This window comes from Archocentrus centrarchus, chromosome 19 (genome assembly GCF_007364275.1).
Source record: "Archocentrus centrarchus isolate MPI-CPG fArcCen1 chromosome 19, fArcCen1, whole genome shotgun sequence".
Classification (NCBI taxonomy): domain Eukaryota; kingdom Metazoa; phylum Chordata; class Actinopteri; order Cichliformes; family Cichlidae; genus Archocentrus; species Archocentrus centrarchus.
Genome location: NC_044364.1, coordinates 11,034,818 through 11,106,906, shown reverse-complemented (window position 1 = coordinate 11,106,906; position 72,089 = coordinate 11,034,818). Strand labels below are relative to the sequence as shown.

At 40.0% G+C, this 72,089-nt stretch overlaps 1 protein-coding gene across 1 annotated transcript; it reads left to right on the top strand.

Annotated features, from left to right (window-relative positions):
* Positions 1-17,692: 17,692 nt before the first annotated feature.
* On the top strand, positions 17,693-49,906 carry svild (supervillin d). The gene is made up of 29 exons (XM_030754534.1): positions 17,693-18,194; positions 23,770-23,804; positions 26,204-26,265; positions 28,204-28,301; positions 29,555-29,654; positions 30,863-31,183; positions 31,274-31,530; positions 31,719-31,842; positions 37,967-38,114; positions 38,430-38,507; positions 38,753-38,839; positions 39,455-39,638; positions 39,805-39,977; positions 40,557-40,712; positions 40,911-41,047; positions 42,201-42,348; positions 42,565-42,710; positions 42,925-43,100; positions 43,344-43,479; positions 43,564-43,864; positions 44,121-44,275; positions 45,335-45,437; positions 45,617-45,824; positions 45,905-46,038; positions 46,127-46,282; positions 46,725-46,868; positions 47,199-47,311; positions 48,377-48,529; positions 48,703-49,906. The coding sequence occupies exons 1-29, from the start codon at positions 17,815-17,817 to the stop codon at positions 48,787-48,789; spliced, it is 4,500 nt and encodes a 1,499-aa protein (XP_030610394.1). The 5' UTR covers positions 17,693-17,814; the 3' UTR covers positions 48,790-49,906.
* Positions 49,907-72,089: the final 22,183 nt, after the last annotated feature.

Below are 72,089 nucleotides of genomic sequence, written 5' to 3'. Positions count from 1 at the left end.
AGCGGAAAAATCTCATTATAGCTTGTCAGGGTCAGCAGTAGTTGCTCAGCAGTCACCTGCGAGGAAGAACAACAGCAGAAAGAGGTGCATGCTTTTATTTCACATACAGATATCATTTAGCTGTGCAGATTAATGCACACCCATTTATTTGTCAAATGTCCACCTTCCGGGCAGAGGTTTTAGTCTAGATTTGGTTGTACAACAATATTCGCATTCAATCAAAAGTGGCCTCACACCAGGAACTAGTGATGTAAGTGCTGGAAGTGCACACGGAAGAGAAAGGACAAAGGACACAAACATCAGTTCTCCTAGAATAATTGACCTAGTTTTGTAAAGTTGACATAGCTTTTAGTCATTCTTCATTTTCCACATTTTCCATCTTAAGTTAGCAAAACTGATGGACTTGAAGTGTTGCTGGAGTGGAATTCTTTCTGTATGCCTGCTGTGGGGGTAGGTGCTTTAACTGTAGCTACTATAGTAGATGTATCCCATAAAAAAAACTGTGTGGGTGTTTTGCTTCTGGCTTCTGTGTGTGTGTGTGTGTGTGTGTGTGTGTGTGTGTGTGTGTGTGTGTGTGTGTGTGTGTGTATATATGATCCCCTGGCTAGATAAAGCACCATAAACCCCACCCTTCCTTCTCACCACTCGAGCTTCCATGATTGCAGCCTTTTGTTGGATACTCTTTGCATATGCATAGTGCACATGTGTGAGTGTGTTTGTGCGCTTGTTTGTTTGCTTTCCCATATGAAACATTTAATGTGCTTCTCTGAATGGAGCAAATGGAAAGCAGGAAGGCTGGGACAAATGCTGCCCAGTATAACATTGAAGCTTGATTGTGTTTGAATGACATGCACTAGTGTTCCCCCTATCAAAGATTTTGATGAGGGGAAGCTGGATGCTTTTTTTGTCTTTCTGGTGACATAAGTAGCGCTGCCTGAAGCGGGTGAGTGCAGTTCGACAGTGCGAGTACCCACAGGGTTGTTATGTCAACTGCTTTTCGGGCGACTGGTTCCAGTCAGCAGGACTTCTGGTAAAAGGGATTTAAGGGAGTTTGTGTCTCTGTGAGAAAGAGAGGGGGGGTGTGGGGGGTGTGGATTAGTCTCAGGCCCTGTTTTTGCCCTGTCCTCCTCTGCAGCAGCAGATTTTGTCCCCCTCCCTCCACCCCCATATCACCAGGCTGAAGCCTCTTGGCACCCTGGAAACACACGCCCCACAAAAAGCCATCACATCCACCCCCACAAAAGCCCATTGCCTCCAGCTTTCTTCCCATCTCCCTTCCTCTTTCCCCACGCTCTGACCTCTGCAGCTCCCTTCATTTTCCTGTTGGACCCTTTTGTCTCTTTTCACAATCCCTTTTTTGTCTCGTCCTCTGCCCTCCATACTCGTCTTCCTCCTACAGCTTTTCCTTCCTCTGTCACTTAAACTCCATCTACCTCTTTTCCCTCCTTTCCCTCACAGATCAAAGCCAAGGGAGGGTTTAGTCATGTGAATGAAGACCCTGTGCCAAGTTAGACAAACACACCCTGCTGTCAGAATCAGACTTTGAAGCTCTCTGTTAGCAGACCCGATTGAGAGGGGCAGGGTTGTGAGCTGCAGTTGTGATTAAAATGTGCCAGTTGTTGCAGGCAGGGCACTTAAACTGCCTTAAGTGCTGAAAGATTGCTTTTTTAATGAGACACACATTGAACACTCAATATGTGGTTAATTGTTATACAAGGGTTGTTTAAAAAAAGAGTGACACACCCTGCATTCGCCCTGCTCTCCAGCCATGCGTTTTTGTTTTACTGCACGGATTAATGTACATATATTGGATTAGGGGCTGGTGACCTGTATCTGCTTACAGTGGAATGCACATGACCTGGTTGTAGTCACACACCCACCATGCAACATATAACTACTTTGGTGTCAGTGGTTATCCCTGCCTTTAAAATACAGTGAACGTTGAAGCCTGTCCTCCTGGGTGTTTCAGCTATTACTCTGCAGCACAGCTCTTGGTGGTCTAGCCAGGACTAGGACTTCCTTTACAGACATTTGTTGGACTTATAGTGGGCTAAGGATTTAATATTACTCCCTGTCACGCCTCTGCTTCTGTGTGCATGCACATCTGGTAACACCTGTAGAGAGGAAGTATGAGAGAAACCAGTGCACCCATAAAGAGTGCAAAATGGAGTAGAGACTTTCACACTTGAGCTGAGATGTGCATAAATTAAGTAGGGCTGAGGGCTGGAGAGGTGATTTTACTGTCTCCCTCAAAGGCAGCAAGGGAACTCAGGACTTTCTTTACACTGTTACATTGGAATTCATTAGTAAGATTTGAGGATTCATATTACACAACCAAATCTCAAAGAAAAGAAGGAGTGCTTTTGGAAGTTACTCACATATCCTTCCTTTTGCACTGAAGAACATCCTTTTTACTTCCATCTTTTGTTTTGCTCCTTTATGGTTCCTGAAGCTGGCTGAGAATTTCTCAGCACCAGCACCAGCTGTAAATCCCTTTAAAAAAAAAAAATGGAAGGCCAGTTTTGTTTTTGCACTGGCACCTGGTTTTCTCAGTGGAGCAGAGTTTCCACTCTCCACCCTCTTCCCTCAGGAAGAGAGTGTGTCAGCAGCTGGCTGGCTCTGTCTTCAACAGCCTCCCCTGATTTTGTATGATTAGGAAAAAATAATGTCTTAACATCTTTCTGATGCTTTTGGCTGCTTTATGTAAATGCTTAAAATGGCAAAACGTTATAATACAAAGCAACATGTTCTAATGGCCATAAAACAACTTTGATTTGAAACCTTATAGCTGCCAAAAATCTCGTACTCTCAGGTGTAAATGTCTGTGGTGTTTAGGATTTCAGGATAAGATGAAAAAAAGAGTTGTGGGAATTCTGGGGAAGCTGAACTGAAACAACACTGAAAAGTTAGACATGAGTTCATATCTGCCTTTGGTTGCTAGCTCAGTGGTGCTGTGACTTCTCTTATTAAGTTGATGACTTACAGAGCCGTGGGCTCTGTGGTGAAAGGCTGATTGACTGTCTGTCATAATACCTTAAACGTTTGTTAAACTTTGTTTGCATGCACTTTGCGTCATTCTCAACCACATTCCTGCTCTGTCCTCTTTTGTGGACATGTGCTTTCTGACAAAATACAGTCTGGTAGGCTAGAGGTCAGCATCTGCCTTTAAGGCAGCATTTCGTTGGGCCCTTATCTCAGAATAGTTTCTGTTTTATATCTGTATGACAAGTATTCCTTTCTTAAGGTAATCTCATCTGTGACTAACAATGACATGGTGAAAATTAACTGGGCTTTCTCTTTTGTTTTAAGTGACTTTGCTTATCAAAATACCAGCCAGGAAAACACTGACAGTTTAACTGCATGCAGCATTATTGTTTTATACAATGAGCCTGACTGTTGTAACTTCTCCATTTGTGGCATATTGCATCGCTCACCCTAAAACAGATATTATGTAATTGTAAGTAACTACACTCTTAACCCAAATTAGTTGAGTTTACTAGAAAATCGCGTGGAAACTCGTTGCCTTAAACCATTCTAGTTTTTACACAAAGATGAAACTAAATATGTTTAGTAGTCTTTACTAAAATTGATTACCTCATATAAATTTCTTCCCATTTATGTGAGCTAATCAATTTTAGTAAATACTACTAAACATGTTTGATACATTGTACTAAGGTTCTAAGTTAACACAACTAAACATGTTTAGTAGTCTTAACTAAAATTGATTACCTCATATAAATTTCTTCCTATTTATGTGAGCTAATCAATTTTAGTAAATACTACTGAACATGTTTGATACATTGCACTAAGGTTCTAAGTTAACACAACTAAACATGTTTAGTTTCATCTTTGTGTAAAAACTAGAATGGTTTAAGGCAACGAGTTTCCACGCGATTTTCTAGTAAACTCAACTAATTTGGATTAAGAGTGAAAATTACTTTTAAGCTAAACTGTAAAGCAAATAAGCAATTTAACATTTAAAGCTATTTATATTTTGTTAATATAATTAATAACATTTCCTCTTACCCTCTTCCTATTACCCTTTTTATGTTCAAGTTGTATTGAATGTAACACTAAATTGTAAAGAGAATAAATCAAATACATTTCAACATTCCAATATTTTATTTTTTGCAGAATACTTACGCAAAAGACAATTTTAACTGTAGTTTGTCATGTTTTTCAGAAGTATAAAAAAGTATCAAAACAGTAGCCATTCAAAAAAAAGTTTGCCATACAAAAGGCAAGTAAAAATAGGCATATGTGCTTGAACTCAATTCTAACATGTTTAGAGAAGGAATACAAATGCAGCAGCATTCAACAAAAATATTTGCATCCTTTTGAAAAAACTGGACACCTTAAAATAGGACACAATCTCCAACTTGGAAAATGAACAGATCAACTATGTTTAAGGGAAGATTTTGCATGTTTTATGTAAATGTACAGTCTGTGTTGTTAGTAAATGTAATCAACTGAAGCAATAAATTCCTGTGCTGCTATTGACTGAAAAAACCTGTAAAATAAGCAGTAATGTTGCTGTTGAGGAAGAATTACATTATTTTGAATTTACTGCTTCAAATGACTACATTTACCATCAACACAAACTGGACGTTTACATGAAAAGTGCTGAATTTTCCTTTAACTGTATCAACTAAATATTACTATGGAGCCCTGAGCATACACTTCTAAATCCTGTTTTTTAGAGTACAAGTGGCTGGACACTGATGTCTCTTATAACACTGTAAGCTGAACATTACAAACTTTCTTAAGAAATAAAAGTTGTGGCAGTACTGCTGCACTGAACTGCATTAGATAAGAGCAACTTTATCAACTCCATCTGCATTGAGTATATTTTCAACCCCCTGACTGTTCACTGACAACACACAAGACATTTCGTTACATCGCAAGCTGGTTTTTCAATGTTTGTAACTTTGGTTTTAGTTCAACGTGGCCCAGCTCAAGAAATACCTGTTGGATGAACTGGAACGTGAACTTCATAGAAATGGGGTAACTGAGATGCATTGCATATGCAAGTCCAAAGAGAAGACACATAGCTTTTGGCAGGTCTTGAATGTTGTCCATCACCACTTCTCCCTCAATGACAATTTTTAGTGAGGCTGGACTGAGATGCAGGGAGGATGAGGGCACAGCACCTTCAGGTTCAACAAGGAGGATCCCAATGTCAATGTTGCGGAAAGAGTCATCATCATCTGAGTCCTTTATAAATGACAAGAGCACAACAGTGATATTTCAGTGACCATCAATAATTGATAAAAAAAAATAACTTCCACAATCAAATTGAAATTTCTGTCATATCTGTTTTATCATGCTATGCAGCCCTAGTTTCCTAGTGTAAATGTTGAATGAGTTGGAGCTCCACAAAAGAACATCTATCCAGCATCTTCATGTGCTAGTGCTAAGTGGAACAATACCTTATCCTTTGAATTGTTTAAAACTATGCTCACAAGTTTTCTTCAATCACTGGAACTGCCATCTGTTTTCCCACGCCTGTCTGTCTATGCCCAAATCCTGACATGAACCCAACACAGCATAGCATAAGATATAAATTAAGATATATATATATAAAAAAAAAAAAAAAAACTATCCCTTTAAAGTGGGTTGCATGAGGTGCTTACAGATGGTCAGCATACTTACCTACAGTAGATGGTGGTCAGCCTTTCCCCACTTTGGAGAAGCAGCAGGTGGATCAGTGTAGGTAGATAAGCAATGTACTGCTGCAACTTGTATTTTTAGATAAGTCAAAAAATTTATATCAGTTTTAGTGGACGCATACTATTTTCAGCATCTCAAACTGCTGTCCAACGGACCTATCTGACTAGAAAATTAAGTTACAGCACTCTCTTCATGCCAACCAAATGCCATAGGAAAAATTAGTAATTTTACCTCACAGAACACAAGAGTTGTTAGTCTAGCATGTCCTTGATCCTTAAATGTGTGCTACTGTGTGATTTTAGTGAATCCAAACCAATCAAATAATAACACAATCGAACAGACTGAGGCAGCAGTAGATGAGCCGTTCCTCTGTTCAGCAAAGTAAACAGATTTTGTCTATGAAGTTTGGCAGGAGAAATCTATATACAACTTATATAAAAGTAATTTTATGTCAGAAGTCTGACTGACAGTAAGGTAATGCAGTGAAAATATTCTGTGTATAGTGTACATTTCACTGATCTAGATTTTTTAGGTGGCTAAAATAATGTTGTTATAAACACTGATCACAGCAGTATATTGCTTAGTTTCCTACACCAGTACCTCTGCTGCTTCTCCAAACCGGGGCCGTGTCAAATGGCACTTAATTCAAGTAATACACTGACTTTGGATAAATAGGTCATACAACACAGCTGCAAAACATTATTGCAAAGTAAATATTAAAGAATTTAAAGTATTTCAAAGACCCATGAGAACCGTGTATAAGAGTGAAAATTCAAGATTGAGTTGTTATTGTTCCTTTAGGTAGTCTTTAAGTAAAATTACTTACAAAGGCTGGTTTGTAGAAGTCTGTGGGGGTGTCACCAAGGATAACAGGAAGTCCTCTGCGCACCAGTGTTCGAATATCAGTTGGCTCTGCAGTCTTTTGGGCAGTAAAATGACAAAAATAAGCAAGTAACTAAGCACAATTGATTGTATCAAAAAATATAAAGTCCCCACATCTTCTTAAGCATCGTTATTACGAATGTACAATATATCGGCATTAACATCGGTATCAGCCAATATTAGTCATTTGTTAACATGTGAGTATTGGTCCGATAAACAAAACTGGGCCAATATTAACAACCCATATCTATTTCCATCTTCTTGTCATTTGATTCCGGACGGGCAGGGGAGGAGGTTGGTCATGTGGTATTTGTTTGGTCATGTGACAGCAATGCAGCGCAAGATTGTGAGGAGTTCATCTGAAGCAGAGAATCAATGTCAGCTGTGGGATTGTTTTGTTTTTTCCAAGGTGTCGAAAGGGTAGTGAAATATATATATTGTATACATTATCAGTTATCTGCCATAACAGCAATATTAATATCGGGTATCGATATCATCCCACATTTTAATATCAGTGCATCCCTAATGGTAATCAAGGACTTTTGAAGGCACATTCCCTAAAATTTAAGAAATACATGGCTCATGGTTAATTAACCCACTGAGACAGTAACACCCTTAACACTGAGAAGAACTAGCAGGTTTTACTGAAGTTCTCTGAAAGTTTAAGTGAAGTTCAGAAACTCAGCCTTGTTTTTCCATCCCTAAATTCAAAATCTTTTAATCATTTCAACAATCTATGTGAAGCATGAAAATAAATACAGTTGGACTTAAAGCCAAGTCATTACATGAGCTGTTGCACACAATGCAAGTGATTAATAGGACCAACCTTTGTTTGTTGGGAAAGCTGTGTCAACATTTGGCCAATGTTCCCTCTCTTGGATCGAAAAATCTCGATAAGACGAGGACTGTGCCGATCAATGCTCTCATAGAATTCCTGTTTGAGATTCTTGCCAACAATCCTGTTGAACTCCATGCATACCTGCAAAATACAGAAAATGCTCCAATATTACATCTTTACAGCTAATAACTGAAGGTGGAAGCACCAGAGTGAGGACAGCAATAAAAATTGCACAGGTGTGGACATGGTCAGCTGTAAAACACAAAGCCCCCTTCAACTCACTCACTTAACACTTTAAATTTGGGGATATTTCAGTTATTCTAGTCAAACTTCTTTAACAAAAACTTTGTACCGCACACAACACAGGAGTTGCTTTTCTACTGCCCTGATTGTTTGTAGTATTGTGTTACTTTTGTGTAGCAGACCATTGCTACATATAAACAGACTATTAATATTTTGTGTCAAATTATATATTTTTGTTGGCAAGTAACCTTTTAATAAGCAGGATAGCGTACCGTGAATAGGGAATTAATAGATGATAAACCTCTTCAGAATAATCTGAAATCAGAGTTCTGCATCAGGGTGTTGATTTCACAATAACGACCAACTCAATATACAATATTCCTTACCAAAAAAAGATAAAGGCAGCTGTAGATAGCAACTACCATGTCCTGCATGGTAAAATTACTTTTTTTTTTGCTGACAGTGGGAATGGCTAACAGATAAATATTTTTAGGTTTTATAAAGGCAGTTTCCTAAGAGAAACACAGACACATATTTAAAAAAAAAAGTTCTCATTATTTTATTCATGAATGAACTAACCTGATCTTCTGTGAAAAGAGCAGGCCAACGTTCCACCATCTCACATACGGCAGGTTCTGACTCCACCACCTCTTTTCTTCTCAATGCAAACGTCAGATCCATCTTCTCTTTTACAAGCTGTCCATTTGGTGTTCTCTTCTGCATTTCATTAACCAAGTCTTTGCGGGCACCCTCAAGGGCTACCTGATTAAATCCGTCTGGAAAGTTGGGTAAGAAGTTGATCTCGCCTTTCTTTGCCTTCTTGATGTTCTTGTTGGCTGGTTCTCCTTCAGTTGAATGCCCTCCTCGTTTCCCTGCATTTACTGCTACATCAAGGCACCCTGATCTTCTGCGCTTTGTTCTGTAATTAGCCATTTTAAATTTTAGACTATTTTTCCAGCCGCTACAGCGACTGGTTGAGCCTCGCTCCTGGAGAGAGGGGTGCTTGCTTATGAGGGCTTGTGCAACACTTTCGAACTGAGCATTATTTGGGTATGCTGTGTAACTATACATGCTCTCTGCCAATCTTTCAAGAATCTCATGTTTCAGCTCTTTTGTTACTTTCAGGTGCGTACCATCACGAAGAAACTGAAGATCTGCTTGCCTAAGTCTATATGCTACATCAACAGAAAAATCTGGGATATCAAAACAATCTGGCCACTGTTTCTGTCGCTCCTGCGAGGATGTAGAGAGGATCTCTGTATCTGCTACACTGGGTGTGCCACTCAAAATTTCTTCAGATGTTGAGACAGATACCAACTCAAGTAGAGGGATGACCTTGACTGTTGGTTTTTCAGGAAGATCTTCGATATCTGTCAGATTGCACACTTCATAATTGAATTCAGGATCTTGGTACTGGAGACTGAAGTTGAAATTAAGTCCCAGTGATTCTTTAAGCTTGCCTATCAAATCCTCCACTGTAGTAGGTCTTGTATTCAGAACAACCTTTCTTATATCTGTCTCTGTGAAAATTACTCTCAAGGTCATCTTCTGGTGTGCTGCCATCTTGGAAATAAAAAAAATAGCTTATTAGAAATATATACACAAAGACATAGATATTCAGTTTAACATATGGCTTATCAAAAAAGATACAAAATTACCAATTAGGCTTACATTTAGACTCTATCCAGAGCAATGCTAGTACTGACAACACTTGTGGTTTCTCAACACAGAATATAGCGAGTGAGTGTCACTGCTGAATTTTCTCCAAATCTGTATGCTGACAGAGGGAAAACATCATTCAGCTCTTTTAGTTCCACCACACACAAAGAGGGATTTGCGCTGCCACAGAGTTCAAATGATCTGAAATGTTCATGGTACCATGCCGTCATTGTATTGCACACAAACAAGATCTCTGTGTTTATTGCCACAATCTGCTTGATCTGTTTGAAATTTGGGAGGCCTGAACATGAACCGACAGAGAGTATCATATCAGCACAATATCTAATTCCATCTACAGAGACTGATGATGCAACCAGAACCTTTGTAAGCTGGGGTACTCTCTTGCAGAAAACTTGTTGGACATTCTCGGGGAAAGATGTGATCAGTGCTGTGGTAACTTTGTCCAGCTCAACTGAGGGCTTGAAAAACGAACTTGTGTCCAAACAGTAAGCCATCATTTTCTGATGCTTTACAGCCAGTGTAAGTGCCACATGTCTGAAGTTGTGTGCATTACGAATGACCCGCTTGAAGAATTTATGTTTTCCCTCGAAACGCATTGTCCAGACATCTGACAGTGGGCCAAATGCCTTAATCATCTCAGGATAATGCTCAATGAAGTGGTGTTTTGGACGCAATTTGAAATTTGGGAATGTAGTTTGCAACAGTTCTCTGTGTTCTGACACTTTGCAGTCAAAGAAATGTATAGACTCTTCAGTGTGCCTTGTTGCTACAGCCAATTCAACAATATCTTTAAGGAGCATCAGAACGTTCCAGGCATCGTCCCCTTCAGGCACTTTATGGCCAATGAGAAGTGGGAGCAACCTGATTAGAGCCCAGTTCTCATGGCCATTTCCACCTATGGTCCCTTTGGTAGAGAAGCCTTGGGCAATAGGCTGAGGCTGGTCAGTTTTGTCATGAAAAGCATATGCAAAAGATTTGATAGCATGGTTCAGTGTTTCTAATGTGAAATATTTCTTAGAAATCAGTTCTGAAATGCAGAGTGATAACTCAACAGGAACAACCCCTTCAAAAAGGTCGTGTAGGATGTCAGGGGGATAGCCACGAGCAACATGAAAGTGCTCCAGACTGTCAGTTAGTACACATCGTCCCTTTACACCATACTGTTTTGCCAAAGTGGGATCCTGCTGTACCTCCTGTACCTGTTTGTTGTGAATGTCTGCAGTTCGGGGTTCAAAAGAGCCCGAGCTTACCTCCTTGTCTTGGATCTCACTCCTCGTTGCCATGCAGAACCTGCAGAACTTGTCCACTCCAAAGCTCTCAAAGAATCCTGCAAAAGAATGAGCAGCCAAGTTATCAGCAGCCACATACAACACTGTGCCTTTGACACATGCTCCCAACTTCTCAACATATAGGCCATCTTGCTCCAAAGAAACCAGATCCTGGATCAGAGGATGAAGAAATTTAGCATAGCCATATTCTTTTACATCAGAGGCTTTACATAAAAGAGCAAGTTGAATGGACTGGAGTGTGGACCTATATTTTGATGGCACATTGGCAAGCACCCAATACACTGCACTCATTTTATGTTTCTTCTTAGATGTCCCTAATGGATTGGACACTTCAAAATCATCTGTGTAAAGTCCAACAGCGATTCTGAATTCCTCGCTGTTAAGGAGGCCATTTCCTTTACAGTACAAACCATCTCTGTATGTACTGTACTCATGTGGCACATGTTTTTGTACTGGAAGAGCTTTATCTAAAATGTCTGCCCTGTTCAACATTTTCTGTAACATGGCATTTATAGGAACATATACAGCACTAGATTTCTTTTCCCTGGCAATAAAGTACTCAACTGGCATAACCACATCAAAGTTTTTGTTTACATATGCTGCTCTCCTTTTAGAGGTTGATAAGGAGCCACCCTTGCCACAATACTTTAGTATGATATTGCTCTCTGAGGCAGCCCTGACTACCTGTTTCACAGTTGAATCATCTACATCTGTGTGTAGCTTCAAAATGTCCTTGACTGAATTGTGCAGCAGTGGTTGGGACAGTTCACTTAAATGTAGGAGCTGTTGTATAACTTCATCGATAGAACTTTGTGGAATGTGGAGGATGGTTTGCATCTTTAAAAAAAGAGCAGCTAGGTTGTGCTCCAACTGTTTCCCAAGATCATGATGCTCTTCATTGCTGGACTCTTCGCTGCCTTCTAAATCAACAGTGTTGTTTGGGGGCCCATGTTCCTCTTCTGCCACTTCATTGGTTTCACTACCAGACACTATTTCTGGTTTGAACATCTTCCAATTGCCTGTTCTGTGCTGTTTACTTCTGTGTGCATTGAATGTGGAGTACACAGTAGTATGAAAGTTACACCCATTATATGGACAGTGGACTCTGTGATTAACTTTTAAATGTGTACTCCGCAAGTGAGTGATAAAAACTGCCTCTGTGCAAGCAGCAGAAAAATCACAGGACTGACAGTGAAAGGTCAGTGTTTCACACAGTTGTGCATCTTGGTCTTTCTGGTGAATTTTGGATAAGTGGACCCTAAGTGCACTGATGGACTTAAATGTGCATAAACACTCTTGGTGTAAGCAAGGAAATGGTACAGTTCTGGTGTAGCTTCCATGTTTTAGCCTGTAATGTTTTAAGAGGTAACCCCTTTTCTCTGATGTAAACTCACAGTATTTGCACTTCCACTGCATCTTCACACGGACCTGTAAGAACAAAAAATAATAAAAATTTTAGCACACTTGTCCACAACCATGTCATCAGTGATCAAGGAAATATGGTACTTTGAAATACTGTCTCCCTTTGAAATTTCTGTTCTCAGCCTGAAAATTTTGTTTTCCCATTTCACATTAGAGTTAAAATATTGCCAAATGAGTTAGGCTTACCCTTCTGTCTGCAGACAATTGACAGGTTTAATAACGTTTCTAACTTGTTGTCAGTTCTGTATTTTAAGAGTCTGGAGATCAGAGGTGGAGAAGAAGAACTGGCGATAACCTCAGCTTCAGCTCTTTAGTCATACAAGATTTCAACCTTTGTGTCCGACCATTACATTTCAGTACATACGAAACCGTATAGAAAAAAAAACGTGGACTAGGTTAACACAAGCACATGCTGTTACGAACGATGTGAAACGCTAAGCTAACGATAGCATTTAGCTGTCTTGACACTACTGGAGCGGCTTTTTCGATTAAAAAAAATTACCCTCAGAGACAGGATACACTCGGCTTAAACTTGGTGTAATAAAGGTTTATTTCAGCAAAGTACATCTCTCCTAAAGTAACTGTCCGTTATAAACTGAGACTCGTCAGTATGCTAACACTAAGCCAATGCTAACATTCGCGCTCGCCACTCCACTCGCGATATTTAACTTCGATTCCAAAACCCCTCACTTTACCAAAGTGTCGATAATGGTGGCGGTAGGCTGTAACTATAATTTTCAGTTATATCTGCACATGGAACTCAGCTATCTTTTAAGCAAAGAAATAGCTAGAATTATTTAAAATAGTTATTCTTCACACTGACCAGTCAGGAGTCGTTGAACTTGCCACGGTGCATGTTGCAGCAGGACTGAGTTTGAATATGCCCCGCCCCTTCACTTCAAAAACATAATATCTTTAGTAATCTCTGCTTAACAAGTTCATTACACTCTATATTTGTGTAGAAAAGTACAGTTAACTAATTTGATTTAGTAATGGGACAACATTTTTACCAAACACGAAAGAATAAGTAATGATTACTAAAACGTTTAATTACAATTAATATCTGGGTTAAGAGTGTACTTACATCTATTCAGAGAAGTAAACATTCTAAGATGAGCCTGTCATGGAGTACTTAGACTTAAAAGAGGAAATGATGACACTAGATTTGAAAGTATTTTGAGTGCAAACGATACTGTTTGAAACAATTCAAAGTTTTCTCACTGCCTTTACCCATTCCATCTCTTTAAAAGAGTTCTGGACAGTCGCCAGGGTTGAGAACAAGCTTTTAGGAAGAAGGATATGGGGCATGGCCAGGAAGTGACACACTTGGCCTGTGTTGAGACAGATCTTCCTCTCATAGACAGTAACAACTCCCGATGGGCAACAAAAGGTCAGAGAACACACTAGTGATTGGAAGCTGATGATTCACTTTGTTTATGTGCCCTAGAGGAGCAAAAATATAATGACCCATATAATTTAGCTGGTAGGACTGGTATAGCTACATACTAAACAAGACAGGCATATTGTCACCAGTGGCGCAAAACAACAGAAGTTCTTAGTTCTTTTTCTCTGTCTCTCATTTAACAAACTCCTCTAAAATGTGTGATACTGAATGCCTTTTGGGGACAATCAAACTGAACCAGATCACTGAGCTGCTTTGATCTAATGTAGATGGAAGCAGATGTGTGTGCGTGTGCATGTGCGTGTCTCCTATGACCTTGTAATGCTATTACTGTTTGCACTTATGCAGACCTGTCTTAATGCTTTTTGATCCTGACTGCTCCTGGTAGCTCCACTTGTCTATTACTCAAGAAATAACCATAAATAGGTAAAGGCACCGTGCAGTGTTTTGGTGTTGTAAATCACCTAACAAAACAAATATTCTGGGTGAGTCCACATGTGCTGATAGGGGGGCTGATGATTTTTAAAGTATGACTCACAACTGCGTTTTCAGTCCCCCTTGTTGCTTAAAATAACAGAGGCAGCTTCCAAACAAAGCAACCTCGATGTTCTGGGTCTCCACGGATAAGCTTTAGTGTACTGCGGAGCTCTCCTTTTATAGATAGTGACCTAGGTGAATTACGTAAGCGTGTGTGTGCATAGTCCTGAAATCAACATCTAAATGAAAGATCCTTTTTGCCTTCATAAGGCTTTGTTTAGGAGTATCATTCGGTTTAAACCTCAAAGTCAAGTCAGATTAAGGATTTCAATATTAGTGTTTGATGGGAAAATGGCTCTTTCCCTAATACAGGTCAGGGAACGTCACAATTTAGGCCTGCAACCAAGATTTGGGGAGTTTTACTATATTAAAGCACGTTATAACAAAGCCAAGTCTAAAAGTTCAAAAAAAAAGAGAAAAGTATTTTAGCATTGATGAGAAATCTAATACAACTCTCATAAACATCAGTTTCTTATTGAGGTGTGGAATCCAGGAAAGCTTCACGCTTGGAAACAATGGATTTCTTATTCCCAGTTGATTAGGTGTGCATGTTTAATTTGTCATTTGGCTTTCATATTTTGTTGTAAATGCTTTAGCCTAATCTGAGTCTGTATGTATACCTAGATTCTGTTCTAGTTTCTGTTTTGACTAAGTTTAGTTGCTTCCCACAGATATAGATTCTGTTTGTGGTAGGCACAGTTGTGGTCAGAAGCTCCTGCTGGTTATGGTTAGTGGCCCTCCAGCTTGCAGCTGCTCACCAGAACAAGGGATACAATCCCATACACTGTTTTTTTTTTTTTTTTTTTAGGCCGTAAGGCAAAACACTAATTGGAGAGGCAGCTAAAAGATACTAAGGACCACCAAAACCAAGACTTAGTCAGCGATCCAGTCAGTATGGAAACACACGACAGGAAGAACTGGAGCTAGCTGGTTGGCAGTGACTGAACTTTTATAACAAGTGTGGGGGATGTTTACACTGGTAATTTGATTGTTGATGGCATTTTCCTCTTGAAAGGGGTAACAGAATAAAAATTACAATGCTAAGATAAGTTGCCAGATAGTTTTTTGGCACTGAATATACATGGGAATCTGTATGAATTGAGCATAGATGCTTGACATCAGACTAAGTGGAATGGATGGGAATTGTGCTGATTGTTGGAATACTTTCAGAGTGTAGGCGTCTTGCACATCTCCAGGCTTCTAAGAAGGAGCAGACAGCATGGAGTTGCCCAGCACAGTCACAAAGTAAACTAAGGAAGAAACTGTAGTCTCTCAGTGTTTAAAAAATCACTGTTATTTTAGGTGGAGGAGGAATGGGAGAGGTCAAGGTAAAGACTGAAAGATACATATTCTCTTACACTGGATGGCACTCATACAGACATGTATTCTTTGAAATATACACTAATTTCCTGTGTAATATCTTAAAGCTGTATTTTCTTTTAAGGAAACTAACAGTCCTGATTCTGTGACATTAATTATAGACCAGAAGGTGGTCAGAGGTCGCAATGGACACACTCGAGGTCTGTTCAAGCTTGTCGTTGTGACAGAATGGGCTCTTAGTGTCAGAGCATTTATTCCACCTTATGACCAGACACACCTTTGTTTTCACTGTTGCCTTGACCCATTCTTCAGTTTCCATTTTTTCTTCTTGCCTCTCACATTACTAACATTGCCCAGATGCAGCACATTTATATTTTCCCATATCCCTAAAATGTGAGAACTTTTGTTTCTAGTTAACTCATGCTCTGTATTTATAGGGAGACCAAGGGGCTACGCTTAACATGCGCCCCTCTTTAGTATATACATGTATGCATTGGTATACTGTCCATACTGTGGTGTTGTTACTTTTGGCTTATGTGCAAATATGAAGACATTAGGCTATTGTTTATCTGTGGTGTCACATCAGCTTTGCTCTGGCTAAATGTTTAGAGATGGTGTGACGAGCTGCTGAAAGACTTTCAAAATGTTATGTTTTTTTGTAATGAAGATTTCTTTGTTTCCCTAACAAAAAAATACCTCAATTCGGTCATGTCCCTCTCTGTCTTCTCCTTGACTTTTCCAACGCATCGTAAGCATACTTGTGCTGTGAGAAATGTCTGTGGAAAAGCCCCAGTGTTTTTGGTGGAGCGGTCAGAAACGGCACATAATGATTATTGCTGTTGTCAGCTGGCAATGCAGTTTTCAGACCTCTGCATCCAAACCGTGTGTGGTTTTCTGCTCTGTGACTACTTAATGGAACAAAGTGAATTCAACTTAACCATCTCATTTTTTACCTCCCTAACTCATTGTGACTCACTAGGTATTGAAAAGTCAGAAGTTATTTTATAGTGCTTTTTTTCCTTTTTTTTCCTTGGGTGCTGAAGGATGTGGAAAAGAGATACTGAAAAGATTAATCTTTTCACAGACATGGGTCTGAGAAATGCCTGCCCCAGGATGCACAGGTTGAGAGGCTGCAAGTATAATACAGGAAAAACACATGTAGAAATGAAAATATACATTTACTGATTCACACTTAGGGACAACTTAGAGATTTCCATGCAGTGTAAACGCAGTCATTACAAGGCATCATAATTCTAAGAGAGGATAAGCCCAGTATAAAGCTGTAAGGAATAACACGGGATTAAGATGATATTGCGTGTGCATTTACCAGTTTATCCTTACCCCAAATTTCCAACCATCTCAAAGTCAGTTGATGTAATAGAGGTTAAAAACTGAGCCTCACAGCAGTGGTCGAGTGTCTTTAATCTGGCTGACATCATTTTCATGGATTGGAGTGAGGTGGGGGGCAGATGTGATAAGCCAGGGCTTGGCTGGGAGAGCTGCAATTTGGTTAGTTTGGTTGTATCAGTTGGCTGTAATTGCATTACTTCTAAGTTGAACATTAAGGGTATTTCCTTTTATGTAACTCTACAAATTACTGTCTACAAAATACAAGCACCACAGGAGAAAGTCAATACCTTTAAAAGTCAGGATATCTTAAATTATTCACACTAAATCTTGTATTTTTTCAGAGCTTTGTATATGAACATGGACTGTACTAGTGCTGCACACATTTTATTTTTTCCCACTTGTTCTTTACTGGCGCTCTGGGGCAAGTCAGATAACATACTTGGCCAGATCACTGTTTTCTTTCCTTCTTTTTAGAAACTTCTTTAGAAATGTACTTGTTTGTGTGTTTGTTTACTTTGGATTGATGTTATGCTGGAATATTTTTCTTCTGAAGAGCCGGTTCGTCTTGTCAGCCAGTATTTTCATTATTTCCACAGACTTGCATGGTAAATGTCACCTCCCCAGCATCTTTTCCACATCATCCCACCTCTGTGCTTCATTGGTGGAACTATATATTCATTGTGGAAGCCCTGGCCAGGCTCAAAAAACAAATGCTTCTTTATGTGCTTTAGTTAAGTTTAATCTTGTAGTTTTGTTACACTCAAACAGGTTGTTTCCTGAATACCATCCGTTGAGGTTGATGTTGCGCAAAATGTCCTCAGCAGTATCTGAACTGTTACTGAATGTTTCTGATATCCACTTATACCTCCTTTTCCGAGTCTGAAGCATTTACCCATCTGTTTTGTGTTTGTCGTCTAAGTGATATTGCACAGGAGTGTACTCACTTCTTTTGCTTACTGTGTGAGTTGGTATGATTTTAACCAGCTTTAATGGGCCAGGCATCTTAAATTGTATCTGCAGGATGCACTAATGATGTCTTCCTTCCTTGTTTGCAGCACTGGAATGATTTTGATGGAGTGAGACATTGCTGTCACGGGATATTTAAAAAAAAAAAAAGAAAAAAAAAAGTGGGACCACATATCAAGAAACAACTTCTCTCTTAAACTGCATCAAACAGCATTATGGATGGAATAGACACCCTGCAGAGCTCTGCGCCAGAGACCAAGGCTGAGCGAATTGCTCGCTACAAGGCAGAAAGAAGGAGGGAGTTGGCTGAGCGCTATGGCAACACAGAGGAGTTCACCTCAAAATACGTCCTTAGGGAAAGGAAAACTGCAGGCACATCTGAAACAATGTCTTCAGCAACTAAGGAGAAAGAAAAATGTGAGGATAATGGATCAGAGCAAACGTACACCAGGAGGGGCTTCAGGAGTAAAGTAGCAGAACCTGTTGAGCCTGCTGATGATGAGTTCACCAAGAGAACTGTTCACCCCAAAACAGAAACGACTGCACCTTCAAAATCAGAGGCTGTACCCTCCATAAAGAGGTCCTCCCATTCCAGGTGAGTTTATTCATACTGTCATAATATTAAAACAAACACACACTTCTCTTACACATTGTTTGTGCAAGACCAGTCACGTTGTTGTTTTCACTGTGACATAAAGTTGGCCAGAGGCACCAAATACAAAGCTGACCAGGCATAGATACTCAGAAGGCATCAGCAAGCGGGTCTTCTTCTGAACAGATATAACTGATGTGCATGTAAATCTCTTTCAACTAATTTCAATTAAATTACGTACTGTATCTCCTTTCAGAGGTTTCCTTGATTTAGAGAACATTTGCAACAATTTAGCCAGTTTATTTGGCTATTAAATTACTTTAAATGGGCTTGCTGGCTCCCATTAAGTGAAAAGGAGGTAACAAATCGGCACATTTGGAGAACGCTTTGTGCTATCTTCCGTTTGAGGTAAACACAAGTGCTAGCATTTCCAAAATTGGCCATGTGTGCAAAGCACAGGACTACCTTGTTTATTTTGCCGTGTTATGTTTTGCTGTGATTACGTGCATGCCGCTTGTTTTGGTTCACTTCACAGTTATATGGGGGGGGTCAGTGAATAACAGACCTCCATTGTTAGGGTGACTGGGTGAAGAACGTTGAGATTTCTCAGTCAGGAATGTTTGTTTCTGAGAATTTTACACAGATGGAGTAAAACATGTCCAGTCATGGGTCTGGGGTTGTTTGAGCTGTAATCATGCCGGGGATTCTGCATGCACATAACTGGACTTGTCTGTTCCTGAAAAAGACTGCCCAAGGCAGTGATGCTGGAGAGAGAGAGAAGAACGGAGATGGATAAGAGTGCCGGGATAACAGCAGAGTTGGAAGCTTAACAGCGTAGACTTGTTGAGCTCTGCCAAGTTTTCATGCTTTGTGCTTAATTAAGCATATTATGGACAAGCTATTTTGTACATTGGAAAAGGCAGGCCTTGAGCGATCATCTTAAAAGAAAAATAAAGTGCACGTTTCAGCAGATGCCAGCTATCAAGTGTTCTACTTTATCATATTTCATGTCAAGGCTTTGGCTAGTTTGATTTCTTTTTTAAATGTATGTCAAAAAGTTCTTTTACGTGTATATTTTAACAACGATCGTCGTTCTGCTTTTTTAGATAATTAGATTATGAAATTTGAAAGGAACTTCACTCGTGCATTGGCTTGCCACAGCAGAAAGGGTATTTGGCAACGGAAAGAGTTCGGTTTTTATAGTTTTAATTACAGAGAGCAGAAAGGCGGGTTGACAGGTTAAAGTGTTTGTCTCGCTGGCCTGTCATGTTAGCTACTATTTTTGTCAGTTTTGTAATGACGTTCACTACGTGTCACAGCCCAGCTGTGCAGGCTTACGCAATGTACAAAGTATCGCAGAAAAGGCTGTGTAGAAGCTTTTGTCGTCTGACAGTAACAATTCCCAGATATTAACAGTTTATTGTATGTAATATGCTTTCCTTTATTCTAGGGCATATGTTAAGTTGTCTGTGTTCCTGATTGACTTTAGTGGGCCACGCATATTTACTGAAACTTGAGCAACATTTTTGTGTCCTCTTATAGAATGAGCATACAGGAAACTGGATCTCAGCTGTCTCAGTGATAATGACAGCTGTCAGCAGGGTTTATCTGCCGCAGACAGGAATCCTTTTCTCGTGAAGTTACAGTTGAAGGATGACATTCCAAAACTCTGCATTTTGATGCTTACGATAAACTCTCACAATATACTCTTGAATTCAAGAAGAACTCAGTTACCTAACATGTGATGTGTTTATGTGCAGGAAAGCTCACCCTTTTGGCTGCCTTTATTTCATTTTTTAAAAAAGAGATCCTTGGTTTTTATAGTTGATATTATCAGCTGAGCCAAGCTGCTGTGTGTGTGTGTGTTATATAAATATACAATTTGTAAAAGATAATAAAGTTTAGAACATTTATCGCTCACTGTACATGTAATTTCCAGCATGAGTTGGCGTAGTATATCATAGTAATTTTGGTTTGAAAGTGCTCTGCGTTATTAAACATGTGTAATAAACCACCGGTAATCATGCTACTGGCATGATGGGGTTAGCAGCTAACCTCTTTATAAACAAGACAGAATTAGGATTAAGGCTAAGGATTGTTTACAGGAGAGAGAGGCAGAGAGAGGAGCACTCAAAAAGTTAAGCACACAAATTGGATACAATAAAATTACATCTTTTAACCAAACCACAGCCGCGACTGTTATTTTTATGCTCTTATTTCATCTGCTCTCTTCCTGTTTTATTAATTTAATGCTTTGTCTGTGTGATATAATTTAATGTCACATGCACCAAGAAAACCATAAATTTATGTCAGCAGGTTTACTGTGAGTGTTTGATTACAGAAGTGCCTGGCTGGATTTGAAAGTTTAACTTAACTTGAGTCCCTGTTTCTCTTCTCGCCCGTTCTCTCTCTGCACTGCGTTCCAGTTTTCTTCAGTTAGTGTCAACAGCATAGAGCTGAGGCTGTCCCTTTCAGCTGACTGTCAAAGTGTGAGTGGGATAGGTCATGTGTCACTAAGAACCGTAGTTACAAAGTAGGTTGTTAAAATAGAAAGCCAGAGAATGAGATGGCATCAAACAATGGGATTTACAAAGTAACGACTGATTTGGACTTCTGTGGGGAATCTTTGTAGAGACTGCAACATAACCTACGCAACTGGCCAATGCCGTTACCAGTATTCATGCTCATGTGTGGTGCATTATGTGTTAATTACCCTGTGGTTGTTTCCCGGTGTTTTATATGCTGCCAGCTACAAATAGAAACAATTAGAGTGCTGGGACATTTTTCTTCCAGTGTCCCCACTCTTTGTTGTGGTCAGCCCAGGCCCCCCCCCCCCACGCTTTTTTTGTACATTTCCTCATGTCCGTTTGAACAGTTTTGGCAATCTCTCTCCAGGAATTTGCTGACATCTGTGTGTCCTTATATTATTATGACCAATCTCTCACTGATTCATTCAAAAACTTTGGCAATAATAATAATAATGTAGCCAGAAATGCATAACAGGAAGCAGCCATCCTGAACAGGCCAACTACAATACTTGCAGGCTTCATTACAAATCTAGGAAGGTGCGTGTCACGTTACAGCGTAAGTTACAAAATCTCAGCCAGAGATTTTTGAGTGTTGCATATTGTTAAATACATGACTACATGCCAAGAACACATTGACCTGGTCTAGTATAGTGTCTTCACAAAACTATCAGGAGGTGTGGCTATTCAAAACTGACAAACCTTTGTGTAGTAAACAAACCCATTCCAAGAATTACAAGAAACTGCAACAGAAAAACCCTTCAATAATAGTTTTAGTCTTTAAAATTACAGCGGTACAAGGAAAAGTAAAAGAATACTTTTTTTTCTTTGTTTGTTTGTTTATTTTCCTGCTGCAGCTGCATGGTCTACGCTAGACGGTCCATCTATAAGTTACCAAGATTGGATTTGGAGGCAGGAACATGTCCTGTTCACGAGTGTTTCTTGATTTATGTCAGTTTTTGTCTATTTTAGTTAGAACTTTTAGAAAGACTGTCTAAAAATGTGCAACGCTACTCAATGAAGCTAACCGGGAAAAAAGGCTTCAATTTGCTAGGGAGCATAAAGATTGGACTCTGGAGCAATGGAAGAAGGTCATGTGGTCTGATGAGTCCACATTTACCCTGTTCCAGAGTGATGGGTGCATCAGGGTAAGAAGAGAGGCTGGTGAAGTGATGTACCCATCATGCTTAGTGCCTACTGTACAAGCCTGTGGGGGCAGTACTATGATCTGGGGTTGCTGCAGTTGGTCAGATCTAGGTTCAGCAACGTTATGTGCTCAAAGAATGAGGTCAGCTGACTACCTGAATATACTGAATGAGCAGGTTATTCTATCAATGGATTTTTTTCTTCCCTGATGGCACGGGCATATTCCAAGATGACAATACCAGGATTCATCAGGCTCGAATTGTGAAAGAGTGGTTCTGGGAGCATGAGACATCATTTTCACACATGGATTGGCCACCACAGAGTCCAGACCGCAACCGCATTGAGAATCTTTCGGATGTGTTGGAGAAGGCTTTGCACAGTGATCAGAATCTGTCATCATCACTGCAAGATCTTGGTGAAAAATTAATGCAACACTGGATGGAAATAAATCTTGTGATGTTGCAGAAGCTTATTGAAACAATGCCCACAGCAAATGCATGCTGCAATCAAAGCTAAAAGCGGTCCAACGGAATATTAGTGTGACCTTTTTTTTTTTTTTTTTTTTTTTTTTTTTTTTTTTTTGGTGGCGACTTTTTTTTGGTCAGGCAGTGTAAGATACACAGGCTAACATAATGATTAATTACAGGTGGGCAGGCGGCCGGTTAGCCAAGTTTCAACTTTGTGAACATGATAACTCAAGAATCAGATAGATGCATAGATGCAGCTATTACAAATCTCAGAGGAATTCGAGTTTCAGTAAGGTCAGAGGTCAAGTTTTCTGAAAGTTTTTTGACTGCAATAAGTGGAGAAAGATGTCACCTAGCATTTTCAAATTGAAGCCATAGCATCCATGCATCTACTGCAAACCTCTGACACATGACACATTACCTTGACCATAATAATGCCAGTCACAGAAAATGAAAGTATTCTCAGTGGTTTATATTTATTATGATGTTAGCATTTCTTATTCCTGGTTCTTACTTAGCCATTTGCAAGTGACTAAGGCTCATATGCACCCCGTTAAGATCTACCAAGACCTGGTGATTATGTATTCTACAACCTGTGCTTCCAGGGGATTCGTGCCAACTAAAGATTCTGCTCCCAGGAGACAGAGGTGTAGCACTGGCACAGCTGACAGTACTTTTTCCACTATGCAGAAATTATTTAGTGTCAATTACACTTATAAATGAACAGCTTCACTTAAGAGTTTAGACTCATAAAGTAGAGGAACTTGCAACTCCTTTGCTGTCAAGAAGCATGCTGCGATGCAGATAATTGTAAGTGCTTGCCGCTGTTAGTTTATAGTGTAAACTTCGAAGTTCACTTTCTCACGGCAATGTGTGGTTGTAGTGTTTTAATGAAGCACAGTGGGATGAACTTGAAGGGAAACAAAGTATCTGAAATGAACCAGGCTTTGTGTCGACTATATTGGTGTGTTTTTGGATTGTGTAGCTTCTGTCTTCCCTTCTTCCATAACCTTTGACCCCTCGCAGATGTCCACTATTGTATTAAACCATTTCTCCCCTCCTCCTGTTACATCATTGCTGCTACCCCACAGGCAGCTGCTGTTCCCATCCATTTTGAACGCCCATTACTTAGAGATGAATGGCCATATCTTCAGATGCTAGAAAGGCTTTGCTGTTATATCATAACTGACATGGCACAGGAGGAGCAGCATGAGTAAATGGATTTGTCATATGAGGCGCAGTAAGTTGCTTGCTGCAGTTCTCCATTTGATTTTGACTTAAGTGTAAATTTGTAGGTTATAATAGTGTATTTGAAACTGATGTCCGTATTTTTTTGTGCTGATTTGGAAGCATCACTTGTAACAAATGTGTAATTTTGCCATCTCTCGATTGTATGAGCGATTGACCTCACTTCTCTCTTTGGTTCTCACTGCCTCCCAGGCTGCTGGAAACTGATGACACAGAGGAGCCAAAGGGTAAGATGAAGTCTCTGCTTTCACTGCACTCTGATCCTCTATTGTTCCGCAGAATGCCTTATCATTAAGCTCATTCAAGGTCTGTCTATTACTCAGTGTGAAAGGAATACTGAGCACATTGCTGATGTCAGATTACTTTCCAGATTTATAGAGGTTGGCTTTTTAATACCTCAGGAAGTAGGATGCTAGCCCATTTTAAACAAAAATGCTTTAGTGTGCATACATGATAAGAGTCTGTCCATGCCTTTCTACCTCTTTATCCACTGTTTGGGCCACTTATGTGTATGTTTGTCTGCTTACACTGTTGTCCTTTCTGCTTACTTACCTTCCAGCCAGAGACCAGTGTGTAAGTGCTGGGTTAGACAGGAAAAAAATGTAAAAGGTGTCAGAATAGTGTGTTGAGCAAAACAACAGTTATTTTACCGTTTCATTGTAGAGTACTGTTGTGTAAGATCTTACTGGCACACACAGTGATCATAGTTTGTTTTTTACTCCTTAATTCTGGAAGATAGTTTCAGATTTAATCAAAGCTTAATCATCCAGAGAGAGAGAAGTGCTAATGCTGCAGTAAATAATGTCAGATAAGAGAAATGGAACAAAATATAATCTTGGCATGATTGCTTCTAACATATAACACCTTTTTAACCTAGATTTTCCCAATATGAAGGTGCAGTACAGCAATAAATTATAAATTACAGCACCATAGTGTGTTTGACTGAAGTGAATGCTCACTCACTACCACTGGTATCGCTTTTGTTTGTCACACCAGCTGTAACTTCTTCCCAGTGAACTCGGTCTGATCTGTAATGAGAGGGTTTGAAATTTAAAACCCAGCATGAGGACAGAAATGAGCTGCATGCAGTGTTCTGCTGACTATCGCAAACTCCCATATTCTTACATTCACTGACTTTTCTTTTCTGCTGCTATAAACAGGGCACTGAATTATTGTGTTGTTTCCCAGCTGAATGTACCCCAGCTAGGGGAACAACAGAATTACATGGCATTATTTGTGTTAAACCCTGTTATAGCTTTAAAAGACTAATGTTGATGTTGATTTTGGGAACAATGTATTAATAGAATAGCATAAAAAGAAGATGCATGTATTTTTCCTCTTCTCATCCAAACTGGCAGAAGAATCAGTTCTTTGAGCCAGAGCACCCCTCATGTTTGCATCAAGGTTTCCCTGACTCCTTGTGTATTGCACAAGTCAGCAATACATATATACAAACAACCAGCTGGTTCAAATTTAACACCTCACCAAGTTACAATGGTGCTGATACCCGTGTAATCATTATACTGTACAAAATAGGTGATAATGCCCACTACAGGTATTGACTGAATGTCACCTGTGCTGTAAGATGTATTTTGCAAATTTGTTGTTTTGATGTTCTGTACTATATTTCAGAGCCTATTAGCTGTTATTTAAATTTGCTCTATTGATGGTGCCCAGGTCAAAGGTTCCTGTTATATGCTCTTAGCACTTAGTTGCTGTCTTGTAAGAAACACTACCTGAAGAGTCTGTAAATGTCAGTGGGTTTTTTTATTTTCTCTGTCTCTAGTTTGGCTCTTGGATGGATGATGATGTAAAAAAGACTGGACTAAAGTCAAGACTATAAGAGTACAGTCTGAGTGGAGTCACTAGTCTGCAATGCTTAGTGTTCCATCATCTGAATTAAATCATGCGATGCTCTTGACAACAGGGGAGCTTGGAAACATAAATCAAAACTGGAGCTTTTGTTTTTTTTTCTCTTTTCATTGGAAACAGTGAGTTTGTCAGAGACATGCTGTTATTTTGGCTTAAAAATGTCACATTGTCAGAGCAATAAAAACAGATTTAGAGTGCAGGGATGAATTTAAGTGCGTTGATTTAAGAAGTTGTGTTGTTTTGGAATATCATTAAATTTAATGGTTTCCTTTTGTTAAGATTAGACGATTATATTCTCAGGGCTGTTGTTGATTAGACAGTTCACATGAGACGTGATTCCCTTTCTTTTAGCGCATATGCACAAGTAAAGTAATTCTCCAGACAGATGTTTCACTGTTGAACTCTTGTATTATTGAAAGACTCACTGAATTCGCTGTGGCACTCCCCACTGACATTTCAGACTCCCCCTGAAGCCAGTGGAGCTCATTAGCCCTTTGAAATTTGTATTTTTTGACTAAAAGAGAGATCAGTGTGTAGTGGGTGTTGCATGCAGTAAAGTATCTGTTATGTGTACTCTGTGCAAGCTTCAAAAATGCATTAGATTTTCTATACCAAACACACTGTCCTAAATCATTTTTCCTTGGTGACACTTACTGATCATTTTTTATTACACTGGCACAAAGAAAATGCACTTGTGGAGAAATTAATCTTCACTCTTTTATTCATTGTCCACCTTATGTATGTATGTCCTTAGTTGATGAAAAGCCCGTGAACTCAGCCAAGAGGAGTGCATCTTCCAACATGTCCCTTTTTAAGGTACGGTATTTTGGTTTACCATTTGCTTCACTTCATGCATGTGTCTGTGTGTATATACTTTAATTTGTTTTACTCATGTTGGGGGTACATGACTCTGTTTATATCGCCTTATTGTGGGGACCTAGCACATCTTGAGGGACAAAGATCAGGTCCATCAATGAAAATCATAAAATCTTATTACCTTTAGACTTGAGATTAGAAATCAGGGTTAGGCTAGCAGTGGGTCAAGTTAGATCAAAATAATTTCTAAGCTTACAGTTGATATAACAGTTGCTGTATATATATTTTTCCCTGCATTTGTCTTTGGTTTATTCTTTTCAGCCCCCTTGCTGATTTACTTACAGCAGTTTTCCAGCGCAGCTGCTGTACACTTCAACTCCCCTCTGGAAGTTTGCTCCATCAATAACAAATTGAGCCTTTCCATACAGCATTGAGATGTCCTGCACCTGGATGCGTACTTGGCCAAAGTCATGACTTCAGCTCACACAGGCGGTGGAACTGGTGGGAAAAAAAAAAAAAAGTCTAAAAGATGCATTCAGAAACAAAAATTTGATAATGCTCCCAATCCTATGGGAGAGCTTCACATGTGTGCTTAAAATGAACCGAGTGTTGGTCTTTCCCAGGCTGCTAAGGTTTCAGAAGTGGTTAGGTTTCATGATGTTTGATGTAAATAGCTGTTCTAACTGGGCCTGTACAAACCAGGAACTGTGCCAAGGCTGGCCAAGTGAACACAGATGGCAGCAAGTTACTTGAACCAAAAAATTGCTGGGAAAATAGGCTTGCAAAAAGAGGCTATCCTACAAATCACAGCACACACCCCCCACCTCCATCCGTTGTTCTGACCTAGATCTCTGTTATTTTAAGATGCTTCACTTGACTGTCAGCAGCAGTGACAGATGCCCATTTTCTGTCTTCACATTTCCCTTATCACTCATTTCTTCTCCTGTTGAAAAACAGGTGAGTCAGTGTCTCCATCAGAAGAGAGAGTTGGAGTGAGGTTACAGCATGTCTTCTTCCAACTCGGATGGAAGCAATAAAAGAGCGATCCAGTTCATTTATACCTTGAATTTCCTGACTGAATTTCCTGAATGTATAAAAATCTGTTTTGCAGAAGGCAGCACATCCTCCCCAGTGGAAAAATGTGTTCCTTCTTTGTGATCAGTGAGCATCACCTAGGTTGTAAGGAGCCTCTAATTCTCTAATTCGATGGAGTTTAATTTCCTCACTGCTGGAGATCCACTTATCTTCACCAGGTCACCTCAGGGCTCGGTGAAGTGTTTACTGACAAAGGTCCCACACAGCTGCATGGTTCACACTGTATGCAGGTTTTAAAAAGTCTGACAAGTAGACAGGAAATATAGTGAGACACATAAATCCTTTCATTTTTCCAGGAATAGCTTGACATTTGGGAAAATGTCTTTTTTGCTTCCTTAGCAAGAGTTTGATAAGTAAATTGATGCTATTATGTTGTTATAGTAGATGGACATTAGACCTGTAAGCCTATAGACATGGGTGGACGGCTGAGTCTAAAGGTAGTCATATACACCTAGTGCTATTTGGCAATCATTTAAAATAAGAACACAAGCAGAAATCTAGAAAATGTGGCCAAAATAAGAAAAGCAATAAACAGCATTAATATGAAAAATGTAGCACTGCTAATCCCTTTCTTTTTAACTCTTCACTGTATGTACTCAGGGTGGGTAAATTTGCCATACTTGCTCTTTGACTTCACATGCTTTTTTTCCAGGAACACCCTGCATGCATTGCATGGGTTAACTGCTTTTCTCATGCAGAGAAAGGCGGAGCCATATTCATTTATTCACTTCCCTTATCAAGATATTCTTTACAGCTGGTGTAGGACTTCAGCAGTACATTATGTCTTAAGGATTTAAACCCATGCTTTAAGATACTGCTCTCCCTGCTTTTCTCTGCCTGTAGGAAGTGGAGGGGATGGAGGATGGAAGGAGCAGCGGGCAAGTTGTTGATAAAGGAAACCCTCAGCTAATCAGCAGGGACGAAAAGGAAGCCTCAACGAGGTAAACAATTCCAGAAGAGTTGAACCATTTTATAAGATGAACTATATTAACTCTTTAAATGCAGTAGTGTTCTTTTTGTGGGCTGTGATACATTATATAGCACAACATTAGTAGTTAGACAGATACACCTTGAAACACACTGACACACAGAGCAAGCAGGCTGAATGGAGCACAGACGTAATTACAGGCTGTCTAATGTTGTAAACAGCTGCAGAGATAAACCAGATAAACCTGCAGGGCTTGCCTTTAATATTGCTCTGTTTTGCACGTGCGCATACGCACAAACACTCAGGTGTCAGTGATAGCCATGGGTATGCAAACCAGATTGAAGTTAATAGCCGCTGGAGTGAGAGCCAGACTGTTCTTAGCACTGTAACCAGTGCTGTGTGTGTGTGTAGATCAGTTTAAGATATAACTGAAACCATTTCTGGCACTTCTGGTCCATGTGGAGTTTGAATGATCCCACAAACTGTTCTCAGCTTCTTCCCAAGCCAGGAATTGTTTCAGCTAAACCTTATCACTGCCCGCAGTATTTATAATGAATAAGTTCTTAAAATAAAGTCTGAAAATTGTTACATCAAAGTGGGCCTATTTATATTCATGTCACTCCATGTTTTTATTCTTGGACTCTGCTAGAGTAGTTTTTGCAAGATTCACAGTTCAGGTGTAGCCCCTCAGTTTAGCTGCAGTCGTTTTAGCTCCCCAACTTTCTTCTGATTGACTGCCCCTCACAAACAGAAGGTTTGACCAATTGGAAGTGGGGCTGCTGTGCTCACAGCCAGAGCTGTGTTCCTGGGATGACCATATTTGGTATACCCTCTCTCACTGACAGCATAAAGAGCATTTAAAGCAGTCTAAAGCTTGAGCATTTGACTTATTGATTTAATAAAGTTGCACATATGCTGAGCTCTTTATTCAAAACTTTGGCCATGTTTAATATGAGCATCCACCACTGCAACTATATGTATGTTTGACAGACAATAGGGGAAAGATGTTGATTTAGGATCTTATGCATTTGTTATACAAGATACAGAAAAAAATCCGCTAAATACAAATACTAAGAGTAACCCCATCCCCCTCATAACACTGTAGATTCACGACATAAGGAAGGTGTCACAGTGGGAGTCTTGTAGTCATGTTAATGTTGCCAGTTCTTTGCAGCAGCAACTTTATATGACTGAATTGTTTTTGTATGATGTTCAATTTTGTTCTACCATCTTTGTGATTTATTTATTTTTTTGCTTATATTTCAGCCCCCCTAAACCTGATACAGGCAAAGTAATGGAGAAGGAATCCACAGATAAATCTTCATGGAAGCAACAGAATGAAGATACTGCCACTACAGAGGAGAAGGTCAGTTTACTTTTTAGCTCCACTGTCAATAACAGACGACAGTCAGTGGAGTTTATCCAATACCGAGCTCTCCATCATCCATCAACCTTTTGCTAAATTCAAATTTTTGATATTTGTAAACAATTACAACTAAGTATCAGCAATTATGGTTTAACTACAGACAAATTAGTTTCCATTTCAATATATTCTGTATTGTACATGTAAACCTTTGACAGCAGAGCTCTATAGGCCAATAGGTCTCTTGTTATGATGCACTCCAAAAACTATGGAGTGACCTTAGAATAAGAAGTGATTTCAGAAGTCAATAGGCACAACTACAACAGCCATATTCTGTGAATTCCTTTAAAAATGCCGTATTTGGGGACAACCACTGTTTCCAATTCAAAAACTCTTACTTGTTCTTTCTGGTCTGGTTTAGTTTATTTTTTTGTTTTTGAACTTGAATTGAAGATTATAACTCACTCATCTGGACAAAATGTTATAACATGACCCAGATCTTAAACGGATCCTCAAATGAAGTACACACACATTTCTTCACACAAATGCCCACAGACGTCATGAACTCTGGAGTTCATTAAAGGAGACCACCAAGTTAGCAATGGACTTTTACACCCAGCTGGCTTTGTAGTCCACTTCTTTGTTCATCTCCTCCTAAATCAGCACTCACTCATCACCTCTGACCTGCCAGTGTCCAGGTGCTTTTGCTAAGTTATAACCTGTAGAACACACGATCATGCCTTCTTTATTTTGCAGGGGTAGAAATTCATGATTTGACTTTTTGAGGTTTTATTATTTTCACTTCTAACTCCAGTTCCTATGTGTACATTTTTCTGTACTGCAAAACACACTGAGCAGATTTCAGATTTGTTAACAAAATACATTCTTTTAATCCTTCTTGACATGTTGATGTGCTTATCCTCACTTTTCTCCTAACCCATCATTGTACATAATGTGACCCACAAACCTAGACTCCCTTGAAGTAGCAATAGGCCACTAAAAGCAGTGAACAAGCATTTGCAATGAGAATCAGTCATTGTGTTGACAAGCAACAAGAAAATGGATTTTCATGCTTAATGCTGAAAATACAGAGGAAGCTGGTCTTGCTAGCGTTTAAAAATTGTATTGCAGCTTTATTTGTCTTTTCCAGATATTATAATTATAATGGATGCTAATAAAACAAAATCTCTCTCTCTGTTTCTTCCTCTCAGTCTTCTAGTCTCCACTCTGACAGAGCTCTCCCACTCAGCAAGAACAGAGACGCCTCTCCCCCTCCCAGTCCTCCCTGCCAGTCTGCCACTGTGCTGCAGCGCCAAGACTCAGGGCCTCAAGGCATCAAGGGAATCCTAAAGAAAAGCCGCTCTACCAGTGTGGAGTCAGACCACAGTGACAGCGTCATACCCGATCGTGTGCCAGCACAACAAAGCAGTGTCACTCTAAGCCACTCTCAGAGTGAAGAGGGTAAGGAGGAGGTGGAGGAAGAAGTGCAGGAGGAGGAGGAGGTGGAGGAAGAAGTGCAGGAGGAGGAGGAGGTGGAGGAAGAAGTGCAGGAGGAGGAGGTGGAGGAAGAAGAAGAGGCGGAGGAGGTGGAGCAACAGAAGGAGGAGGAGGAGGAGGAGGAGGAGGAAGAAGAGATGGAAGGAGAGGTTAATGGGGAAAATGGCAAAGAGGATGAGTCATTAACAGACGATATCCCAGACGGAAGTTGCCTCACCAGATATCATAGGGAGGGCAGCACCAGTAGCGGTGGAGGGAGCTTTGAGGAGATGCGGAGTCCCTCACCTGATGAGAGCCTAGAGAAGTCCTCCACAATGTCAGAAGATGTCGAGGAGCTAGAGAGCAGTTTGGATTCAAGTCAGAGCTCGTCATTCAAACAGAGGTCAGCATGTACAGAAACACACAAGCAATGATCAGGCACTGAGAATAAGGCATGAATTAGCGTGAAACACAAGAAGGGAATTTAAAAATAATAAAAGTATTTCCAAAAGTTGGCTCAGATTTTTAAAAAGAAGCAGAATAATTCATGAGAATTCAAAAAATTTGATTTATTTTTTTTTTTTTTTTTAGACTGGCTGAGCTGAGAGAAGGTGAGGACAGTCCAAAGAAGCCGAGCGCGTCTCAAGGGATCCAGACATCACTGGCTGACCGCTTCAGCCAGCTCCACGATGCTGAAAATGCCTGGAAGAAAAAGGTGAGAAAAGTTTTACTTACTGAAAAATATGTGTTTGTAGATCACGTTTTTGCACTGGAAAAAAGGGAGTAATGAGCAAAAGAAAACAAGCCATATGTTGCGGCTTCCCCTCAGTTTTGTGTGCAGGCAAAGAAAAGTCTTGGCTGTGGACACATTTATTCTTTTGCTGAATCATCTTGTTTCTCTGAGTTGCTGCCAAGAGGGTGTGAGGTCAGGAGGGCTTGGAGCTGCAGCGGATTTGGGAGTGGTGATGCCAAAGCCAGAGATCCAGGGCTCAGCTATCCTGCCAGAGAGAATGAAGGAACACCTTCTACCCCTTGTAAAAATAAAAGCTTACGCTGTGACCAAACACCTGCAAGCCTTCCAAGCTCATGCTTCCTTCCTTTGTTGGCTTTTACGCTCTCCTTTCTTCTTCACTTCTCAAAGTTAAAACAGTAATTTCCACCACAGGGCAAGCTTTTGTCTTCACAGACTTTCATTTCTCACAAATGTATGTAAACATCCAGATCATACAGTTCTGCACAGGTCAGCGTAGAGGGTTTAGTAGATACATGTTAAAACAACTGTCATACTTGGCAGTTATGCGTGTTTATGCAGGTTTCTACACGCTCTTCTTTTCTACATCAACATGACCACCCACGCAAAATGAGCATTCAAATGGAAACACAAGACTGCACCATATAACCACTGTACTGTGCTTGTACAGGATGGTACTGCACAAGTGGAAAAATCCAATTTGTTCTGCATGGACATCCCCAGAACAGTTAAATGGCCTCTTAAGATTGAAGTGATGTCATATTTATTTATGTTTTTGGCTGCACGTCTGTCAAGATCAGTGATTTTTCTCGAGGGATTACTGGTTTGGGTTCATCCAAATATGAGCTAACCATAGAATAAATCCAAGTCTGGAAAAAGCCACTTTATGAGTGAGTACAGGTAGCCAAAATTTGAGCAAATCCCCAGTCAAATACTGAAGCATGATGTCATTTCATATTTTTGTGGTCTTTATTCGTTGTGCTAAATCAAGACTAAATCCATAAAAAAAAAAAAAAAATTTAGTGTCTTTCCAGTGATGGCACAAAAACTGCATCCTCAACACTCGCACGCATGAATGGGTGCCAAGCTGGTGTCTGAAACGTCTCTGGATCTCTTCCTTTACTTGTGTCTGAGGCTTGTGAATTGGAACCTACTGTTTATTGTGGCTGCTACTGTAGAGCTCTGGGAAACTAACTTATGTCACGGATGCAGCTAATGCAGAGTTCAGCTAAATTACCGGCATTAGTGCCATGTCTCCATTAGCCACGGGGCATTTACTTCCATGTGAATCTTTCATTTTCTCTCATGAGGAAAGGCCATTGGTCTTCATTAGAGCCAGACCAATATTACCCACTGATGGTCTATCACTGAAATATTTACACTGGCATATGAGGTCTATGACATGTAGCAATATAAAATTTTTCTTTGAGAGCAAACAGTCATTGGACACTTTATTAGTTACACCTTGCTTGTACAAGGTTGAACGCCATTTTCTCCTTCAGGACTGCCTTAATTCTTTGTGGTACAGATTCAACAGATTTCTGTAGCCCTGCGAAATGAAGTGCAAACAGGATCGTTGCAAGATCGTGTGCGTACATTGTGAACGAAACTGGCCGTGCCCGGTGGTAGATTGCAAAATAATAATACTATAGTGCAGTGGTCTAGCCAGAGAACAAAAAAATCAGAGTCTGGTATCTGCGACAGGGTGGAGTGCAATGGATGATGCTTGCTAATTGCAGTGATAGTGAAGACTTCTGATAGTGAACCGGTAAAATTCTCAGCCTGGTGCAAGATGACCTCAGCATAAAACATAGAAGCCTGATATTGGAATGATGGCATCACATACTTGATGCAGATTCATCAACTGCCAGATAAAACACCTCGTTTTGATGCTTAGTTTAATTTAATGAGGTTGTCTTAACCATGTCATGAGTTGTTGTCATGTGATTGGCTGGCTATTCACATGAACAAGCAGTTGAACAGGTGCAATTAATAAAGTGTCCAGTGAGTTTATTTCAGAATGGAGAAAGCTTTGAGTAAGTGGAAATATTTTGCAGTCACATAGTTTATCCAGAGAATACTGGCTGATATATCAGTATTGTATTTTTTATTTACTTATTTTTTCACAACCTCAAAATCAGCATCAGTGTAGGCCTCAAAAAATCCAGCATTGGTCAGACTCCAGTTTTCATGTTAAACATTATCTCTTATCTCATCCACTGCCAAGTTATTTCAGATGTTTTTGCTCTTTGGTTACTATGTGGAAGACCAGAGAATGTAACATGCATGGTACAGGCCATGATTGGCTCCAGATGTTTCCTGTTAAGCCTGCGCAACTGATCTGTACACCATGGTGTTGTAAAGTGATGCTTTGTTGTAAATTTAATTTAAAGAGGATCTATTGTGCCTGTTAGTCATAACTTGAAAAAAGTGATGTCTACATGTCTTGAGCTAATGGTCAATAACATCCAAAAAAATGCTGTTTTAAGTGTCCTTTATAAACATATTGACTTTAATAGATTGTCTAAAAATGTTTGCTTTAAAATCCTCTAAGATTTGCAAAATTCCTGGGTTTTGGATTTCAGGGATGACTTAACAGAGAATAGTCTGGCATCACTCCACAAGCACACTGACAGCGTATCTCCCACACAGAAACTTCAGTGCATTAACTAGTGATTAGACTGGTGTGTTGTTCCCAGAAAGTCTATTAGAGATAATCGACTAAAGTTGTGGTCATTGTCTTCAGTACTCTGAGTGTTGTGTTTCTTAAAGCATCTTTTTTGCAAAGACCCTTCAAGATAAACAAAGAAAGATGCTTTAATACACATGAAAGTCCTGCACAGACTCATGTACATACTGCATTCTGTAAGCTTTGCTTTCCCTTAATGTGCTGTTAAAAACAGTCCCCAGCCCCACCCACTTTATGCAAGGCAAATAATCCTTGACTTTAATGTTGCCCTTCTTCTTCTCCACTTTCCAGTTATAATTTTCCTTTCTTCTCCTCCTCTTATATGTTTCCCACCCTTTTTTTTTAATCCTTCTTTCCAGTTTCCTCTCTTGCTGTGCTCCTATGGCCTCTGTCCTCACATGCAGACTCTTCCCCTTTCTTTGACTTTGGCATCTGCCTGTCAGCCTTTCCCCACCCCTTCAGGTGAGTGTGTGTGTGTGTGTGCGTGTGTGTGTGTGTGTGTGTGTGTGTGTGTGTGTGTGTACATACATGGACTTAACTGCTTACTATTCTGCTCGTATTTCTCAACGTGTGTCCTGGACCGCCTCTCATCCTGTCTGAGTCCCACTGAGAAGTCAAATCTGTCGACACACTTTTCTGTGCTGCATGAACATGGTCTTCTGATCTACAGGTGGTCGATATCTGTGTTAGTGGTTCGTCTAAAAAAGCTGCCCACACTGTACAGTAAAGTGGGGCTGAGAAAAATGGTTTCCTGTGGGGCTTTGAGGTTTTTTCTTCTTCCCAACTCTCTCTGGGGTCCTGTCAGGCCAAGGTATTTCCCTTCTCTGATTGACTCCAGAGGAGCCTGCTAGCTTGAGGGGCTATCGCAATGTGCAAGTGTGTGAGAGTTGTTTGGAACTTTGTGATTAGGGAGATAATGTTTGTATTGTAGCAGAGCTGTAATATAATTTGGAAAGAAATTAAGTTGTAGTTTTTGATTGCAAAAAAATAGACTTTACATAGTCCGGTGGTACAAAAATATATTATTGGTATACAGAAATGTCGATTTGGGCCGTCTGGGTCTTATATATGTGATCTTAAGTAAAACAATGAGCACCTTGTAGGGCAACTTTCACCCTTTAATGTATGAGTGAGCAAAAGAGAGGGAACGTTTTAGAGCATTTTGTCTGTTAAAGTATAAAAAGCTCTTTATTAGTCTATCCAGGTGTCTGTGCATTCCAGCGTGATTCAGTCTAATTCTTTAAGCTCTAGTCTCATGCAAAGCAAATATTTGAGCACATAATGCGGTACGTTTGATTTGAAAGCACAAACTCAAGTTCTGCTCAACAGTGAGACAGAAGGAGAGAAACAAAGTGTGTGATTAGGTTTTTTTTTTTTTTTTTTTTTTTTGAACATGTCAACATATTTCTTGTTGCCTTTGGTATTTTTTTTTTTTTTTCTCATTTTGTTTCCTGGCTGTGTATGTGACATACACAACCTCGTGCATAATAAAAACATTGATTATATTGCAGGTTTCAGTTTCCAATGTGCCAAATATAGCAGATGCCAAAGGTATGTTTTTGCCTCCTTAATATTGTTAGGTGTGGGACTGTTGGCTGGATAAAACAAGCAGCAGAAGATGTCCCCTAAAGGTGTGAGAATTATTAATAGATCAAAATGGTTTTCTTTGTACTACGTGATGTCTGAAGGTAATGCTTAAAGGAGCCTTTTTATAGTTTGCTGATCAGACCTTGGGTCTCCAATATTGTGTCTGTGGAATCCTCAAGAAAAGCCTGGCGGCCTGTTATCTCATTTGAAACATAGTACAGAATCTCACTCATCTCAAGGGAGAGAAGCTACAGAAGTGGGTATACAAAAACCCAAGAACAACTGTGTTTTCTGTAGGATGAGCTTCAGAACTGGATGACTACACTTTAGTTCAATAGGTCTGTTGATCTTTGATTTCTTTGGTACCAAGAATATAATTAATAGTTTGATATTTGACTCGCCTGGCCTGGTATTTCCTGCATGAGTGCTCTCACAAATATTTCCAAATCACCCCGGACCCTGAGTTTCATTATCGCTGTATGATTTGTATCATGTGTCTGTATCATTGTATCGTTTTCTTTGTATTTATTAGCATTTTGCAGCACCAACTTTAGAGAGACCAAATGATAAATTTACAACAAAATTTAAATTGCTATTAGACATTTTCTCGTGGATGTGCTGAAGGAGGACATGAAGAGGGTGGAAGATGCTAGGGGTAGGAGCTGTGGCGATCCCTAAAAGAAGCGGTCAAAAGAAGAAGGGGAAAAACAAAAAAACTGTCAAATTGTTTCGCCATATGACTTTCTTTTATTTCAATATTAGAAAAAAATGAAAGCAACGGGATAAACCGCACGGACAGCTTCTTTTGAAAGGAAACTCTCGATATTCTGTCTGGTTCCCAAATTTAGATAAACATGTTTTTCTTTTTAAAGCTGCTGCTGGCATCTGTAAGAGTTTAAGTCTTTTGAGCTTACAGTAAAGATGAGGTGATGAGTTACAGAGTAAGAGTCAGCAGATCACACAGATCATTATTCATCCGCTGAGAACATTCCAGCCATTTGGTTTGGGGAATCCCAAACATTTGGTTGTCATTTAGTTCAATTTCATCCTGCGCCGCTGTTGCTTTCAAGAATATAATTTGCTGCACGTCACACAAGAACTTACCGCTTGTATACATAAATAAATGTAAAATCTAACTGTGTAGGCATTTCTGTGACCTTTCATGCTTGGTTAGCAGTTGATTCACCATATTCTCTTTTAAATCTGATCAGTCACTGACTAAGCAGTGTGTAATCTACTGCAAAAAGTAACTCACACATCACACAGTGTGAATTGCTCATTAGACAGTGAAGGAAAAAGGGTGACAGCAAAAACCCACACAAGGCCATAAAACTGTTCAGATTTTTAGGAGTGGAATGTCATTAATTACTGTAACGCAGTTCCCGGGCTCCAGGGAAGCCAGTAAACCACTGCTGATTCCCTTTTAATGGTCGAGTTCAGGTGCAGAAATGGCAGTAGGAATAAATCACATGAGGAACGGTGTACTGAATAATGGCTGATAGATGGCCTCAGTAAAAAAAAAAAAAAAAGGTCTTGGGTTTTTAGTGCCATTATTAGTTTTTCCTAACTCCCTGGCAGAATTATTTCTGCCTGCATGACTGTTTCACTATCCTTCCTTCACCATCATTAGCATCTGTTATCCTGATGCAGCACTTTTTCCTTTCCCATAGTTACCACACTAAGTATTCATATCTGTCTGCTCCTGTGTGCACAGTATACCAGACTGTAGGCCCTGCACTGTTTCACATTTAAACATGCAAAAATAAATAAATGAAAAAATACTTAAGTTGGATTGTGTTAATGTTCCAACAGAAGTCCGGCATAGATGTGGGGCCCAAAATGTCGCTGGCAGAAAGGATGAAGATTCTCAAGGAGAAGGAGGAGCAGTGGAAGAGCAAAGGCAAAGGAGCAGCGAACGACTCGATCCAGTTCACGGTGGCCGGACGCATGGCCAAGAAAGGTGAATTTACACTCTGTGCTTTAGTTGGCCTGAATAAGCTCATTGTTTTCCATTGACACGTCTCATCCAACCCTCCGCACAGAGGCAGCAAACCTTTATTTGATTACACAAAGCATATTAGTTTGAATAGGATAGGCAGTCGGCTGAATGCACTCATTGTAAAGTAGATACAAATATCTTTGTGGTCTAAACAGTCACACAAAACAAAACATTTAAATATGTAACTTTGAATTTGGATATTAAGACAAAGACAATGACCTTACAGAATAATCAATACTGAAAATGTGTTTGCTGTTTTGTTGCGCTTTTTGCAAGGTCTCGTGTCAGGAATAGAAGAGTCGCCCATTCGCTCTCTCAAGAAGGCTAACGCAACACCTGTGAAACCTCTTGAAGGTCTGTAAGTCATTCTAATAGCTGGACGAAAGGTGCATATGTTTTAATGGTGCCTGTGTTTTTAAAAATATATTGATGATTGAATCTGATTCAAACTGCCAAATAATTACAGGTGGAATTAATTGGCATCATCTAAACTGAGTTTTGTTTTTGATACATTTAAAAGTAAGTTGCCAGATTTGTGTCTTGTACTTGAACACACTGCAAGCCACCAACAGGTAAATCAGTTTGTTTCTGCTGTACAGAAATCTCCAGCAGAACTGATGTCAAAGTGGAAGGAGATAAACGGCTCGACAAGCTGGAGTCCTTCCTAGACAAGCTTCACAATAAAGGTACAGTCCCCCTTATTCCTGATTGTTTCTACACATAAGATATTTCATTTGATGCTGCATTGTACATGGGTCTATAAAATTGTGTGATTCCAAAGTAGATTTTTCTTCAACATTAAGTAAGGTAACTGTTCAATACTAATATTAGACGATTTGTGTCAGTGTCAGTGATGATTTTCACCACTTCAGCATGTGGAAGCAACAGACAGCATTAAAGAATCAATAAAAAACAGCTGCATGTGACGCGAGACTCAAATTGTGGAATATGTGATTTGCCAACATGATTTTTTTTTGGGCAACTATGTGGATTAGTGGAAATAATGAGAGAGGCAGCACATGTGTATTTCAGATTAAATCGAGCTTTAGAGCCATTTTTATTTTACTTTAAGCGTTTCAAACAAAATGAATAAACAAAATAAATAATGTCAGAAATGAAATAAGGGCATTGCACGGTGTGAAAACACTGACTCAAACTTAGGTTTTGAAAGCAGTGATCCACGTCGCCTTACAGTGACCCTGTTAACTTAGCACAGAAACGTCATCAGCGTGAGAAAAGTTCTGTGTAACACTTCCTTTTCCATGCTTCTTGTTTGCCGATGTTATGGTTGGCGGGCGCAGGTGTGAGCAAAAGCAAAACCTCCACCATCGAGGTGACGGCAGAGACGGAGAAGGAAGTGATGAAGCTGGATGACGAGGAGACGTTTGGCAACTTCTACAAATCCGTCTCGCCCTCGGGAATCCAGGACTCCGGAATGGTCATGACTGAGGAAGACCTCAGCCAGATCCCGACCGAAACACCAAAGTTAGTTTATAATAAACATAAATAAATCTTTTTTTGTTGTTGTTGTTCTTTTAAATAGTATTTTATACACCCTACTGAAACAAGTGTGCCATTACTGAGCATTTTGCATCACTTTGTTTTGACGTATTAAAATACTTTAAATAAAATTATGACATTTTTTCATTAGGCTCACTTCAGTTGTAGCAGAACACAAGCGAGCGGTGCGACCAGCCAGAAGAAACCAAGGCTCCAGGAACCCTCTGCGAGCTTTGGCTGCCCGCAATGACATCAGGCAGGTCTACACCGAGCAGAGGCTTAACGTAGCCACCGTGGAGACCAAGAGGATCCAAGTGGAGAGGAGTAAGTGCTCAAACCTTACCCAAGCTACTTTTAAGTCTTAGATGGCTTTAAAGTATCAGAAAAGGTTTAACTCTAAAAAAAACTAGCAAAAAAATAACATTACAATCAACTATTTTATACAGGAATTATGTCATATGCACTGGAGACTCAATTTCTTATTTATGAAGTGTTAAATAAATCAGGTCACTGCAGGAAGCCAACAGTACATCAGCTGCAAAGTAAACACATATTTATAGAATATATGAAGATGTGTTGAATGACTATTACATTCTGCTCCTTCCTATAGATAATTTTCAGGCTAGACGGACCTCAGTGATGTTTTCATGGTTTACAAAAGAGGAAGTGAGCACCACAGCTATGTGTGTGGTGTGTGCTAATATAGCTCTCATGAAAGAAGTAATTAAAACATATCCCATCTTCTGCAGTCCCTGCTGATGCTTTGCAACTTCTCTTTGTTTGTTAAGAATTAGAAACAGGAGTAGAAAATCATCAAAACTTTTCTGTTACAGCATCAGTTCAATATTTGAAGTGTTTATTGTGTAACTGGGTCCCTGATCTTATGTTTCCTCTCCTGCCCAGTGGCAAAACACTCGAACCTTGCCGACGTTGCCCTGGCCGGTCTTGCCAGCAAGGAAAACTTCCGCAAGGTCAGCCTGCGCAGTGTGAAGTCCACTGATGTTGTGACCAACAACAGTGCATTGCCTTTCAATAAGCTCATGCTTATTCGCATCAAAGGTCAGGAAACACCAGAGAATGAATTCTTTGTTTTCTGTAAATATTTGTTGTACCAAAGTAATAAAATGTTCTATAAGGCTTAAATCTCGCAAGTGTGTTTCATTTCTTAAAAATATTAAGTGAATAAACTTATTTAAATCTCATTAATGCCTCAAAGAAATAAAAGCATTTTTTTGTTGTTGTTGTTCCTTTCTGAAGGTCGGAGGCACGTCCAGGTGCGGCTGGTGGAGCCCACAGCTCACTCTCTAAACAGTGGTGACTGCTTTCTTCTGATAACACCAAAGCACTGTTTCATGTGGAGTGGAGAGTTCGCCAATGTCATCGAGAAAGCAAAGGTAGTGAACAGAAAGGCTTCAGAACAGTTATTGTTGTAATTAGACGGGCTGTTTACATCATGATGAAGCTGAAATTTTGAAATAACTCAGAATTTTGACTTCTATATGGCAAAGCAAGTTTCTATAGTAATGCATGATTTTTCATGTGAATTAGGTCTGTTTTTTTTGTGCTTTTCTTTTTGTTTTTTTTACAAATTTCTCTCTGATAAAGACCCTGTGAGGTTACAACCAAACCAAACTAAGGTTTCTGACATAAGGAACACTTTACATACACTCAAACAGTCATCCTAGATCACACTGAAGGGACTCAACAGAGTTTGGTTCCCGCATTTGAACCTAAAATAGGTTGGCTGAAAAAATGAAATACTAGTTCCCAGTGTGGACCGTATTGCTGCCATGAGCAGGCATATATTGAACTCTCAAAAACATAAAAGCCAATTAGGGAAGTGTGTCATCTGCTGAATTTCATCAGTAGACCAAAGCCTCTATTCTAGCTGAATAAGTGTGGGCTTGCCTAAGAGCTGACTTGGTTGAAATGCACTGGTGCACTACTGGGTGATTGATTTTGTGGTTACCAAACAGAACTGTTGTATTAATAAGAATCAAACCAGGGACACTTCAGGTTGGGACAGGTTCACAGTCTTCCTCCACCTTGATGAATTGCATCATTCATGTTCTCAGTACTGAGAATACTCCATTTGGTTGGGCAAGAGCCCTTTCTGAGTAGAGCACGCAGGATCCAGGACATAGGACATCCACTGTATAGCTTTGAATTTGCCAGACTGTTGCCTGTGTTGTTCTCACCCCAACACAAATCAGACATCACACAGACTTTGTTTTATCTGCACCTTCACTGAATAATGTGCATCTGTGAAAACAGCCAGAGTTTTTCATGTAAATAAATATTCTACAATGTTTTGTAAGAGCTGAATTCAGCCCAGTTCTCTTCTGATCGAAAATCCCTGCCAGACAAGTGTACCCGTGGTTGATTTGGAGCTTTGGTGACCACAGACAGTACAACCTGCTGCAAAATTCAGATAGCATAGATGGCAAAGCCTCATTTTCACAAAATCAAAGCACTACAGATGGATTTTTATTTTTAATTTGAATGCTGTATATTTGGTGTAACGTGCAATATGCTTTGTGCGACCAGGCGTCTGAGATGGCGTCGTTTGTTCAGGCTAAGAGGGACCTCGGCTGTAAAGCCCCTCAGGTGACGGTGCTGGAGGAGGGCATCAACACTGACAGCAGATGGGCCAAAGAGTTCTGGAGCCTGCTGGGTGGAAAGACCAAGTACAGAGGTACATACACATTTTTATATGTAAACACCCACACAATAGCTGATCCCAGTTACACACAATCTGTATCTCTAATGACTAGTACCAGATGATATTCTGTCATCCTCCTTTAGAACACTTCTCTTATCCACTTGAAGTATTATCTGCCTAACCGCTGAGACCCCCTGCCACCCCACACATATGCTTACCCTGATTTTGGCACCGTGTGCTGTGTTGTAGGGGCGGGAGAGCCAGAGGAGGATGAGCTGTATGAGAGCGGTGTGGTAGACTCTAATGGGGTGTACAGACTCCAGGGAGACAAACTGGTGCCTCACGAAGATGCCTGGGCCTCAATCCCAAGTGTGTCCTTGCTCGACTCTAAAGAGGTGAGGTCACTTGTGTCTGGGAAGTTCAGATAAGTGGAAGAGAAATTTGATCCATTTCAATCTCCGACCAGCCTTTAAGTCTCGGTTGGTAGGAGACTATAAATATTAAAGGTCTTTAAGAAACATCCATAAAAGTCAAGGCATGATATTTCATAGACATTTACCCATCATCTCTCTCTTCCTTTCTCCTGTTGTTATTATTGCCTTACACCAGGTGTTAGTGTTTGACTTTGGCAGCGAAGTGTACGTGTGGCATGGGAAAGACGTGCCCTTGAGCGATAGAAAAGTGGCCGTCAAACTAGGCAAACAGCTCTACAGCGGCAGCTATGATTACAGTAACTGCAGAATCAATCCTTTAGATGCTTCCTGCACAAACAACGATGTGCCTCAGTGAGTATGACATGTTAATTTTGTTTTCTGCAGTGTGTTTTTTTTATGCATGATGTGTAATTTTTAGTTTTAGCCTTGTACTTCAAATTTAAAGCAGCTATAAATGGACAGCGACCTATGTTAGATTTTTGGTTGTTTTATAGCAACACCTAGTGGTTTTACTTTGCAAGCACAGCCACACAGAGGCAACACTAAAATACTAAAAGGTAACTTTCATGTATATGAAATGTGTTGGACATCTAGGAAAGGGGAGGGTCGTCCAAGCTGGGCTCTGTTTGGCCGTTTGTCAGAGCACAACGAGACGTCCCTGTTCAGAGAGAAATTCCTGGACTGGGCCGAGAGGAAAAAGGAGGAAATGGCTCAAGCTGAGGAAGTTAAGGTAAATGAGATTTGACCTCTTACTTTATACAGCATATTAATTAACAAATTTAAAGGTAATTAAAAGTGTCCTTTGTTTGCTCAGAGCCCAGTCCACTCCAATGTACGCCCTCCTCTTGACTTGGAGCTGCAGCCGTGTGATACTACAGATCTGCTGAACAATGAGCCGGAGCCGGTGAAGATGATTCTGGAGGGGATCGATGCCCAGCGGGGTCACGGCCTGGTGAGGACGGAGGATGGAAGGCAGGCAGAGCTGGCTACGGTGGCCGTAGAAGCCTGGCACATAAAAGAGCACGGAGAGGAGGAAGTGCCTGAAGAAAGCCTGGGCCAGCTGCACGAGGGTGACGCCTATATCATCCGTTGGAAGTACTCCATCACTACGCTTGGTGAGTCATGTTTTGGCACAGCAGTAGTGGAAGAACATGCAAGAGGGGAGGTTCAGATGCACCAAAAATAATAACAGTAAGACTCTGAGATTAATGTCTAGATGAATTTGCATTTGTATGACTTTACTTGCTTGCCGTGTTGGAGCGCATCCATCAGAACAAGCATCTGAAGAAAAGCTCCTATGACAGCTGAGTGTTGTGTCATTGAAAGCCTGAATTGGGTAATTTCATCTGTGGTTCTGTTCTGTTCTTACAGTGGGGAAGCGGCAGAAACCTGGGGAGCTGAGCTCTGGAGGTCCTGGAAGAGAGAGGGCTGCTTATTTTTTCTGGCAAGGCCGTCACTCCAGCGCCAGTGAAAAAGGAACCTCAGCTCTCATGACGGTGGAGCTGGGCAGCCACAGGGGCTCACAAGTGAGTCACGGATGCACAAAAATAATAGGGCCGTACTAAAGAACTTGGAGTTTTTTCTTATCTCTGCTGTCGTCAAACATTTAGCAATTTTTGCTAAATTTGCTGCTACTCATTTGTATTTAAAATCTTCTGAAACCTGGCATTATTACACTTTTGGTAAGGCTCCACAAAATAGAGGAGACAGATTTTTGATTTTTTTTTTTTTTTTTTTTTTTTTTTAAAGAAGAATTTTTTAATTTTCCAGAAATGCTGTACATTGACGTTTACCTTTAATCCCTGCTCCTCCCATATTCCTAGGCTGACCCTTTTAAAACTATGAGTATGAGTATTCAATGTGCAAAGCTCTAAAAATGCTTCAGACCATTTTTGTTTTCAATTTTTGAAAAATTTTCATGAATTTTTGAAGATAAACAGTACATTCGTGTTTAAATTCAATGACTACTTCTTATTGAATCTTTTGCTGAAACTTTTAAAACTTGCTACAAGTACAGTACCAGTACCACAAGTACAGTGTGGTACTGGTACTGTGAACACACTCACCCATTCAAATGAATGGATGAGTGTGTCCAAACATTTGACTGGTACTGTATACACTGGGCAAATCTTTATAAAATGCTGCAGATGAATTTCTGATTTTTAACTTTTTTTTTTTTTTTTTTTACGAATTAAGTCTTAAGTCACGACCCCCCCCCCAATTTATTGTCTTACTCTTCTGAAACCTGTCAAGAATATTTATTGTGCAAACATCTACAGTGTGTTGTAGACAGATTTTTTTTCTTTCTTTTTTAATTTTTTGAAATTTGCAAAATACAAAAAAAAAAAAAAATGTATCACCTCATGACAGCTGACCTACAGCCAAATTAGTTTCTGTTCATATACATCACATATTGTACCAGTAAATTATTTGACAGTGGAGCTCTATAAGGCTAACAGGTCTCTTTTTTTCTGTAGAGATTCTCATTTTTTCTTCTCATCAGTATTATAATAATAATCCCTGCATGTTCATAGTTCATTTAAAGCCATCTTTAGTCACCTTTTTGTTTGTAATTGGCTCTTCAGGTGTTGGTAACTCAAGGAAAAGAACCTCCATGCTTCCTGCAGCTCTTCCAGGGAGGTTTGATTATCCACAAGGGCAGTAGAGAGAACAGCACCAACAACACAGGTAACCAAAAAAGTTTGATGATGAACTTTGATTTCCTGTAAAAGATTAAAGTCATCATAATCTATTGTTGACCCTTGTATTATTGCTTGGATAGCCTCAAAATATTTCATAAACAGAATAAATTATTAAGGTTATTCTGGTAGAAAACACTGCATACCATGTCTCTTTCACATCTTCAGGAAGCTGGAGGTTGTTTTGTGCCCGTGGTGAAGCAGAGACGGAGGCCTCTTTGGTGGAGGTGGACTGCCAGCCTGACAGTCTGCGCTCTCGTGGCAGCCTGGTGCTGCTTAATGTTGAGAAAGGCCATCTGTACCTGTGGCATGGCTGTAAAGCTCATGCAAGTGCCAAACAGGTGGCCAAAAGAGCTGTGGACAAACTAACCCAGAAGTAAGGCACAGACAGATGTGTAAATGGATGAATGGATGTGTGGCTGCAGTAATGGACCAACAAGTGTCTGTGTCTTCAAGGTGTCCCTCAGAGTTGGGCCTGAGTCGCAGCAGCAGTGTGAGAGTCGAGGAGGTAGAGGAAGGATCTGAACCTGCAGAGTTTGTGAAGGCTCTGGGCCTGAAAGACAAGAAAGCCTACGACTGTATGCTGAACGGTACGACCCAACACCCGCTACTTAGCAACGTTCCAGAAGTTTAGCAGAAAGTAAAAAGAGAGAGATCATCGGTCTGTATGTGTTGCAGATCCAGGAAAGTACAACTACACACCCCGGCTCTTCCGGTTGAGTGCCAGCTCTGGGGTATTCGAAGGGGAGGAGGTGCTGTATCCCGCCAGGGTAACAGAAGGAGTCATGGCAATGCCTTTCCTGCAGGAGAACCTCTACTCTGCACAACAGCCAGGTAACACAAGCTTGGAGCAATGTCACATTTCAGTTATTTCTTTAGAATACACTAGAAATTCACCACCACCACCAGAGTTCTTAAACAAATCTAAAACTAGAGAAGCAACTTAAACGCTTGTCTTCAATAAAAATTTTAAATGTCACATTTACATATAATACTGAGAAGGATACATAGAAAAAAAAGTAAAGTCTCACTCCTGATGCCGTGCACATCACAAATACTTTGCTTGTTCAGTTAAACGTTCACTGGTTGAACCTGTGCTGGTGTTTAATAGGCTCGCCCCACAGGCCTCTCTGCTGACAAATGTGTTTTATGGTTGGATTTTATGGACAAACTTCTAGCCTTTGCAACACCTACAGTAGACGGCATGACTTGGACTGTATTATCTCTTGCTATTGCTCCTTAAAGTCATCTTATCTCATTTGTGTTGTTTCTTCAGCCTTGTTTCTGCTCGACAACCGTATGGAGGTGTATCTGTGGCAGGGCTGGCAGCCGGAAGACACGCAGCGCACCGGGTCTGCAAAGATGCGCTGGGACAGCGAGAGGAAGTGCGCTATGGAAACTGTGCTTCAGTACTGCAAAGGTCAGAGTTCACTCGCAAAATTTTTGAATATTTTGTAATATTCTTTACAAGGAGGTCATCTTTTATTTTTTAATATACAGAAGAAGAGAAATCAAAGAGCAGGCCATAAAAATCTTCAGGAGGTAGATTTTACCTTAACACAATCGATTCATGCAGAGATTATTTTCTTTGGGTTCTCACATAAAGTAATTTGTGTGTATCTGAGTAGTGTTGTCATTTTTTTCATAACTTACCTAAAGTAAAGATATCCTTTACTTTAATGCCTGGCCCATGGCAGTCTTTTTGCTTACATGTTTTTCTTTGGTTCTCTTATGCTTCATTGATTTACAGAGAAGAATCCTCGGCGCCCCCCTCTGGCCTATCTTGTCCTAGCAGGCTGTGAACCCCTGACCTTCACCAACATCTTCCCATACTGGGAGAAGGACCCTAATATCACTTCAGTGGTGGGTGATAGCTTGTCTTTTACTGCACAGTCTCTGTTTGTCTTATAAAGTGTTGGCGTTAGGGAGCTGTCACAGCTTCACAGCTTAACTGGAGACTGTTGTGTTCCACATGGTTGACACTAGAATCCAAATCTCATCAGCACTCCAGTCCTGTTTTATATCTCTCTGTTCAGATGTTATACAATGGTCAAAAAATGAAAGGAATGCTTTTTAATCAGAGTTTAGCATCATGTCTATGAAACCTTTGGGATATTGATCTTCTCATTTAAGTAGCAGGGGGGGGGGTTAATCAGTTTCAGCTGCTTTGGTGTTAATAAAAACAGGTGCACTAGAGGGGCAACAAGAAGACAACCCCTGAAACAGAAATGGTTTTACAGGTAGGGGCCACTGACATTTTTCTCTTCTCATCTTTTCTGTTTTTTGTTTTTTATTTTTCACTAGTTTTGCATTTGGCTAGGGTCAGTGTCACTACTGGTACCCTGAGCTGATACCTGGACCCTACAGAGGTTGCACAGGTAGTCCAACTCCTCCAGGATGGCACATCAATATGTGCCATTGCCAGGCGGTTTTCTGTGTCTCCCAGTTTCAAGAGTATGGAGGCGATTCCAGGAGACAGGCAGTTAGTCTAGGAGAGCTGGACAGGGCCGTAGAAAGTCCTTAACCCACCAGCAGGACTGATATCTGCTCCTTTGTGCAAGGAGGAACAGGATGAGTACTGTCAAAGCTACAACATGACCTCCGGCAGCCACTGGTGTGAATGTCTCTGACCAAACAATCAAACAGACTTCATGATGGTGGCCTGTGGGCCTGACATCCTGTAGTGGGCCCTGTGCTCACTGCCTGATTCGCATTTGCCTTAGAATACCAGAATTGGCAGGTCCACCGCTGGTGCCCTGTGCCCATGGAGAGACCTCTACAGGCTAGGCAACAGCACCCTGATTGCCATTAGGTATTGGGTTGAAATCCTTAGACCCATTGTCAGACCGGTTATAAAAAAGACACGCAGTTTTAGCTTAAATGTGTAGAGAAATAGAAATGAGAGTATTTCAGCCTCTGTGTTCACAGGCTGGGAGCTCCAAGAAAGTGATCTTGGTGAAAGAGGCTCTGTCCAAACTCAGTAAGCAGCAGTACTCCATCGAGGAGCTGACCAGCAAACCGCTGCCAGAGGGAGTGGACCCTCTACGCCTGGAGGATTACCTGTCTGACCAGGACTTCAAGGTAGGACACGCTCAGAAATTATGTGTGACCATTAAAATGATGTAACAGAGAGATTTCTGACAGATAAGAGGGACCTTTAAATTCAGTATTCAAACAAACATTTTAAAGACTCATAGTTTAAAAAAAAAAAAGGTGCTGGCATTTATTTTTCTGTTTGCTTTAACGTTTAACAGAAACTTCTTGAGATGAGTCGCGTTGAGTTTAACGCTCTGCCAAACTGGAAGCAAAAGAATCTGAAGAAAAGCAAGGGTCTGTTTTAAAACCACATAATTTTCTTCACCCATCTGTTGTTGTTTTACTTTTAAAAAAAAAATACTTTCTTGCTTTGTACTAGGAATTAAGAAAAGCAAATGTACAATCTTGTTCAAATTTTTATCTATTTTTAAAACCTGTGCCATTTTTTTCCCTTTATCAGTGACATTTAGCCAGTGTGCAATTAAACTTTTTGATTTAAAGATTTTTTTTTTCCCCTTTTACAGTAAATAGTTATCCTCATATTATAAATGTGTAATATACCGTGAATGTTTTGTTTTTTTTTTAGTTTCATTTCTTGTTTAAAATGTTTTTTGTGTATAAAAAAAACACTGCCTGTGGTTTCTAAACTTTTTTTTTTTTTACTCTTTATTTTTATGAAATACTTAATGGGAAAAGCCACCTTTGTGTTAAGAAATCAGTAGAAATATCGACATGGTTTGAGAGCAGAGGAAGGAAAAACTGAAGGTCAGCGCACAATTCCTGAAATCTATCATTCCGATTCTCTAAAACCAAAATGATGGTACAGATCTGACTTTTGAAACACAAAGAAAAATAATCAATTTTAACCATTTTTAAAGGTTTATAACCAAAAGAGAAAGGGGCAGAGGTGCTTGCAACAAAGTAATCTGCAGAATCTCCAAAGATTCCCTCATTGATCATTGTTATTGATTACACTTTGTTCCTTGTTCTTATGATTAATGACTTGTTTGCCAGTGACGGCAGCCCTTCTGGTTGTCTGGGACCAAATCTAATCTTTGTCTTGTGTATGGGTTTTTTTTTTTGGGGGGGGGGGGGGTTGAGCAAGAGTGCAACTTTAAAAGTATTAAGTGGGTGTTCAGGAGAGAGACTGAGAAAGAAACTGTGCTGTATTAACTGCCTTTTGCAGCCCGGCTCCCTGTAATGATATGATTACATACAGGATATGCTGGTAATATGGCTGCCTGTCACATCTGAATTAGAACACGCGCTGCATGGTGTTCACAACAGTGTCAGCAATCATGTATTCATTTGTTGCAATATGCATGTTATTGTGATGAGATCTGTATTATATAGTTGGACAGTTACCAGGCCAACTTTTTTTTGTTTTGTTTTTTTTGGTACATAAAGTAACACGTTGGTGGTATGGGAATGAGATGCTCAGTATTCCCTTTTCAAATAAAATGTTGTTTAAAAAAAAAAGATGGATTCTGGTTGTTTTGTTTATTTTATTTTATTAAAGAGTATTTGAAAGTTTTTCATTATAGCTCTCATCAGTAGCCTCACAAGCGAGATCTGTCCACGTCTTCATATGCAGGAGTGTTTCTCCTTTGGACCAGCAGTAAAAGCACAGGTAGAATAAAAAATATTAACAATGGTGCTATTAATGTTATTACTGATATCACTATTTAACAAGTCATTGTTATAGTAGATGCTGTCTCTATTAAAATGTCTCGAGCCACATGTGACGAGACTGACATGGTTAGATTTGGTTCATTAGAAATCTGTACAACAGATATCCATATTTATTCTTCCACATCACATATATAATAATTGACAAAAAGAAAATGCTTATTAAGATGCAGTGAAATGTCAGTAAATTGGTAACAATGTCCACATATTGGTGCTTTTCAGATTAGGAGCACTGATTTTACTGAAACCAGGAAGCTAGAAATTCTATGGATCAAAACCATGAGATGAGATGTCTGTGGCTGAGGGGAACTGTACAATCCAGTCATAATGTGATTAAAAGATATTCCTCATGGTTTCCATTTGCCTGTGGGATTCCAAGGGAATTGTAGCTATCCTCATTGTCAGCAATATTGCCGTTTGGTAGCACAATCCCCTCAGTTCTGACTACCTTCCCTCTCTTTGTTGCCATCCAACTACACTTCTCCAGTCCGAATGACATCACATCAGTACTTGTGCAATTGGCTTGAAGTTGACATCTAGTGTTCTCCACATTCCCACTGAGGTCTTGATGAAGGCCCTTAGGGTCCAATCGATAGATTACAAAATGTTAATTTCATAGAATCTAAATTTATAAAACCCCAAACTTCCAGAAGCTAAAGCAAAGGGGACACAGTCATATTGTAAAGATTACAGTTCTGCTTGCTTCAGTAGGATGAGTGAAAAATTTTTAATTTGCCCAAGATGTCCTGCCTATTCCGACATACCTATGTAAGCTGCTGTTAATGTTTATAAGTGACCAGCAGAGGGTGCTGGCTATCTGTCCAACCTTTACTCCTGTTTGAAGCTTTTTTTTTTTTTTCCTCCTCCCTTACAAATCTCTCCAGCCTTTTTCCTCCATGAATATTTGAAAGATGATAAGCAGATAAAGAAACTTTAAAAACAAACTTGATAGATGAGAGGGTTTTATTTGTGGGCAGATGTTTTGGAAATTTCCTAAACACCATGTCAACAGCAGTCATGAATATTTGTCATGCTCGTCTGCCCGACTCATGCATTGGAATAGCTGTTTTGGACAACACCTGCTCATTTCAGATGCAATACATCTGTGCCTCACACTGTCTGGGTCACTGACAAACCAGACAAATCCAGATAAATGCGTACCATATGGATTACACACTCACCTCTACATCTTTATCTAAATTCTCATGTTATATAGACAACAACAAACATGGGGCAGTAAAGGTTTTTCACAAAAGATTACAGAATGCACTCATTGCTCCTCCATCAGCAACTGAGAGGCCAATGGGTTTATTTATCATAAACTCTGGCTTGCATTAATCACCTGCATCGTTCTGCCTTCTGGCTCAGGTGCCACAGCAGCCCGCAATGTGGCTGACATGCAGGCAAACAAAGCTGCTGCTAATACAAAGCAGATTAGCTTGAGTAATGATGTCCTGGATGTTAGATGATGGAGCTGGGCGGGCAGCCTTAGCAGGTGAAAACACGAACTAAACTCAATCTGAAACTAAAGCAGTGGAGTAAACCAGACACATCGCTGCAGCCCTACAGTCTATAAATAAAAATGAAACTGAACAAGTCCAAAGAAGCTAGAAATTCCAAAGTAGTGTTATAGTCTAGTTTTTCTTTTTTTCAGTTTTACTGAAGTAAATTCTGTTTTTATTAACGTCCAGATTAAATGAATAACTTGATATTTTGTGATATTTAGTTCCACTATCATCCAGCATCTGTCTCATGGATAGGCCCTGGGGATCCAGGACCATCCAAAAAGGTCAGTGTCCCCTCAGCTGAAGTCTACTGAAAAAGTTAAACACCCATGCTTATGATAAATTTTTTACAGCTCAGGCTGAAGGTAATTATTTGGTTAACAGTAGTTTAGAGCATTTGCAGCAATTGCACTACTTAGCATGACTGAGGAGGACATTGGTTTGGAGCAAATTATGCCTACTTGGAGCTAAAAGGAGGCCATTCATCAGCTTGTGCTCCAAGTTTTAAAGCATGATCTCACTAGAAAATCACTAAAGAAATGGAAATGCGTTGAGGATATCCTACGCTCACAAACCAAACTGTCCTAGCCTGTGCTGACTTTATTGAGCTAGTAATGCACCATGAAAAGTGTTCTGTGGTTGCTCACAAGCAGACTGCCATGGTCACATGGTCAGCGGTGATGTGACTGCAAAAAAGAAAAAAAAAAAAGGATTGCAGACATACAATGTGCAAGTCTTTATTTCTTTAATGAAATAAAAAAGTGAGTTCAGGCAAATGCCCCGCTATCAGAATTGTTTGCTCATCCAGTTCATAAAGGCCAATCCAGCTAAGTTATGCAAGAAGCTGCAGCTAGCAAATTTGACTTAGCAAAGCTCAAACATTGGGGGGAAATTTTCTATCCCATCGCCAATAAAAGATATTGCAGTCATGCTACAAGAACCTTTAAGCTCACTAGTTACTGTAGCACTTTGTAAGTTTAAAATCAAAGTGCTGGAATCAAACATTGCAGTTTTGTGGGATTATGTGCTAGACTGTGTCTTGGCGCTGGAAGACTAACCTCCTGGTGTTGTAGCTAGTTACCTTCAATGGCTTCCACTGCCCTCTGCATGAGGAGCATTTAGAACCTCAGATTATCATTTTTTAACTCAGATAAATATGAGATTTAACTAAATTCCTGTTAAGTAGCTAAACAAAGCTAACTAACTATCTGTTTGATGGAGCCTTAAAACTTTAAAGTGAACCTTGTATGCTTGATTCTATAGTTTTATTCTTGGATTTTACCTAAGTAGCTTTGCATCATTCACAGTTCATAATCCCGATTTATCTTTTTGTCATTGTCATTTTAATGTACCCCACACCACCATTTAATGACAAAACACAGAGTATTTACCACATTTGACTCCTGCGACAATCATACTGGACTTTTTGGTTGTTGAATTTGACCTCTGCCATTCATTCACTTTGCAAAAACTGCCCTTGCAGTCTATTCCCTGGTAAATGCAAAGCTCTCCATGATCTGATTTTAAGACTTTAAAAGAATACAAAAATAGCCCCACCATATTTTTTTTATCATTTTATTTTTGTTTACCTTTTATGCTGAAAGATGTGATAAACTCATAATTGCTCTGCAGAAGCTGAAAACATCAATAAACCAAGGAATCAAATGATAAACCACTGCATCCAAGTCTTCCCGGGAGACATTTTAGGAGAATTGATTGCCTTTGATGGTCCAATCAATTCTCATATGCTGTGGAATACATGTTTACACTCTGCTTTTTAGAGGCCTTCTTACACTTTAAGATATTATGCATAACAGTTGGAGCAGCAGAGAGAAGCCACTTTTGGATATGGACAAGTGAGTCCTTCAGGTTTTCATAACTCAATACTGCGCAGCTCAGTCAAAAGGGGAAAAAAAAACTAAATTCTTCTTTATATGTGAAAAATCCAAGGCTTTGAAAAATTCATTGTCGCTCTGAGTGCAGCAGCCAATTTCAAAGTGAAAGAAACCTGCAGTAACCTTGGATGTGCCTGTGTGTGTCCATGAGTGTGCGCAAAACTGGTAGGAATAGAGGTGATAATGCTGCTAATCAATGTTGCTCCCTGGCTTCTCTCCCAGCAGTGCTCTATCTTTGGATTTTTGATGTTGAGATGAAATTTAGCAACTTCTCCGAGACTGCTGAAGAGCTACAGGATTAATTCTCTGGGCTCTCTAATTCATGCTCTTCACAATATGCTTTGATCTATGAGGCATGATTCATATCAAAAACACCTTGAACCATCTCAGTTTAGTTTTCAAAAGGTTTGCAAGAGATTGAATTTTATTCTCCTATGATTGTTATTAACATTTCACTTGAAGGGAATATTAAAAAATCAATATAAATAAATGCTATCTGAACATAAAAAAAAAAACTCAGATATCATTTATATTTGGACCTAATCTAGCCAGTTATTGCACTGGCAAGTGTTGCATGGGCTAGATGTGGTCCAAATCCAATTAACCTTAACAAAATTTCTAGATTTGCTCATAGTAGAGTAGAATCTGAAGATGCTGAAGAAAAATGTGAATTCCCCAACCAGTTGGCGAGTGTTTTCTGGAGCCTGTTGACTCCAGGAATTGATCACAAAGCTGCACCAAAAACCTCCATGTGATTGCAGTCACACCGTCCCAGAGACTGGTTGGCAACCATCTGGCAACTACTTGGCAACCATTATCTAGTGAAAACTATGTATTTTCCAACTGCTTGATGAGTGTTGCTGGAGGTCACTGACAAAATCTGTGAGATGGATTGCTAAAGTACCATTCTTGGTGGCTTAGAGACCAGTCACCGGCCCCCTGGCAATTATATCTCATTACCAGTTGCTGGCAGTTGCTAGTTAGAAACTGAGGTGTGCAGTCATGCACTTAAAATCACCAGGTTTTCCTGCACAGAAAACCTACAGGATTTGTTGCCAGCAGTTTGCATGGAAGATGACGATTTGTCTGCAAACACCAACTACTTGCCAAGCGGTAGTGAAAATGTGAAATGTGCGACACAAATTGGAGACAGACAACGTTCATGTTCAAAGTAAAAGGTGCACCTTTTGAAAAGTGCTCATTGCAGCAGTAAGGCACAACTTTTACTTTGAAGATGAATGTTCTACATTTCCTGTTTCCTGTCAAATTACAGCTTGGAGAGTAAATGGCGAGTGTTTGCAGACAAGTTGGCATCTTCCATGCAAACTATGAGTGACCACGGCAATCTGCTTGTGACCAAAGCAATCACCAGAAGGTTTTTAGTGCAGCTGCCTCTTTGAGACCAGTTCCACTCTGTGACAGTTAGCAGTGTCCACGGCCAGTCTCTAGGCCTTTGTCCAGTTCACATCACACTTTCCACAAGTTCACTACTTCTTGGTTGGCAATTGGCAAGTGTTTGCAGACAAGTTGGTGTCTTCCATGCAAACTAGGGGCAACCAGAGCATCCTGCTTATGACCAAAGCAATCGCAAGGAATTTTTCGTTGCAATCAATGTCACCTAGTAACTGCCAGCAACCGCTCACCAAACAGTCGGGGAATACTTCCTCCCATGTTCGCTAGAGGGTCATGACCAGTCTCTAGGCTTGTGTAGGGTTAGTTTGTTAGGGTTTTTGTAGATACATTTACACGTGGTTTTTTACAGAAGGAGACACAAAGTCTGGTTCAGGGTCTGCTCAGTTATACAGGTGTGAGTAATGACAAAAACAAAATGTTAAAAGTGCTGTTTTGCTTTATTCAAATCTTAGTTGTTTAAACAGAAAGGAGAAAAAAAAACCTTGCACATCACACACACACACACACACACACACACACACACACACACACCACTCACATGTTTGGGATTAGGAGAGCTGCTTCCACTGAGCCAACCGCTGAAGTGAGCATTTATATTGTCTGATGTAAAATGTCAGCGGGTATTTCCAGGCAGCAGATGGTGACAGTTTGCCTACTTAACTTCAGCACAATGCATTGGAACACACTCAAACACACACACAAACACACAAGCACCCAAACTCAAACTTTTATCACAAAAAAAAAAAAAAAAATCATATTTTACTCATTCCTATATCCCCGTCTGAAAATAGCAGGTACTGCTTGCCATTTAAATGCACACACACACACACACACACACACACACACACACACACACACACACACACACACACACTTACCAGTGACAAAAGCCTGCCTTTATCGACCGTGGCATCAGTGCTGTTTCCCAGAGATGAGACAGGAACTGCGGACGACAGATTGATTGAAAGATCTTCCTCCCTCTCTCATACATCACTTTAGTCCGTTTATCATCTTCTTGCTGCTCAATTCATCTGCTGGAAAGAGAAGAGAAGACCATTTAGTCCAGCCGTGACCACCAGAACAGCTTTACACAACATACAGAAAGCAAGACCATGATTTGTTCTGCCTGATCAAATACAAAGTGCTATTTGCTTGACTGTGTCTTTCTGAACATATCAGCCCTGCTCCTGACGATGGAAATGAGTAAGTGTTATTAGCCCTGTGGAGTTTGTGCGACTTGATAATCTAATGCCAAAAGTTCTGCACCTTAAAGAGGTTGGGAGAAGCCTAAAATTTAATCTCAAGCCATGGAAGGATTTATCTAAGCTCCTCTGAAGTGTCTCAGCTGATGCTGTAGGAAATTTTTTAATTTTTTTAAATCTGTTCATCTTGCCAGTATGTTTTGCAGTGACAAATGTGAGGAAAAATGGAGGAGGAGGTTAAACTGCAAAGAACGTACAAAATACCACATGGACACACGAATGGGTAAGTGTGTCCAAACTTTTGACTGGTACTGTATGTGAGGCAAAGCTGTAACTCTTCCTGGTTCCATGTCTCATTTATCTCTGTTGAAATGAAACACCATACTGAGCAACTGCGCAGATCAACACAGACAGACTTTGAGATGACAGAAATGAAACACCTACACAGCATCCCTGCGGGCAAACATATGCAAAAGGATTCAGTAGCTGCAAGTAACTTTGAGTAAATGGACTCTTTTGGGTTGGCTTGGCTTTTGCTGTGATTCTTATACAGCATGCTTCTTTGAGTTTGGAATAAACACAGTGAAAGCATGTATCCATCCCGCCTTGTATCAACAGTTCAGGCAGATGGTGTTGGTGTAATGGTATTGAGGATACTTTCTTGGCACACTTTGGACCCCTTAGTACCAACTGAGCATTGTTTGAATGTTACAGACTACCTGAGCATTGTTGCTGACCATGTCCATCCCTGAGCACAGTCTACCCATCTCCTGATGGCTGCTTCCATGTCAGAAAACTCACATCATCTGAGACCAATCTCTTGAACATGACTGAGTTCACTGTACTCAGATGACCTCCGTAAATCCTCCAGATCTCAATCCACTTGCGCAACTTTGGGAAATGTCGGAATGGGAGATTTGCATAATGAATGTGCTGCAGACAAATCTGCAGCAAATTTAAATATAAACGTTAAGATATTTCAGTTCCTTATTTTTTTGTTATTAACAAAGTTTATTACACATCCTACACATTATAGGCAGAACTCAAAAACATCTCTTACTATTGTTTCTGATTTGGTACCTTTGTTTGCATGGACAGAAGGGTTTAAAAGCACTAAACGCTTTAGCTTACCTGACCTTAATGTCTGCGTCAAAGACACTGGCACAAGAAAAGCTTCAATGAATGATGTCCAATAGAAGGAATGATGGGGTCAAGGCTTCAGAGCATCCTGCTTCCATGTCTTCCTCTAGCCTTGAAAAATAATGGAGTGCACAAAAAGAATCTAATATCACAGATACACTGCGGAAGGGTTAAAAAACATTTTCTCTGGTTGGTAAATAATTTCCTTCAATGCGGACAATAAAGCATAAACCCTCAGTGAAAATTACTGGCGTAATATATACTGCTGAAAGAACAGCATTCTTTGGTTTACAGTGAAAATGTGAATAGATTAAATAGGAGACTGACTCAGTAGAGAAGGAAGCAGCCTGATGCTTTTTTATATTTATGAACCTACTTATTGGAAGTCATAGTTTATCCATTTAGGGATGGGACAGTCCACTTTGTTCCAGACTGAAACATGACAGATGGACTGGGACAATGCTCACAGAGGAATCAGGAGCCTCTGATCCCCTTATTCTAGTGTATCTACCAGGAAGCATTTGTAGGTAAATGTAATTACACTGTAATTTCAGGTAAAATTCATTGAAATTCCCTTTAATTCTAGGGGAATTACACCTTTAGTCGCAGGACATATTATAAAGTGTTACCTCATTTTCTAACATAGTAAATGTAGGCTAATGCCAGAATAAATAAAAGCACTGTCTACATACACATGTGACTGTAACTCCTGGACTTTTGAGTAAATGACAGTGGTCACAATTGAAACCTCAGTTACTGTATAATGAACGTCTGATGAATTAGAGACGTACAGTACCGCTTGCTGTCACTGAGCTTTGCTAATCTCTGAGGCTGACTGAAAAAATATTAAATTAATACAGTACATTAATACAGGCCAATGAATCTCTGTGGGATTTTAATGTGAAAAGAGGGCTTTGTAATGACACCACAGCCTCTGTATGCTGTTGGGTCTCGGTTATCCCTGTTCCGTCTGTAGATTTATGTGCTTGATATTTCTAATTCTTGCTAAGCCCACCTGGGTCTTTGGCACAGCTAAATGGGGTTGTCCACTGTTTCGTACGGAGTGACCTTCAGTGCGGCAGAGGAAACTGAATTACCTCTGCGAGGACTCAGTCTCTGTCCTGCTATCATTTCTTCTTTCTTTCTCACTTCCACTCCTCTCGTCCTGTAGTGCCTCTCTGCTTGCTGTTTATTACAAGAACTGATTTACTACAAAATCACACTTTTCCCCTCTGACTGAAAGCAACAACCTGAGCAAACTGTGTAAGAAGCAACCATGAAAAAGGGGCACAATTTTCTAAAGAACTTCTTTTATTTTATTGTATTTTTGGGCTTGGCAGCAGCATCCACTTTGCCCTCAATTCCTCTGTCTATTTTGTCTCTTTTATGTCTACTTTCTCCTGCAGTTTTCATATGCACAAATCTTTACTTTTTAGATTTTTTTCATGCTCATTAAAATGATAATTACAGCCTGCACTGCTTATCTTAGCTTAACTTAGAGCCTGGAAACAGCTAGCCTGACTGTTAAGTGGTAAGGTGTGTGTCAGACTGTTCCTTGAGTGGGACCAGTGATAACCTCTTATCAGGAGGGGCACAGTACAGACAATTACTGCAATTAGGTGAATTTTCTTGACCTGTTTTCGGTCTCATGCGGAATTGTCTATTTAGGCTATCATCTAACGCACAACAGGATTGTTACCCTAATATCACTGATTTATGAGAGACTGTCAAATAATGTGATGTCCATTTCAAAAACAATCAGCATTTCAAAGCACCTCCTAAAGATATGAGCAGAAGCACCTCGTAGTGGTTTAGAATGGTGAGTCACTGCCCGCCACACTTTCTACCTGACGTGGACCTGGAGACCAGCTGAGGGTTGGCTGAGAGTTTGATACTTTCAGTTCAGCCATAATAAATACTGTGTAAAATGAGGATGTGTATCAAAATCTGTGTGTCCATATGTATCCATATATATGTGTGTGTGTGTATTTAGTATATATGTTTGGGGCCTTTAGTCGGTTTTGTATTAAGAGCTTTGATGTTTTTCCTACATTCGAGATTTTCCTACACAGTCTCTGTTCCAGCAGCTTTCCTAATGATCTATTTCAACAGGATACATACCTTTATATCCCCCCTGTGGTTTTATACAAATGCCCAGGCAGATGCTGTGAAATTGCCTTTACAGTTTTGTCTGCCTTCACCTGTACGGCTCACGACATACACACAGTTACTTGTCTACTTTCATGCTACACAAGTAACTCAACATAGTATTTTCTGAGGTTTTACATATCAGGATACAATAAAAATGATCCTCTTGCGTGACTCAATTTGTGCCACGCTTTAGCTGTCAGACAGACAGCCTCAGGTATGACTCTAAAAGGATGGATGAGACGTCTTCTGGTTTGCTCAGGTGCAACTTTGCAAGTGTGAGCTGTGCTGAAATGTTGTTTTTAGAGAGAAGATCCTTTCAGACAAGTCATACTCGTTCAGTCTTTTGCTAATTGGACTCTCATTGTGGGGTAGAGTCTGAGATGTAGCACTTGGGCTGTTAACTGTCTTGAATGTTTTCCACTTCTGAATTAGGGACAGATTATTCGTATATGGCCTCATACAGTGGGCAGCAACAGCTGTTTCTCAAAGATGTCTTTCCTCCTTGGCGTTGTGTTAACACACACCTGAATGCTCCAGAACAGCAAACTGCCAAAACGTCTGCTGTCGTAGAGGTGCTCACACTTCCTGATGATCAACTAATCAAGCATATTTGATTAGAAGCATCTGGTTGGTACTTACCCTTTAATTCCTATGGTGGCAGTTTGATTTTTCCACACACCGTTTCTGCACTTTGCCTTAGTTTTATTTTTAAATGAAGAATGAATCGATGTAATATATCATGCGTTGTTATTCATCTGAGCTTGTACTGAAATAATTTTAAGACCTGTTAATGATCAGATGATTTTTTTTTTCATTGATATGTAAAACACTAGAAATAAAAGAGGGTGCACTTTGTTTTAACGCGGCTGTCCGTGCAGGTGTTTCACAGTGCACAGATGTGTATCATTTTCAAAAATGTTTCTCTCTCCCTCTCATTTCCCCACCACCTCACCTTCTCCCATCCATTTTTTCTTTCTTTGTGTACCTATTTTCTCCAGCATCTGAAATTTAAGATCAGAAAAATATAATGTGGCCTTGATTTGTTCCACCTCTTACAAAGAGGCTTTTTCTGGCTATCAAGTGGAGGACTTTAGTCTCATTTGTGTAGCATAAAGAACTCAGTTTTGTGGTTTTACTTTGATTTCTCTTGATCCATTGAAACACTGGGTTTTGTTAACTGGTGCATATGCTCTTTGTTGCTGCTTAACTTGATTAATCTGATTTAGAGTCAAAAGCTGCTCTATAATGGCCTCAAATGGTTTCCCTTAACAGGCTTTTCCCATTTGTAAAAAATGTGTTTGAAAGTGTCGCAGGCTGTAAAAGTGGAAAAAAAAAAAAAAGAAGAAGAAAGAAATCATTGTTTAATTGTAGCCTTCTGCGGTTCTGATGAGGATCGCAGCGCAATTAAAAATGATAGTAACTCTGTAATAGTGATGAATGGGGTGTGACAGTGGGTAACAGTGAAACACAAGGCTCTGTGTTAATTGACACAACTGACATTAGCCCAGTGAATGATAATAGATCCTCTCTGAGCCCCTGAGGAAGTACTGAGCTCAAGCGATTGACTCAAATCCCCTGACATTTAAGAGCACACATTTAAGTGCACCATCGCAAAAGTATTTGATACAGTGTGCATACACTGACACACATGCACACAAACACACATACACAGGCATGAATGCATTCTTTCTTCATCTTTGTTAATCTTCACATATCTGTAGTGCAGGGATATAGTAAAGTGTTTCATCAGACACAACACAAACTTTAATTTAATGACATCAAAGAGCCATCACTCTCTCTCAGCCCCAAAGCTTCTGTTTATTTCCTCCACTGAAGTTCAGTTTTCCTCCGGAGTGTAATTTTCCGAGAGCAGCACGGCATCTCGCGCCTCTACTTTTATGTGTGGCGCCGACAGTGTTGCGCGTGTGTTTAAGTGGAGGATGTAAAGGCGAAAGGTCTGCAAGATGATTTAGATTTTTCATTATTTGCTTTCCCCTTAATATCTACAAATGTTCAGGGAGATTTGTTGTGGCAGAATCCTCTATTGTGCTATATATCAGACTGTTGAAACAAACAACGTCGACAATTTTGTATGAAAAACTCAATTTCAGCTGCAGCAGCAGCAGTTGTCCCACCCTCACGGTGTCCATTACAACCCTCTGCTATCAAAAAAGTTTATTACAAGCACAAAAAAAAAAAAAAATCCTCCATTTCCACCTGCCAGAGTACATTTCCCATAATAGCACCTCCTTACTTTGACATGTTTGTGAAATAATCTGTGCTGTGACCCTCCTGACAAGAGGTTATGAACAAAACCATTTTCCTGCTGTTTTACAGCCTGCCTGATGATTACTACTCCTGCTGCCTGGCTGGGTTTTTTTTGTTTTTTGTGTTTTACATGGCCCCGATCCATCTCTGCATGACCCTAAGGTAGACCTGTCACACTGGGGTTGGAGTTTTCGTGATCTGGGAAGAAGGCTAATCTGCGAGTTTGTGAGATGTCAGTGCAAAAGGGTAAAACCCAAAGTCTTTGCTTGCAATGTTTTTATAAAACTGAAGTTTGACTGTGTATAATTATCAGCAATACAACAAACAACAAATGTAAAATTTTTATAGTTGTAAGTTGAGCCTAAAAAAGTGAAACTTAAAAACTGAAAAACATCAGATATTGCAAAACAAAGCAGGCATTTAAGGAGGAGCTTTATGGAAATATGAATGCGTTTAGAAGCACATGCTTCACATTCATAAAGCCTCACAAGACTTGCCGCATTAAAAAAATCCTTTGCATCTGTCTAACCTAAGACATTCAGTTATTCTGATGTGGTTAAATATGAGCCTGCTGTGATCAGCAAAAATGTTAATAACTTGCCCTTTTCATTAAAGAAATACTTAATTTGCTAATTTGCTTTCATGCCATTATTTATATAAACTGTATGAAGATGTATGAAGATGACAGCCAGCTGTTTCACAGGGATTTTTTCTTTTTTTAATTACTGTTTCTTCGTCTGGAGCAGTGAGTCTCTGTTGGCTGCTGGGCAGCTGCGGCATGATAACAAGATTTCCTTTCCTTTCCTTTCCTTTCACTTCACTTCAATTTTATTTATAGACATCAGTTCACAACAACAGCTGCCTCAAAGTGCTTTATATTGTAAGGTATATGACCAAGCATTTGGTGACAGGAGGAACAGAAAACTCCCTTTTAACAGGAAGAAACCTCTGGAAGAACCAGGTTCAGGGAGGCCGCCATCTGACATTATCATTGTCTGATGTGTCCTTTGATTTTTGCAGAGATTAAACAAATGGAACAGAGCCTGTTAATTTCTTAGCTTTAGGATTTTGTAACCTCAGAACAGAGATGATTTTTTTTTTTTTAACCTAAATGCATTTCAGATGTAATATATATCCAATTCAGTGTGTTCAAATCTGATTTTGAAATCTCCTCAAGCAGTTAATTCAATTTCTGTCAAGGTAAAAAAAATTTACTCTTGAACAAATGTATAATATTTACCAGGTGTGTAAACAGAGTTGATCCAATACATGTCACCTGCTCATGCGTCAAATGCGCTCATGATGGATAAAACTGACAGCTCTCCTAGACACCTCGTCCCCTGTGGTTAGCCACTGATCCAGCTACGGGAGGTTCACGCCTCCATTAATACTGTACATGCACACTCTCCACACTTCACTGCACACTTCACTAGCTGTGTGGTTCTCATCCTACCCACTCCGTGCTGAGATGCACACACACGCACCCCCCCCCCCCACACTCGCTTACACTACTTACTAACAGTTACTAACTCAGTAACTAACTCATTTATACATGCAGAGATAGACAGAGAAAGGCTTCAGCATTCACGCAGCACACGTGCTGCAGGATCAGCTGTTTGTTGTACACTTCTGGGACTCTCTGCTGCTATGCTATAGTAGCTCTGCAGTGCGGCTGAGATGGTTGGAGTCCAAGGTACAGACCCTAATCATTCCATATGCATATGGTGCAGATAAAAAAATTTTAATATGAATCTAACAAAAATAGGGTATCAAGGAGCTGTTTCCAAATGAACAGGACTTAATGAAAAATAATTGTAGCAGGTCCTAATATGAGGCAAATGCATATTTGGTTGTAGAATCACTTTTAACGGTAATTGCTTGAAGTAATGTATGACTTTATCAGTCTCTCACATCATTGTGTAATTGTTCATCTGAGGTTGTATTTATCTATTTCTAAGACCTGCTAAGGACCAGGTATTTTTTTAATGTTATGTCCTGATATGTTAAACCTTAGAAATGGCAGAGGCTGTACTTTCATTTTACAGTGACTGCATATGGTCTTTGTAATGATTCGTGATGACTACTCTTTCACTATCACAGCGCTCCATACTGACAGGTGGCTAATCAGGCCAGTTAGCTCAGGAAACATGTAATTCTTGTTCTTCACAAGGCTAGCATTTATCAGACTTTCTATTATGTTGCATTTCTTACTATTTTTTTTAGTCTCCTATGTCATTTTATTGATTTAGCAGTCAGCAGTATCCTGACATGGTGTTTGCTGAAGATCACTTGGACAAACTGGAACACCATTTGAACAATGAGAATTTTTTTATAGTGGTTTACATATTTGCCTAACAAGTGAAAGATCCCCAGTTTGATCCTGTGAGGAGACACAAATCCCTTTGGGGCTGCGCCAGGAAGAGCATCCAGGAAGTCTGCCAGACCAAAACATGAGGAACTACCTGCTGCGACGGCCCCTCGTGAATACACTCTACGTTTGGAGAAAGGTAAACTCTGCATTCCACATCACAACGTAATCCCACCTGTGAACCATGGTGGTGTTGATGTCATAGTCTGAGCCTGTTTTGCTTCAAGTGGAGGGTGACTATTACTGATGGAGTAATGAATTATACCAGCAAATGTGAGCATGTTGTCCTCCAAGGTGTTGAAGTGTTGACCTAAAAACCCCAAACTGCTCCCAATGCATCCATTGGAGTGTGAATGAGTGTGTGATAGCTAGAAAGCACTTAAAGGCATAGAGTAAAGCTCTTGTAGTAAAAAGTGCTTTGAGTGCTCAGTTGAGTGCACAAAAACTCACTATAATGTACAAGTACCAGTCCATTTATCAAATTCTAGGGGAAAACATCAGTTCACCAGTCAGTGGACTGAATCGCAAGAAAGAAATAGGTCATGTTGTGGAAATATCTGGGGAGAAAATAAATGAGCGGAAACTCCTTCAGGCTGATTTACAGGACTGACAATAGTTGCTTGTTAATTGTTATTTAGTTAATTGTTAGCTGAACAAAAATCTCACAACTTTTTTTTGACACAGATATGTACAGTAACTCTGCATCATTTTCATTACTATTTTCACATTACTTGTTTCACCCTCTGAGGGTTTAAATCATCGTCATCAGTGACTAATGCCCCTTTTCCACTGATATGGTGCTTTTTCCACTGCAAACTCACTTGGTGCTCAGCCGAAAAATGGGTTCAGTTCCAGCACCGTAAGCTAGGTGATCTGGAACCAAGGAACATGTGATGCAAGTGGCAGAAGGGCATGACTCTGCCATCTGGACGTAAAGTTTTCCACCGCCATTTCACTGCAAGGTATGTATTACACAAGAAAAACGATGCAATTTTCACAGCCGTGAATTAGGTTTGGGCCTAAGGCTGAACGTAGTGCTTTGTATCAGTTCATTACAGATAAAAGGAAGCAAAGTGCGTACTTGTGGTCTTGCTCGTAAGCGCTGTCTGTGTTTACCTTGTGCCGCACACAGATGTTGCAGTAGTTTTGTTTGGACCGTAAAATATGTTCGCAGCACAAGAAATAAAGTTTGCAAAAGGGGAGCGTGTTCTGCCACATTTGTGCCCTTCGGCTTCCGTTTCCAGACGAGGACCCGCCCACATTTTTACTTAAAGGATCAGCTCGCAAAGCGCAGTGGAAACGCAGGCTCGTTCTTAAGCAGTTCGCCAGTTCCTTGGAACCGGCAGTGGCACTGGCACGAGCACCGGCAACTTGTCAGTGGAAACATAGTATAACCCTAACCCTAGACAATCAGAATATGTAATTCCTGTTTTTGGTAAACTGTTCTCCTAAGTCTTGGGAAATTGGGAATCAAAGAAGATAATCATTCCAACTGACAAGCTTTAAAAAAAAAGATTTACATAAAAAAATTGGTTTTGTCTTTCTTAAAATACTGGGGTAGGGCAGGGTTATCACATGTGATGACTTTGATCTCACAGGGTTAACTGTGTTCGCTATCCCCGCTTTTATGACTTGTGTGAAAATTGGCTGGTTGTGTTTATACATAAAGACAAAAAATAAATGGAAAGAAAATCCTTGCAAATGTATTTAATTCATTTCCATTTTATTTATATAGTGCCAAATCACAACAGTCGCCTCAAGGCACTTTATATTGTAAGGTAAAGACCCTACAAAAATGACAGTATGCATATGTCTTATTAAAGGGGCAGCTGCAGCACATTAGACAGAGCAGGTTGTCTAATAACTGGAAGCTCTGTGTTTAGATCCAGTCCCTGGGCTAGATGCTAAACCTCCAGTATGATGAGTGCTTGATCGAAAAGCACCTCTTTCGGCTTTGGGTTCACTGCCATGTCAGAAACCGTGGTGATGACAGTTTGGTGTACTTGCAGACTTTTCTAAAAACATTGTCAATATAGGATTCACCAGAAGAGCAGTCTCCAAAAAACTGGATTGTTCCTTTATATTGATCCATGAGATATAGCCACCATAACATGTTGATTTCACACTTCCTGCTTTATTTTGTGAGTTTGTTGTTCCTTTTGTCTTTAGTTTTGCTTCCTGTGTCTCATCTTCTCTGAGTCAGCCATGTGTCATTTACTCCAGCTGTCTCCACTTCCCCTAATTATCTTTCTGTGTGTATGTAGTTGTTGTCTCCGCTTGTCCTTTGTCAGAGTGTCTGCTCATGTTCCTGCCCTCTCAGCAATTCCTAGTCCCAGTATCTCTAGCCTTTGCATGGGTTCTAGGTTTTTGGATTCTGTAAGTTTATATCAGCCCTCTAATGGCTCACTGCATTTCGGTCCTCACTCACCACCCTGTAATACTTACAGTGCTGACTTTATGAACCCCTCTGAGAAGACTGACGTGGGTTTAATATCTGAGCTGCACGGCGAGAGTGAAACCCATGATTAATAGCTCGGATGTGTGAAACTGAGCTTTTTTTTTTTTTGTCTGAACTACTGACTCAGTGAGAGAGCAGTATGGGAGAGTATGTCTGTCCATGTGAATATACGTGTGGACGTGAATGTGTGTGTGTGTCATGTCTACCAGATGGAGCTCTTGACAGTGAACAGTTTGGGGGTGAGGGGGAGCGAGAGAGGCGACATTGAAATGATGTCACTCAGTCCTCTTCCTGTCTCTCCATAATTAAATAAACTCTCTCCCTCTGTCTGTTTTATAGCTTGCTCTCTCTTTCTGTCTCACTCTAATTCCATCAGATCCGGATCTCCTTGCGTACATTGCAGGGGCAGGTGGTGTGTGTCTGTGTGTTAGGCACACATGGGGTTAAACATGCGGCTAAGACAGCGGGTGCAGTAAATTCACGGCCTTCTCGGTTTGACAAATGACTCTGTCAGCCTCTGGAAGGGCAGCGGCCCTCCATCGACCCTCAAGGTGCCCTTCCACACATTCATCTGCCACTGCCAGGATCTAAACCACAAGTGCAATAAAGTTTGTGAGAGGATATGCGGCCTCTGGGGAGCACAGTTAACACATTTCATTGTGTCCTGCAATGCAGTGCATCCACCTTTTGCAGGGCTAGCTGGAGTGGGAATTGAACTATCAAAAGGACTAATTTTATGCTGACTTAAACAAGATGATTTGTTAAGCGAGAGCACTGAGTCGACAGAGGTTGTGCAAATTCACCTTGCATTAAAATTGTGACAACTCAGGAATTGAGAACAACAGTTTAGGGCTTGTCCCAGATGCAGCCTTCAGTGTTTAGGCTAGTGAAAATGTATTTTAATCTTTTTTTTTGTTTGTTTTTGCAAGGAGTCTTTGGTCTGTTGGGGCATGCCTTAACATGTGCAGGAATATCCAGTGAAGTCTAGAAACTGCAGCAGTGAAGCAGAGGTGAAGAGCGATGCTGACGATTTAGTGAGATGTGACATGAAACTGATTGGAAGGACACATGGACACTACTTGTGATGAAAACTGGAGGTGAGTGGGTGGAGCATTGCATCAATCTGACACTGAAATGACAGCTGACAGCGGCAGAGAAAGCGATAGTTTTAAAATGACAGCAACCTCGTGATTGACTGCGAGATGCAGGTTATGGGAAAATCTGCCAAAACCCCCCTAGTAGGGTTATGTGATGAGCTAGACACAAAAAGAGAGAGAGATGAGCGGAGGAAGAGATATCAAGAAAGTAAACAGCTAATAGAAAAACACAGCAGTCTTCTTTATTGTAATTTTATTTAGCTTTATGTCACATAAGAGGAGATGATGCCCACAACTTCTAATAATTTTATTTGTAATGACTCAGTTTCACTTAAAGCCAGACAAGGTCACACTACCCTTGAGTCTTTAAGAGCCATACTTTTATAGCCCCTTATAGATATGGGATACTTTACATTGCTGGCTTCAGCTGCAGAGGACATGCTGATGTCTCTCTCAGCTTCTTTCAAACACTCACTCCATGCACATCCTGATACCCCTGGGAAAACTACTGCCTCAGCCAATCAGTGTTTGTATTGTCATCACAGAAAGCCCTGCTGCCATTGACTACATTCAAACAAACAAACAAAAAACTATGGAAATTTAAGACCAGCGTGATGGGAATTGATAAAGGTGGATGTCTGGTTTAAATGTAAGAAATGATCATTAAATGTTAGCAAAAAAAAAAAAAAATTTCATTGTATTTTGCTTGATGTTGGAAAAAAGGTTGAGGATGTATTCAGATAAATAGTAGGGTTATTGAGAGGGTAAAATTTACTTTTATTTTTACAAACTTTTATCAGGTAAAATGTTTGAGAACCAGTTCTCAAGTTTTATTGTGACACTTTTCTTCATGTGGACTTTAACACAACAGTTACTACTGAAATATGTTTGATTTGGTAACGATCTTTAAAACTTGCATTAGCTCTATATGTGAGGTTCATACTCATATCTAGATTTTTCAAAATTGACTTAATTTTTTTTTTTATTCAGTTTGACCCGACACAAACGACTGAACCCATAAACTCAACAGGAAAGTGTTTACAGAGGTCAAGTTGGAAAATTAAAATAGGACTCGAAGTCTTTTTGAAACCATAGTTATCACCAGCTGATGGACTTCAGATAGAGGCACTTCCGCATTAGCTTCATTTTTCCAACCTGCATTCGAGCTACAGCCATAATTTTTACTGTTTTTTACAGTCGGGCACAACTTTCATCAACTAAGAAAAGCATTGTCCAAATTAGCTGATTAGCCCCTCCAAATTACGCAGTTATTGGTGTTTTATAAAAGAAAAGGTAAAAGGTTACTCTTGAATGGCAGAGACCATTTTTTATCTCGGTAACGTTGCTCAAGTCCATGCTGACTATGAAGTGTTAATACTGTAACTACCAGCTTACATATAAATGAAAATACAGTAAAAAGTTATGTTAATCAAATGTCTCTCCCCAACAGTTAAGGCTAGACTAGCAGCACTTAATTTTTTAGCATTTATCATTATTAGCTGCTCCACTCGCCACCGTCTTTCTTTTTTCTGCTCTTTCTCTTTTTGTTCTTCTATCACTCTGAGAAGGATAATCCTCTTCATTTTCATTGAGTGACTTTGCTTTTGTTTAAACAGAATCATGCGGGCCACTTGCACCTGGAGTGAGTGCAGTCATGTGGGGCCCCCTTTGGGAGGTCAGATCTCTCTAACTGTAGTTGCAAACTTTGCACATTGCCACTGCTGTACTTTAAAGTCGCCCTCCCTGGCAGTCATCTGCCTTGTGTGGTAGCAAGGTGCAGCTCTGTACATTCAGACATAAAGCCAACATGTTCAGATGCTGCCAGATTAATGGAAAAGAGCTTATGTCTGAAAGGGACTTATGTCTCTGATAAATAAATAAATAAAAGTTTTGTACCATAGATGCATTCCAGTATTGTCATCCTCCTTTTGCAGTGGTAATGCCTATAGTTTTAAGACACTTCAAATTAAATCATTTCTGTGAAGTGTCTAAACACACCCGAGGGCAAAACTGCTTATAGCTGAAGGTGGGAGAGAAACTGCCACAACTGAGCAGTGAGATGAGTCATTAAAGTGGGGACAATAGCACACACTTTAAGGCAGACTGTCCTCCAATGTATTCATGCTGCTGCACTTTTTTGACCACGTGAAAAGTGATTAGAGAGAGCTTTTTTTTTAACCTCTGCACATGTAGTCAAATCACTGTGTAATGCTGTGCAAAGGAGAAAAAACAGAACAGCTTAAAGCAGGCTGACACTTTAACTAGGTGTATAAAAATGCATTGGGGTGGCCATATTTTTAATGGCAAATTTAATTGTATACGAGGACCTAAATTTAAAATTGCTTATTGACATTTCAGAGATAAGAGACCGTTTATTGAGAGGGAGGCGTTCCACCTTGTGTCACTGCAAATGCTGGAGAAGGAAATAAAAGTGATTAAATGATGCTTAAAAAAAAAAGAAGTACATTTTAAATTCACTGAATGATTAGTCCATTCTTCTTCAGGCTAAATGAAACACTTTCATTTCCAAAACCTTATTAAAACACGTCTTCAGTGATGACATTTGGAATTGAGAATCTAATCAAAATCATCAAACAGCCTAGCTCTCAAATATTGACTTTCTGCACCCATTATAGCAAAACAGAGCGAATTGGATTTTCAAAGTAAATTTGAACTGCGCCACAATGTGAGGTGGTTTAGCTGAATCTGAGCGAATCACAGGGTTCCAGAGCGGGGGAAGGAGCGGCACTTCCATTAGGTTGGTCACTGTGTGACGGTGGGGGGAAATGAGTTAGTGTGGAGTGGGCGGCCGGGATGTGACTCCCTTTGTTGGAGAGGGATAAGGGGCTCTGTTTGATAGAGTTTGGTCAAAGTGGGCTGGTAAAGTTGAGCTTTGCTGTTATGAAAGCAGCTCTGAAATGGAAGCATGTGGGCGCCAAGTGCCTCATCGAACACTCACTTATCTAATTGCACATTGGTAAGTGGGTAGGGGAGGGGGTTTGGGGGGGGGGGGGGGGGGTGCAAGGGAATTAGCTTTCACTCAGTGTGTGAATGTGCATTCATTCATCCCATGCCTATTGTAATTCCTTCATATGAAATCCATATTATTGCCTGTGTGTTTTGTGGTTTCCAGTGCCAGCCTGAGTTGTCATTTGCTCTGAGGATATAATTAAATTATTTATTCATCTTGTGTCTTGGACCATCACTGTGCGCTTGCTCGTTCGGCTCATACTATACTTTCATGTGCACAAACTCCTTCTTCTTCCGCTCAAAATTGCTCCTGCAGTGATTCAGATTTAAGATCTAGATAACTGGTCAACAGCTCCTCCAGTGGAGAATCACAACAGCTGACTTGAGTTTTGGGCAGCATTGAGATTGTTTTGGTCTTTCACCGCCAACGCCACAGCATAGTCCCCTTTACACTTGCAATACATGTTGAGAAAAAGTGTTACCACCTAGTAAAGAGGAATTTTACCTTCATGTCTGTCTAGACTCAATTGTAGTGTTTATATATTTGTAGTTAAAAACTTTGATGGACTTTGAAGGAATTGAATTGGTTGGCACCAAAGATTAGTGGCCAGTATCCAAGCAAATGTAAAATATGGCCACAATCTCTCCTTCTGTTCCTGAAGTATGTTGTTAAATAACAGCCAGAAAAGTGTGTAATCATTTAATCGTATTATCCTCTTAGACATCTGTGTGACATTTTATCATAATTAGGGGGAATTTTGGTTAAAAAAAAAAAAAGTGTTTTGGGAAGTCATAGTGACTTTGACCTTTGACAACCAAATTTTCATCCTTGAGTCCTAATGATTTGAAAAAATTCAATCAGGATATTGAAGAGATTTTGCCTTCACAGTAATGGGATAAGGATTTTTTTTTAATGTGCGAAAAAAAAGAATATTAAACTAAATTCTAGAAAAGCATAAATCAGAACACAGCATGTGAAGTTGTATAGTGCTGTCACCAATTGTCACCAGAAGAAGGAACACAAGAAGCTCGAGGGCTGAGAGAAGAGGTAGAGAGGATAGAAAAAACTGTACCAGAAAATGAAATCAGCAGGTCTCTCCTTTGACCTTCACACTGTACTACATTCTTGTTAATTAAAAAGATTTTGCAGACAATTGGATGTTTAGTCATCTGACCTAAGTTCATATCCTAGAAGCACTCCATTCATTGTACCTGTGTGATGGATGTGAAAAAATCTTGAAACAAAGCACTCGACATCTGTGAGATCCCTCTCTATTTCCCCTGTAATGTTTTGCATACAGCACAGATATTGCTGTTGCTGATATTGGAAAAATAATTGCATGTGGAGATAACACACGTGCTTTCCTGTGTTGATCATTTTCCTGAAGCCATCATTACTGTGACTGTGTTTACTGGACACTGTCAGTAATGAAGACCAGGTATAACTAT

Bases quoted from the DNA above. Each gene is read 5' to 3' on its own strand.
- svild (XM_030754534.1), top strand. From the start codon at position 17,815: ATGGATGGAATAGACACCCTGCAGAGCTCTGCGCCAGAGACCAAGGCT. The intron at 26,266-28,203 runs GTACGGTATTTT...CTCTGCCTGTAG, and splicing joins CCAACATGTCCCTTTTTAAG to GAAGTGGAGGGGATGGAGGA. The intron at 38,840-39,454 runs GTACAGTCCCCC...TGGCGGGCGCAG, and splicing joins AGACAAGCTTCACAATAAAG to GTGTGAGCAAAAGCAAAACC.